Raw genomic sequence first — 72,089 nt, 5'->3', positions numbered from 1 at the left:
CCATCAGCCCTCATTCCATTGGTCAGAACTCAGTCACATGACCTCATTGAGCTGCAGGGGAGGCTGGGAAATATCTTAGGGAGCATTTGGAGAAAAAGGAAGTGAGTTTGATGGACACATTTGATGAACAGAAATGTACAATTAGAGTATCACTTCTCAAGAGGCCAGGCCCACTGCTGGAGCCTTGTCATCCAGGTTAGTAAGGGATTCGGTGTGGGCAGGCACTACTGAGCCTCCATATCTTAAAATTTATCAGAGTCATGTGGCCCCTAGTTGATCCTTTCCTTTTTTGACCTCCCTTCGGATTCTGAGCCCATGCACATGGCAGGACAAATGTGGGACATGTCCTCTCCTGAAAGAGTAGCAATTACAGACATGACATCAAAGAGAAGTGAGAGAAGCTGACCTCTGTTTTTCTTGAGGATGAAAAGAAAAAGAGGGACCCAGTGCCGAAAACCAAGCTTTAAGAAACTAGTTGATACAAGAGACCATATTCTTTCATTTGAGTCCATGAGGTGACACATGCCCAGTCTTAGTTGGTTTTCCATTGCTATAAAAGAAGACCACAGACTGCATAATTTGCAAATAATAGAAGTTTATTTGGCTCATGGTTCTGGGTGCTGGGAAGTTCAAGAGCATTGCAGTGGCATCTGGTGAGGGTCATATCATGGCAGAAGGGCCGACGCAAGTATGCAAGACAAGATACGGGAGGAACTTGTATCACTCCTGTGATAACTAAGCCACTCCAAGGTAAGAGCATTAATCCACTGGTGAGGGCAGAACCCTCAAGAGCTAATCACCTCTTAAAATCCCAACCTCTTAATACTGTTACAATGGTAATTAAGTTTCAACGTGAATTTTGGAGGGGACATTCAAACCATTGCAAGTCCACATTATTTTGGGCAAGCTGACCAAACCAGACTCACTGAGATTATACTGACACTGGACTCTCAGTCATCTTGGTAGCTGGGAAAATGTGAGTCAATCCTTGAACAACAGATTATGTTTGCCACATTGTCACAGCTTGAAGCCAGAAGATGGTCATGGTATGGTCTCCCAAGAACAAGGCTTGGGTTTTAATGAACAGTTCACTGATTTTTGGAAAGAGAAAAGATTCAAAACTGTGTCATGTAATCCAGTCACAAGCTATCATCCAATTATCTGATGGTCATTTTAATCAACTTTCAACAGGTCACTATGTGGTCACTGACATCCAGGCATTCACTGAATGATAGGAGAGTCATTCTGGCTCTTTCATGAGAATAGCTATATTTGATGACCAAGTACATGGACATGCAACAGATAGCCTTGTGAATAACAATTTCATTGTTAATATAGTATGTTTTCTCTGAGTTTCAACTGTGAACTATTATACAGACATGGCATTGATCTCAATGTGTTTCAATTTGCACATCTAAAAAACAGAAATTTAATGTTACTCCCCATACAGATTAGCTTATTATTTAATAAATATTCACTCTCTTTCCCTAAACTTTATGGGAGCAGTGCACTTCCCTGTCACGCAATATTAGACTTGACCATGTAACTTGCTTGGGCCATTGGAATCTGGATATAAGTGACAGTACACCACTTCTGATCCTAGGTCCTGAGAAACATTGTGTAATTCCACTCACCCCTGTAAGGGCTTCCAACCTCCACCATAAGAAGGCCTTCCCTCTGCCCTAGATAAATGCTGCCCCTTCACCGTGGCCCCAGTAATGAAAATGTGTAGAACAGAGCCACTGATCCAACACCAGCTACCTCACAGCTGTATAAGCAAGAAATACTTATTGTTATATTCTGCTGAGTTTGGGGATGGCTTGTTATACAGCATTACGGTGGAAAAGGCTAACTGATACATTCTGCATATGGCGAGAATATAGCAGCATGGTCATTTTGTAATAGAAGACAACTTACATAATCAAGGCAATGATCGTGAGTTTCTTAAAAGCCCTAAGGTTGGACCGTGTCTTTGAACATGAGCTCTTCTCTATTGTCAGATCAGTTCTGTGGGTCAGGTACCAAGGAACTTGTTTTCCTTCCAGCAGGCAGTTTTGCATATGGCTCTGTCTTCATTTGCCGGACAAGCAAAGTCAGAACTCAGAGCTAATTCTGTTCTTCATTTGGAAAGTTTATCATTTTATTTTATATCTCCAAAGTCAGGTTGGCCACACAAATCCTGTTTTTGAGAGTGCAAATTTTCTCCTTTCCAAGGAAGGCAGAGATAACGACTCTAGCACAGATGGAGGAGATTTCTTCAGGGAAGGAAAGCAGCATTTAGGTTGGTTAATGCCTTCCCTGGTGAGCCATTGTATTCTTGTTTGGGGTTTCCCCGCCCTCAATTTGGAAACAGCAAGGCTCTTCATTGGAGATTTATGACATGGAAACAGTCAACAAGAGCACATGAATCAATCTGGGAAGCCATCTTGCCCTCCACATAGTACACTTCCTTCTGCTTCCCCCAAGTATTAACCCTTTTCTTGCAATCATTATTTATCTGATGAACCATATTAAAGCAGTTTCATGGGTATATTTAGACAAAGGTTATCACAGTACACGGGTTAATATGATTGCTGCCTTGCTCAAATATGTGGTTTTATTTATGATCTATTTTACAAAACATCATATATTTCTATTATGAATATGTGCTAGGGAATATCACCTTGGGTCCAGTCATATTCTACATTGCAGAGGGAAGTGGGTAACTCTGAAATCTCCTTAGTTGTTTATTCTTCACACCAATATTCTAGAACTCTTCTCTAGCCTGGGTTCCAAACAAGGAGTATTGTTAATGTTGGGAAGATCTACGTGGAATGCTGCCACTTCCCCTCTCCAGCCTGTGCTCTCCCCAATCCACATACCTTTCCTAGGTGATTTCATCAATTTCCATGGCTCGCTTATAGTTCGACCTCCAGCCAGAACACACCCCTGAGCTCCAAATTCACAAAAAACAACAGGATACTTGACATCTCCATTTTGATCACTTATAGACATTTCAAACATACTATATCCAAATGGAATTCTTAATCCACTCTCTCCACCCACATACAAACACCACATCTCCAAATATGATTTTCTTCCAAACTTCCCTACTTTCAGTAAATGACATTTTTATCCTTTAAGGCGATTAAGTCAAGAGTCTGGAGTCATCCATGCCCCTCTGAGCCCTGATAACTAATGTCTTACATACTGAGTCCTATGGAGTCTATTTTCAAAACACATGTAGAGTTCATTCACTTTTCTCCACCATCACCACTCCAGCCAAGCACCATTAACTCTTCAATGGGCTTTTACAAACTCTTCTACTTGGTCTTCCTCTTCTTATTCTCCCCATAGTCACCCAGTTATGTGTGTGTTTTTTTAATGTGAGTCGGTCTCTATCATAATTATCTTCAAAACTTTCCAGTGACTTCCTCTTGTAAAAAAAAAAAAAGTCACAGATTTAGTGGCTTAAATCAACAAAAGCTGATTATTTTACAGCTCTGGAGGTCAGAAGTTTGACATGCATCTTCTGAGCTAAAACCAAGGTATCAGGAGGTCTGGCTCCTTCCTGGGAGCTCCAGTTGGGGGATCAGTTCCTTTCCTTTCCCACCTTCTGGAGGCTGCCTGCATTCTTTGGCTCATGGCCCCATATCACTCCAACCTCCGCTTCTGTTGTCCTATCTTCTCCCTCACTCTGACTCTCCCACCTCTCCCTTATAAGGAAATTTCCCACGACATAGGGATCACCCTATGCCTAAGGACGTTTCAAGATCCTTAACTCAATCACATCTTCAAAGTCCCTTTTGCCGTATAACATATTCACAGGTTTTGGGGATTAGGATATGGGGACCTAAATGGGGACCATTATTTCATCTATCACATTTCCTATCTCACTTAGGACAAAATTAAGTTGTTTTCTTGGCCTATAAGACCCAACATAATCAGAGACCTTCTACCTCTCAAATTGCATGCCCTGGACTCGCTCCCTTATCCAGTCAAACTCCAACTGGTTTTCTCACCATGCCTCAAACATGTCAGTCCTGCTCTATCTGCTGTAGCTAGGAAGCTCTCCCAAAATACTCACACTTCCTCATGTAATCCAGGTCTCTGCTTAAATGCAACTTATGGAAAGGGCTTCCCTGACCAACTGTCTAATATAGAATCCCCAACCATACATGCACAAACACACACACACTCACATACATATACACACGCATGTGCACACATACCCCACAAATACCCCATATATGAACATACACACCACACAAACACATACCCCATCATTGTCCTCACCTAATCTTATTTTTCTTCTTTGCAGCTCATATAGTATTTATTTGTTTGATTCTTTATTTATTATTAAGTTCTTTCTTCCATGTGTAAGCTCCGTGAGAGCAGGGACTTTGCTTTTGTTCACTGCTCTTCATACAGCCCCTCAACAGTGCCTGGTGCACAGGAAGCCTTCAGTACACATGTAGTGAAAAAAAAAATGAAAGAATAATAGAATTTTATAGGTGCAGTGGGTTATATACAAGGGGTTTAGCTAACTATAATTGTTTAGAGTAAGATTTAATAGAGAAGGGAAAAGCTAGGCAAAATTTTGAGGGATAAATAGACATCCAGCAAGTGAACAAAACACTTATCAACCCTCCCAGGGTTGATACTCCCTCGGTGAAAGGAGAACATTGAATTTGTGGACCAAGAAGCCTGAAAACTCTTTTACCTCAAGGAAAGGAACCAAAGGGCTTCTTCTCTTGGGCCACATCTCTTGCTCAGATGTTCATTGGTTAATAACTGTTTTTTTTCAGTTCACCCAGGGCTGCATGCCAGTGCCAACCAAGGCAGGCAAATGAACTCAAGTGTAATTGGGGAAAAATATCCATACTGAGTGAGGCGCCAGGGCCTTTCTGGTGGGAGATTTTGAGAAATGGTAAAATGGAGTTTAGCTAGGCTGCATCTTGGGAATGCAGAATCTGTCATTTTCCACTGAATCACATACTGTTTAAGTCCCTATAATGTGCCACATATCCAGAGTGCAATTTTGGCCATTCCCCTGAGGTGCCTATGGTCTAGTGACCCTCTTCATGCTAGTTCTCTGCCCAGGGTGAGGGTCACGGGAGTTAAGATCTCATTCCTCCTGGAAAGGGAGGGCAAGCTCAGCCAGCTGGACTTCAGTTCGAAGTTAGACAAGGTAACTGAATATGGTAACGGGACAGTCTACAGAATGGGGGATTGTGTCTATATTGATTACATTAAAGATCCTACTTTTCCATGCCTTCCTGATTTTTTGGTAGTGTCCTCACACTGATTCTTGTGGCGTGCCTTGGCCAACTGGATCAGAGATTCGATAAAGTACCTGAGCAATCTGTTTCTCTCTTGGACCTGGTGCCACAGCTGTGAGACCATGCCCAGGTTTGCCTATAGGAGGAGGTAAGAAATACATGAGGGAAAGCTAATGTGTCCCAATAAAGATCATCCATCCTTAAACAACTGCCCCAAGCAGTTCTGCTAACTGACCACAGATATATTAATGTACCCAGCCCAGATCATCGGAGCCTCAACCAGATCAACGGAACTATCCGGTTGTCAGTTACTCATGAGAAATGGTAAACAGTTGTTGCTTAAGCCACTAAATTTGGGAGTGGTTTGCTATACAGCAATAGCCACCTGATACAGGGTAAAGACAGACAGATTGTCCTGTGAAGGGGCCAACACAGAGAAGTATGGTTTGGTTAATTATAACTGTTTAAAGTAAGACTTAATAAAGAAGGGAAAAGCTAGGCAAAATTGTGAGGGATAAATAGACATTGAGCAAGTGAACAAAACACTTATCAATCCTCCCCATGGTTGATACTCCCTCCATGAAAGAAAAACATTGAATTTGCGAACCAAGAAGGCTGAAAACCCTTTCACCTCAAGGCAAATAACCAAAGAGCTTCCGCTCATGGCCCATGTCTCTTGCTCAGATATGCTTGCTGGTTAATCACTTTTTTTCAGTTCATCCAGGGCCACTTGTCAGTGTCAACCAAGGCAGGCAAATGAACTCTGGTGCAATTGGGGAACAATACACCAGAGTTCATTTGCCACTGTGTCCCACGGCTAGGTTGCTGACTGCTGGCCCACTGGACAGAGTTCCCTGGCCACAGGTTCACATCTAAGACCTTCAAAAGGCAGGATGTGCCACTTGCCTGAGGGTGGTTGGCTTAGTTGTTGTGGTAGTTCTGCCCCCACTGTTCGGACTGGTCAGCCATATTATTTTAGGCATCTAGAAAAACAAGTCTGGGCTGATGCTGGCGGCCTGTGAGAGGCTCAGGAAAAGAGAACAGAACAAAAAGAAGTTCTCTCTCTACCCATAAGGAAGGATGCTCCTTAGAAATCAATGGCAGGGTGTGATGCTTAAGTCACCCTCCCCTGAAGACTCAGCTGCTACCCAGACATGACCTTGAAGAAGCAACATCTACAGCAAAACAAGCACAATTTCAGCGATTCCCACGACAGTTTTACCAATGTTTGATGGACACAGATAGATATTCCTCAGACAGCAGAGATTTCTCTCTCAGACTCGCCCTCTCCTTGGAAGAGAATCAGCTGGACAGAATTTTTTTTTCCCAAATGTAAAACATCGTTTCCCAACAAAAGAAGTGAGATGTTTTCTACAGCTGCTCCACATCCATTATGCGTTTGCAGAAGCATTGTTTGTGAGGTTTTTATGATGCAAAAAAATAATTAAGATGAGAGGCACTTCTTGTCTCTGAATCTTTTTTGTTTAAACATGTTTTGCAAATGGCCAATATCTCCTGTTACTTAGGTTACCTTCCAGAAAATGTTAGCACTTGATTATAAAATCAGCAGCTAATGTGCTTAATGACATTCCATTATACCCAACAATAGCTGCAGTGTGTTTTAAAAATTCATTTGCATTCATACTTCTTCAACCTATCCATCAAAACATTTAGACAACCGTGCTCTAACCGTTTACTAATAATTGCCCTGGTTAACCTGGGGGCCTTCCGTGTGGTGTACCCAGAGAGGGAAGAAAGTGCTTTCTGGAGGGAAGAGCAGGACTTGGCTCACAACCCAGCTTTGTCTTTCAAGAGCCCAGAGCCTATGTGTTTAATATTTAATAGGATGCTGGGCTCCCCACGAGCTAGTGAACCTCATGTCTCAATGGGGAAGGTCACAGGGAAAAGGGCCAGGATTGGTGCTGAGGGGAGCCCAGTAAAGAGGAATGGAAGATCTGGATGTTGACGGGTGCCTGGGGGCAGAAAACAGAGGAATGAATTCTATTTCCCCAAAATTCACATGCTGATGTCCTCACCACCAGTACCTCAGAGTGTGGCTGCATTTGGAAATAGGGGCAGGAGAGAGGTAATCAACAAAAAATTAAGTCATATGTGCAAGTCCAAATTTAGTATGACTGTAGTATGACTGCTGCCTCTCCTTATAAGAAGAGGAAATTTGGACACAGACATCTACAGAGGAAGAGCACACGATGACATGAGGAGCAGTGGCCAGCTATCTGCAGGCTAAAGACAGAGGCCTAAGAAGAAATCAACCCTACCAACACTTTGATCTTGGACTCCTGGCCTCCAGAACCATGAGAACATAAATTTCTGTTGTTTAAGCCACCCAGTACTTTGTTATGGTAGCCCTAGCAAACGAACACAGGCAGACTCTTATAACACCCACATCACAGTCCAGACGCTGAGTGGTTTCTGATGGTTTTCAATACCTGTATTCACCAGTGTGTTTCCTTTATAAGCTTCGCTACCCATTTCCATAAAACAAGCTACATGCAATGGGGATTCAAGCTCTCCTTAGAACCACTAGCCCCATCCCATCCCTCACATCACAGTCCGTCCTGTCTTCCGTGCCCCTGGCTCCTCCCAGGACTGGCCACTTATGTCCTCTCCTGCCTTGTCTTCCAGACCTGTTGCTCTGTACTCAGCTAGTTTGTGGCTGTACCTTTCCTCTCTTGCCATAATTCCATAATCGCTTTTTGGGCTTTCCTTCCTCACACCATATGTCCTGTTTGTTCCAAACTTGGCCTTTCCCATTCCAGGGCAGGCCCATCAGCAACGTTGCAGACACTCAAGCACAAGCAAAGTAAGTTTTGTTCTAGCACAGGGCTTCTCAAACTTTAATGTGCATGAGACACCTGGGGATTGTGTTAATCTTGTCAAAATGCCAATTATGATTCAAGGAGGCCTGACTGCAGCCTGGGATTCTGCATTTCCAAAAAGGTTGTAGGTGTCTCTGAGGCTGCAGGTATAAGGATCACCTTTGAATACCTCTAGCTTATGGCTTCCCAACCTTAGCACTATTGGCCTTTGGGGCCAGATAATTCTCTGTGTTAGGGGCTGTCCTGAGTATCGTAGGATGTTTAGCAGCATTCCTGCCCTCAACCCACTGGATGCCAGTAGCACCTCCAGTTGTGACAACCAAAAATGTCTCCAAGTATTGCCAAATATCTCCAAGCGGGAGGTAAGGGGGAAATGGCTTCTCAAACCTCTATGCATAATTTCTAGTGTTACTTCCTGAAGTCTTCTGACCATAGTGTCTATTGAAAAGGAAAACCAACAAAGAAAGCATCCATGATGTACCAGGTAACTGAGGAGGTAGCTTGCTGCAGAAAATGACCACTCCAGGGACTTCAGTGTCCCAGACCCATGATGGCTACGAGGAGCAACTACTTGATTTGTGGGCCCCAGTGCAAAATGAAACTGTGGGGCTTCTTATTCATAAATTATTAAGAAATTCAGGATAGCAACAGCAGAGCATTAAACCAAACGCTGTGTGACTATATAGGTCACACATATATAGGTGGCACATTCATAAAACTGGCCCTGCTGGCCATCCTGAAGGCCAACGGAGGGATTCATACTCATCACCTCCGCTGGGTGGGATGATCTCCCACAAAGCAATCTCTCTCCCAGTAGTGTTAAGATCACCAGTAGCCTGGTGCAAGTTTGATGAGCTGAACATTAGAAGAGCAGCTGTTTTAAACCTATTCTGTTTTGTTCAATTTGTGGTTCAATATATTTCCCACCAAGAAGGTGGAGGACTTGACTCCTTTGTAAAAGCCCCAATTGGTAGGAAAGGGCCAAAGAAGGCTATAAAGATGCTGAAAATGCTCACTCTTAGCAAAGCTATTTGATACAATGACAGAGGGGCCAGTGTGGGTGAACTGAGAATTGAATTCATTGACATATTGTGGTAAAAGTTTCCCAAGTCAATTTCTCCTGAATAAGAGGAGACTTTCCATGTATTCTCATTGTTTAGCTTCCACTTATATGTGAGAACATGCAGTATTTGTTTTCTGCACATGTACCCATGAGCCTTAAATTAAAGAAAAAAAAGAGAAGGAGACTGTCGTGGAGAACTCAGGCTACCAGCATAAGTAGAAAGCCTTCATTATCTCTTCTCACTTTGCTTTAACCAAGATGTATGGAAATCAGAGCCAGGATTTAGACTAAGGGGCAGCCAAAGAAGGACGCAGAAAAGCCAGGTGCAAATATTTTCTCCCATTCTACAGGTTGTCTGTTTAGTCTGCTGATAGATTCTTTTGCTGTGCAGAAGCTCTTTGGTTTAATTAGATCCCATTGGTTGATTTTTGCATTTGTTGCAACTGGTTTTGGCATCTTCGTCATGAAATCTTTGCTAGATCCTATGTCCAAAATGGTATTGCCAGATTGTCTTCCAGGGATTTTATAGTTTTGGGTTTACATTTAAGTCTTTAATACATTCTGAGTTGGTTTTCGTATACAGTGTAAGGAAGAAGTCTAGTTTCAATCTTTTGCATATGGCTAGCCAGTTATCCCAGCACCATTTATTGAATAGGGAGTTCTTTCCCCATTACTTGTTTTTGTCAACTTTGTCAAAGATTAGATGGCTGTAAGTGTGCAGACTTGTTTTTAGGCTCTCTACTCTGTTCTGCTGGTCTATGTGTCTGTTTCTCTACCAGTACCATGCTGTTTTGAAAACTATGCCTCTGACAAAGGTCTAATATCCAGCGTCCATAAGAAACTTCAATTGATTTATAAGAAAAAAAGGGCCGGGCTTGGTGGCCTACACCTGTAATCCCAGCACTTTGGGAGGCCAAGGCGGGTGGATCACGAGGTCAGGAGATCGAGGCCATCCTGGCTAACACGGCGAAACCCGTCTCTACTAAAAATACAAAAAATTAGCCAGGCGTGTTGGCGAGTGCCTGTAGACCCAGCTACGCAAGAGGCTGAGGCGGGAGAATGCCATGAACCCGGGAGGCAGAGCTTGCAGTGAGCCGAGATTGCACCACTGCACTCCAGCCTGGGCGACAGAGCGAGACTCTGTCTCAAACAAGAGAGAGAGAAAGAAAGAGAGAGAGAGAGAGAGAGAGAGAGAGAGAGAGAAAGAAAGAAAGAAAGAAAGAAAGAAAGAAAGAAAGAAAGAAAGAAAGAAAGAAAGAAAGGAAAGAAAGAAAGAACCCCACTAAAAAGCAGACGAAGGACACAGATAGGTACTTTTCAAAAGAAGACATACACACGGCCGACAAGCATATGAAAAAAAGCTCAGTACCGTTGATCATTAGAGAAACGTAAATCCAATCCACAAGGAGATACCATCTCACACTAGTTAGAATGACTATTACTAAAAAGCGAAAAAATAACATGAGGCCAGGCATAGTGGCTCACGCCTATAATCCCAGCACTTTGGGAGGCTGAGGCAGGTGGATCACTTGAGGTCAGGAGTTCAAGACCAGCCTGGCCAACAGGGTGAAACCCTGTTTCTACTAAAAATGCAAAAATCAGCAGGGTGTGGTGGCATGTGCATGTAATCCCAGCTACCTGGGAGGCTAAGCCAGGAGAATTGCTTGAACATGGGAGGTGGAGGTTGCAGTGAGCCGAGATCACACCACTGCAGTCCATCCTGGGTGACACAGTGAGACTCAGTCTCAAATAAATAAATAACAAATGCTAGAGAGGTCATGGAGAAAAGGGAACACCTATTTACTGTTGGTCGGAATGTAAATTTGTTCAGCCATTGTGGAAAACGGTGTGGCAGTTCCTCAAAGAGCTGAAAGCAGAACTACCATCTGACCTAGCAATCTCAGTACTGGGTATATACCCAAAGGAACATAAATCATTCTGTCATAAAGACACATGCACATGTATGTTCATTGTAGCACCATTCACAATAGCAAAGACATGAAATCAACCTAAATGCCCGTCAATGGTAGACTAGATAAAGAAAAGTGGTACATACACCATGGAATATACACCATGGAATATACACCACGGAATACTATGCAGCCGTAAAAAGAATGAGATCATGTCCTTTGCAGGATGGATCTGGAGACCATTATCCTTAGCAAACTAACACAGGAACAAAAATCCAAACACTGCAGGTTCTCACTTATAAGTGGGAGCCAAATGATGAAAACACCTGGACACAAAGAGGGGAACAACACACCAACACACACTAGGGACTACCTGAGGTGGAAGGTGGAAGGAGAAAGAGAAACAGAAAATATAATGAATGAGTAGTAGGCTTAGTATCTGGGTGACAAAATAATCTGTGCAAGCAACCCCCCGTGACACTAGTTTCCTTATGTAACAAACCCGCACGTGCACCCCTGAACCTAAAAAAGACAAAAAGAAAAATCAGATGCCCTAGAAGAGCTGGTAAGCAAAAGAGAGCTGGATCATCATCACTCACAAGGCGCCTGCTGCCTCCTGGCACAAGCCAGAGCAAACCATCAGCGGCGGGATTCATAAATAAGCTCCAGTGAAGCCCCAGTGAAGGCTGGATGAAAGAAAATTACAAGTGGGTTATGAACGGGGGGAAAATAACTACAGCTCTAAATAGGGATAGGAAACAGCTGAATTTAGAGCAAAGGTAAACAGCCTAATCTCGATAGTCTCGTCTTTCTAATTTGGACTAGAATGCCATTTTCTTCTTTCTTTCTTTTTTGTTTTTTGAGACGAAGTCTCGCTCTGCTGCCCAGGCTGGAGTGCAGTGGCACGGTCTCAGCTCAGTGCAAGCTCCACCTCCTGGGTTCAAGCCATTCTCCTGCCTCAGCCTCCAGAGTAGCTGGGACTACAGGTGCCCACCACCATGCCCGGCTAATTTTTTGTACTTTTAGTAGAGACGGGATTTCACCGTGTTAGCCAGGATGGTCTCGATCTTCTGACCTCGTGATCCGCCCGCCTCGGCCTCCCAAAGTGCTGGGATTACAGGCATGAGCCACCGTGCCCAGCCCCTTCTTTCATTCTTACAGTAAACGTGTAAGTTTCATAGGGCTGCTACAGCAGTAACCCAAAACTGGGTGGCTTAAAACAATAGAGATTTATTCTCTTACAGTTCTGGAGCCCTGAAGTCTGAAATCAAGACGTCAGCAGGGCTCTGTTCACTCTGGAGGCTCTAAAAGGGAATCCATTCTTGCCTCTTCCAGCTTCCGCTGGCTCCAAGCGTTCCTTAGCTCGTGGCAGTGTCACGCCAAGCTCAGCCTCCATCCACACATGCCATTGTATTCTGTATCTTCTGTCTTTTATAAGGACATTTGTCACGGGATTTAGGATCTACCAGAGTAATCTAGGGTAATCTCATTTTGAGACCTTTAATTTAATTGCATCTGCTAAAGCCTTGTTCTAAATAAGATACCATTCTCATGGTTCAGATACTGATATGCATCTATCTTTTGGGGGCCCACAATGTAACTCATTACAGTACACAAAAATTAATAGCCTGATTTTTTGGAAAAATCCTTAATTTTAAGGAAAATATCTAGAAAGCCAGATTATGTGCTATGTTGAGGAAGACCCAATTCTCCTGCTTGCATGTTTCCATGAAGGGATTTCTATCCCATTCCCTAGAAGAGAGCAGGACTGGGTGCTTCTGGTCCTCTGCGTACCCCCTTACCCACTCATTCTGATGGGAGGGTCACAGGCTAATCTGTTTGGGAAGAGTAGGGAAGGTTCAACATCCCCTGGGCTGCTGACCAAGAATGGGTGAGCATTCAGAGTAACACCATTCCTCCCCCGGATGATGGCTCCCTGGGTAGCTGGAGACCCTCTGCTGTCTGGGAACTTGCTTGGACTAACTCCTGAAAACCAAGTTGCTGAAGATAGGTTCAAAGTCTAGATTTAAGGGTTACCTGTAAAAACACTCGCTTTGACCTCAGGCCTAAGCTGTGTTCTCCAGCACAGCTAATAGGAGACCCTAAATATGAAAGGATTGGACACTGTCCTTGCTCATTAATATAATACATCTGATGTTTCACTTGACAGTCCCCTGGTTCTTCAAGTCTGTGTTCAACTGGATAAGAGTTTAGAGGGGAGAAGAGGGAGGAGTAGAACTCTTAAATCTCCAAAATGCCACTTTTCTCTTCTTTTCTTTTCTTTTGAGACGGAGTCTCACTGTGTGGCCCAGGCTAGTGCCATGGCACAATCACAGCTCACTGCAACCTCTGCCTCCCAGATTCAAGTGATTCTTGGGCCTCAGCCTCCCAAGTAGCTGGGATTACAGGCATGTGCCACCATGCCCAGTTATTTCTTTGGTATTTTTAGTAGAGATGGTGTTTTGCCATGTTGGCCAGGCTGGTCTTGAGCTCCTTACCTCAAGTGATCTGCCTGCCTTGGCCTTCCAGAGTGCTGGGATCACAGGCATGAGCTACAGTGCCCGGCCCAAAATGTCATTTTCATATTTTCTCCGATTTATGCATCCTTAAGCATTGCTCTCATAGCCAAGGCAGGGCCACTACTGCTTACGGGCTCTTAGCCATGAAAACTGAAGTTGTGTTATCTAGAAAAGATAGTCAACATTGATAGGTGTGGCCTTGCCAACTAAGACGGAGAAAGCGATAACACATACTATCGTAAAATCCAAAAGGTGAATTGCATAATAAAAGTTCCGGACTTGACAGCAAAATGTCAACATAAAATCTTAAATATTTACTCAGCCATATGTTGACTGTAAAATATCAAGCATTCCCTAGAATGAAAGACTAAAGAATTACCCTCATAATACTGAAAAACAAGAAACCACCTAAATGTCTGTCAATAACAGATGGTTAAATGAATCTGGCACCTCCATCCTCTGGGGTAGCATACAGCCACCAAGAAAAATAAGCCACGTTATGTAAAAAGAGAAGTTGTAGAACAATATGTAGCATAAGACCCTATTTTTGATAGAAAAAAGAAACCATATGTTTCTATATGTTCCTATAAATGAAATGGTAAGCAAAAAGCTACAGATATTCACACTGAGCTGATAGCAGTGAATACCTCTGGGAAGAGCAGATGGCTAGGTGGGAGCAGGGCATGAATGAAAGGAGAGTTTCACATTTGGGGAATTATTTAGATGTTTGATGATTAGAATGTATTCTCTTACTTCTTGAACAATTTAAATAACCATATCAATTAATTATTTTATTTCTTAAAAAGGGCAAGAGGCAGCAATAAATCTTTCCAGAGGCTGTATGAGTCAGGGTTCTCTAGAGGGACAGAACTAACAGGATAAATGTATACATAAAGGGGAGTTTATTAAGGTGTATTGCCTCACACGATCTCAAGGTGAGGTCCTACAATAGGCCGTCTGCAAACTGAGGAACAAAGAAGCCAGTCTGAGTCCCAAAGCTAAAGAACTTGGAGTCCAACGTTTGAGGGTAGCAAGCATCCAGCACAGGAGAAAGATGTAGGTCAGAAGACTAAGCCAACCTAGTCTTTACACGTTCTTCTGCCTGCTTTTATTCTGGCCTCACGGGCGGCTGATTAGATGGTGCCCACCCAGACTGAGAGTGGGTCTGCCTTTCCCAGTCCACTGACTCAAATGTTAATCTCCTTTGCCAATACCCTTACAGACACACCCAGGAACAAGACTTTGCATCCTTCAATCCAATCAAGTTGACACTCAAAATTAAACATCACAGAAGCTGTGTACAAGGATAGTTAGGTTTTATCTAAATAATAGATACTTTATATTTAATAATGATTTATTATTAAAGTAATTATTAAATTAACATATTAAATTATTATTATATGTTATATATTAAATTATTGTATATATTATATATAATAAATTAAATTATTATTATATAAGTTAAATTATTAAATTATTATTAAATTAACCCAAACTATATATCTATATAAGCAAATACATATATGCATATATATGGAATTTTATATATATAGTAAGAATTTATTGACAACCATCTAATTTCAATTTACAGATTACATGGAGCAACTCATGATTCTTTTTCAGAACGTTTTTTTTTTCTTTTTTTCTTTTTCTTTTCTGCTTCCAAATAAACCCAAGTTGCATTTAACAAAAGAGCAATTTCCTACTACCCCTCCATCCTGGCTTTCCAAGGCACGCCCCTGGATGCCGGTTGAAGTGAATCAGCTCTGTACCCTGGGAGGTCCCAGCAGCCAGACCCCCTTCATGCAATTGGTGTAGGTGGAGAAAGCTCTAGTCATGACTGTGGAATTGAAAGAGAAGGCCACATGACGTGGTAGAATCAGCAAGGATGTGGGAGTCAGATCAACGTAATTTAGGATTCGCACTCTGCCAACTTGTAATTAAATGACCTGGCAGAATAATTCAATCTCACCTATACATTGAGGGATAAAAATAAATACTTCAGAGGGTTAGCATGAAGATTCAAGGACATATAGCAAACATCCAGCTAGACCTGGGCCTGGCAAGAAGTCGGACTGCAAACGTTGTCCCTTGCTATCCACCACCTTTGGAGGATGGGGAAGTCTGTCTTGGTCTTTCATGAGTGAGAAGCTCTGTGCTTTGGGTTAATAAAAGGTGGCATAGAGTAGTAGGGATGGTTTACTTACTAACTTTGTGCCCTTGTGTGTCTTGACCAGGATCGGATATAAATTCTATTATTGGAAGTTTCCAGGACCCTGGTAGACACACACCACCTTCCTCACATCTCTCAAGGCTTTTGTGTGATTTAAAGTACCCCACAACCCACATGAGCTTCATTCTTTATTTAGTCTAATTAACGTATGCTTTCCTTCCTCTTATTTTTGGGGCAAGGCCAATTGCATGAAATCAGTTTCTAGAATTCCTTAAAGAAAAATACCTTCCATTCCAATTGGCATTTAATTAGTTTAAAATTATGATCCTTATTAGTAAGGTATCATTGTCGTTCTTCTTGTTTTCTTTCCCACTCCTCACTGATATCTTCAGCCGCTGGTCAGACCTTCCTTAGTATTCGCAGTTTCTGGATGCTAGGGACACTGCTCAAAATTTCCTTGGGTGAATCAGAAGCTAAAATTAGGGCAGCCACTCTTCCCTTACAAAACGCAGGCTCTGTCCCACCCTCTCATCTCTGTAGTTTGCTCATTTGCTGCCAGTCCCTGCCAGCACCTCCCTTTGCCATCTGAAGCTTCCTACGCACCCAACAGACCACGATGAAGAGTCGTGAAGTGGAAGTAAATATTCAAGTGTCAGGCGGACTTTGCTACGCTCATACCAGAAAAAATTAGAGGCAGAAAGGGCGGGTGAGTATTGGCTAGGCTTGCTGTGAGCATTAAATTACATAATGTACGTAAAGTGCCCAAGATAGCACCTGGCACGTATTGCTGGTGATGGCAATAACTTGTCTCCTCTTTCTCCTCCTCCCCACTTCTACTCCTCCCCTTCTTTTCCTCCCTACTTCTTCTTCTTCTCCATCTCCTCCACTTTCTCCTCCTCATTATTATTATTTTTACATTAATAGCAGCCATCCTTACTTACGAGGCTCTTATTAAGCTAAGTGTTCACCTACAACATTGCATTTAATCCTCAAAATCACTTGGCAAGGCATACATTATTGAGCATCTCCAATTATGGCAAAGGCAATAATTAATAGTTAAGACATTGAACTGCTGAGTCCAAACACCCAAATTTGAATCATCACTTAGCATTTATTCAATGTTGGGCTCTGAGCAAACAGTTTCTTCTCCAGAAGCTTCACCGGTAAAACAGTAAAATAAATACAGTAGTTCCCAACTTGGGCTGCCAAGAGGCTCACAGGGCAGGGGCCTAGCGTCTGGCAAATAGTAGGGTTCTCCTTGTCATGACCTTTTCTCCTTATCCCCTTCTACCACTCCTAAGTCTGTAGACCAGCACTGCCTAATGGAATAATAAACATCTTGCAATTATGTGTGTTGCACATACAACTTAAATTTTCTAATGGTCACATGAAAAGAAAATAAAAACAAACAGAGGAGATCAACTTTAAAAATGAATTTTATCTAACCCAATATATCCAAAATATTATTATTTCAACATGTCAAGACGTAATCCATGCAGGAAATTATTAATGAAATATGTTACATTCATTTTTTTCATCCTAAGTGTTTGTAATCAAGTGGGGACTTTACATTTGCAGCACATCTCAGGACACACCAGCCACACTGGCCTCATTTCAGCAGCTCCATCACCACATGTGGATAGCGGCTGGTTTAAAATTATGATCCTTATTAGTAAGGCCCTATTGTCATTCTTTTTGTTTTCTTTCCCACTCCTCACTGATATCTTCAACTAGTCATACCTTCCTTAATATTCATGGCTTCTGAATGCTGAAGACACTGCACAAAATTTCCCCGGGTGAAACTGTCAGAAGCTGGACAGTGCTGGACAGGACAGTAAGAGATGAAGAGGATGGAGACAGGTCATTATGTAATTAAGTGAACCCTCCCAGGCTACATGACTCACACGTGGTTCTTTCAGGAGTCAGATCATGTCTGTCTCGTTCCACAGGCTGCCACAGTTTCTTGATAGTCACACAATCCATTAGACAGTGGATCAAGGGCCTAGTTTTATTCCTTCTAGATCTCCAAGTGGAATGATAATTATATTCAAAGGGGGGTGGGAGAGCCACCCCTTTGAATCTGGCAGGCTGCACCCCATCTCTCCAGCCGGCTGCTGTCACGCTGATGTGCACAGGCCTTTCTGTTTGGAAGCCACCTATCTCTCTCGCCCTCTAAAGAAACAGAAGGTTAGAGATGCAGCTGACCCCCACCTCCCTCACCGTTCTCTGCCAGAGCTCACCTCTTCCCAGAGGCTGGTATGTCCTTTCCACTTAAGACCAGACTCATGTCAGCCTTGGCAAGTCTGAGAGATCCTCAGCACACTTCAGGGTGTGCAATGACTGATCGGTGCTGGTCTCCAGGGACAGCGCGCCACTTGCTTACTCACCACAGTGAAGGACACATAAGCCTCGGGATTTCTCTTCAAATCACTTTGAATTGCTTGGCTCAAGTTCATGCATCTCTATCCCACCACACATGCTCCCTGATCCTTGAACACTCTGAAAAGCTTGTTGGTCTGGGATGATCTTCAGAACAGGAGCCCTGAGGGGTCTGTCTTCACCCTCCTATCCTATTCACTCAGAGGAGGTCGCTGGGAGCCTTGGATTGTTCTGAAAGGTGACAGTTTCCTACGGTCTATACCAACAATTCTCAAGATCTGGTTAGAGATCAAATTTTTGTCCATCCTCAGCAAATGGACAACATTTCTAGTTCTGACATAGAGCTAAATTTATTCAGCATGCAGGCTGATCTTTTTCTGGTGTTCCAGTCACACACTCTTGATATGCTATTATCATTGCAACCAATGTCAGTTAGGTAGGTACCCGGATGGCACAGCCTGTGTCCCTTAAGTGAAAAAAATCTAATTATCTTCTTTCACATAGAACTGAGGATCCTGGCATCCCGGAAGCATGTATCTCAAACACCTGAGCTAACCACTCATGTTAAAAAGAAATGAAAAATCCACAACACTGCATGTAATTTTAGATTCTTCTATGAAATAGTGGAGAGAGTAGATGGTGGTGTGGTGTTTGTCTTTGAATGTCCTTAATTGGCATAAGTTGACAATTCTATTTAAGTTCTCCAGAGTTATATATGTGTAAGTGCCCACACACAATATTGTATTTAATCCTTAAAACTGATCTGCAATGTAGACATATATAGAGCTAAAAAATCTCCATGTCTGGGAAATACTGATTGGATACTTGCATAATGACATGAGATGTGGAAATTCTTGAAGACTAACAAGTAATGTACAGGTGAACAACTTTTTGAGGGGCAGCAGTAGAGGAGAGTGACTCAGCTCTGCTCTCCGGACTCATTGCTTATTTCCTTTTCTGAAATGGGTGAACTAGCTCCTTTCTACCAGGACAGCATCACATATAGCAGCTAACATTGTTTCTGCCAGGCATCGTGTAAAGGACCTGTGTGCATTACCTGTGCAAAGTGCCTGTGTGCGTTACCAACTTTTATTATTATTATTATTATTATTATTGAGACAGAGTCTCACTCTGTTGCCCAGGTTGGAGTGCAGTGGCATGATCTTGGTTCAAACTGCACCCTCCACCTCCCGGGTTCAAGCGATTCTCCCATCTTAGCCTCCCAAGTAGCTGCGATGACTGGGACTATAGGCATGCACCACTATACCTGGCTAATGTCTGTATTTTTTTAGCAGAGATGGGGTTTCACTACGTTGGCTAGGCTGGTCTCGAACTCCTGACCTCAAGTGATCCACCTGACTCAGCCTCCCAAAGTGCTGGAATTACAGGCATGAGCCACTGTCCCTGGCCACAGCTTGAATTCTTATAATAACTCTGTTGGATAGACAGAGTATTCCTGCTATGGCAATAAGAATATCAAGAGGAAGCAAGGGAAGGCAACTGATTCAAACCTGGGATTCAAATCCAGTTTGTCTGATTCCAGAGCTCATGTTCATACCTACTGTGTTATAATATATCGTGTAGCTATGTGGAAGTAAACATAACATTATGGGAATGAAAAGTATGTACAGTATCATGGATTTGGCATTTCTTTTTAACTTGGATGGTTAGCTCAGGTGTTTGGTATATATGACTTTGGGATGCCAAGATCTCCAGTTCTGATGTGGTAAAAATTAATTCGACTTTTGACTAAGGAGACTCATATTATACCATCCTAGGCACCTACCTAACTGACAGTGGTCACAATGGAAGCAAAGAGAGTGTGACTGGCTCGGGGCAAATCCATCCCAACCACTTGCCAGGATGCACAAAGCACACAGTCCATTGCAGAAGACAAAGAATTATCTCACCATCTCCCTGAGTCTAGCCTGAACTCTGCAGGCATGGTGTACAAGGATTTTCTGGGTACTTATCATTTCATCACCAACTTCTCCATGTTGCAGTCTTGCTAGAGGAGTTATTATAATGACACTAAAAGTATGAGGTCTAAATGAGATGGTTTGAAGTGGAGCCTCAATCTGTCAGAAGTCTTTACTCCTGCTTTCACTACTGTTTCTCCACACCCCTCTCTTCAAACTGGAATAGTAACCACCACAGAAATAGTCAGCAGATTTATAGTACCATGCTATGGAAGTTACGAATGCACTTGGCTGCAAAAAGGGGACTCAAGTGAACTCAACTAATCAACACGGCGAGCCACATGGCACATTTCTCCAATTTAGTTCATCACTCAGCCAGCTCCAGGCAGGACTTGAGTCCTTCATTGTAACCTAAGAAAATAGACTTGGCTCCCGTTATCCTGGAAGCAATCTCAGCCTGCTGCTGATCAAAAGCAGAACAACCACACATTCTCATCTGCACAACCTTTATGAGTATCTATCTATGGTTTGGTTCAGATCCAGGCACAAACTTGAATTAAAGGTTGAGATCGATGACTCAGAGCTTAGCTAGAAATGCAGGCGAGAAAATGGAGCTGTGAACTGGAAGGAGAATATGTCTGAGGGTGACAGGCAGAGATGGAAGCACCAAAAGCTCAGACCTACATCCCAGCTCATCTGCCCCAGGAGATCCCATTAAGCTGCGGTGCTCTGGGCAGCAGAGGGCACTATTAATACACTCTGAAGTAATTGGCACACTTAAGGAAGAAAGACGGGTTTAGAATAGGCTTGTGTGTGGCGTTTGGGTGGGGAAGGTCATAGGATTATCGTTTTCACCTTCAGTCTCTCTTGTTCTCAAATTCAAATATTAACAAGCATCTTAAAAAAGGCTACAGGGTAAAACTGACTCTTGAGTGGAACTTCAAGTTTTTAGGATCTAAAGAACACACACACACAAATCCACGTTAAATAGATCACTGCAGTCCAACTTCATGGGGCTAAATGCCTTGCATGCATTATCTTATTTATCTACAACTCTGTCTGAGTAGGGACTGTTTATTATCTCCATTTTATAACTGAGAAAACTGATACCCAAAGAGGTCAAGTGCCTTGCCCCTAGTTACCAACTCATAAGTGGCAGAACTGGAATCTAAGCCAACTTCAGATGCCAAAGTCCATGCTTGCAAACTCTGTGCTATACCTCCCCAAAGATATCTTTTCCGTAACGTGAGAAGAAAACATCACCTCCTTAACCACTAGCAGGAATGGAAGGTGAAGTGAATTCAGTGTTGTTACATCTGTGCTTCAGAAGTTAGGAAAGGCAAGGATACTTAAACCCTGCTGTAATCTGTCTTCCTCCACTAGCCAGCTCCTCAACTTGTTTTGACAAAAGTTGTGGGTTAGGAAGTAGATGGCTATGTCAGAGGTTAAACAGCCTCCAGATTATGAAAATCTGACTGTGGCCCGAGAGTTTTAACCTTAACACCAACCTAAAGGTGTGGAACCAATCAGGGTTTTGAGGTTGCTAGTCACAGAAGCCAAGTCAGGCCATGCTTAGAAAATCAAGGGGGTTTAGTTGGAGGAAACTGGTAACTCACTGAGCTAAAGGGGACTTGAGAGAAGTACAGAAACCAGGACCACACCGTCACCATAATGGCCAATCCCTTTGGACACAGCCTTTGTCCTGTGACCGGCCTAGCTTGGACCCTGTGCCCACTCCTGTAGTGGGTGGGAGTAAAGGGTGGACAGTGTGTGCATTCTGCTGTCTACAAGAGCTTCATAAAATGGTAGAAATTTCCTGAAATAAATATAGGGGCTTTTTTCCAGAAAAGAAAAGGAAGAAGGCTAAATGTTAGACAAGCGAAATCAATTAAGGTCCAAGGCAGATACCTTCAAGTGGCCCAATTACTCTGGAAGGCATAAAGTTAGGAGTTGTTCATCATTTGATCCATCTCTATCTTGAAAATCTAGCACAGAACATGGCACATAGTAAATGCTCAATAAATGATGAAAATACACATTAATCAACCAACAAACCAACAAACTCAATGACAAGCAAGTGGCACCAATGAAAGAAACAGACTTCCTAGGTGATCGACTTTCTAGAGATATCACCAATGTGAACTTACAATCCTCCCACCTCTAAAATAGTCTATTTTGGAGCTCCTACTACACCTAATTTCTGGACCTTCCTGAAGCACTGCTCGGGCTAATATCGCTAATCACGTTCCCATGAAGTATTTAGATGAAGATACAGAGACCACTCATCTTGGTACTCTCATTGTTCACAGTGCATTGCAATTCTCTAGTTCAGTTCCCTTCCTAGGGATGACAAATACATGGTGTGTGTGCCCCCATCCTCCCCACTCTCCATATCCAGGACAGACCTTGTTAATGGATCATGACATTCATCCTACTGAGCCCAAACAGCCAGGAACAATCCATCAGGCTGGGCACACAAGGTAAAACCAACTTATTATGCCTGACTCAAGACATCTGGAATCACTACTTCAGCACACAGCCAAATGATGACCCAGCTCATGCCTGACCACCTTCGTAGATGGGAAATATGATCTCATGGAGACAGCATATTCCATTTTAAGAACTCTGTTAGAGTTTTTTCCTTTACGGACACTTCTGGGTGAACATAGAGACAACACACCTGGGCCTGCTGTGACTGCCTCTTCCCAAATTTTTATGAAATAATCCTGAAGATACAAACAACAGACTGCAGCTGGCCCTTGCAGAAAAAAAAAATGACAAAAATCCTGGGGAAATTTTTACTAACTGCACTGATGAAAGGCATGGATGGAAAGGCACAATTTTTGAAATACACACCATATGTACTACCCTTTCATTCATAACAGCATAAATGCCCTCCAACACACACAAAGGTAGGCAACACACCAGCCCCTCAGTCTGTTAAATTTTACTTCATGCCCTTATTCCTGCACTTCTCAGGAAAGAAATGGAAGCCAACCTCCAGGAACACCCTTCTGAGATACCCAGAACTAGGGTCAGGGCGGTCCCTTTCTCCTTCCCCATCAATTGCTCTTCCTTATCTCCATTCATTTTAAGAAAATAACACTGGCATGTGCTGTGATGATAATTAGGTTTCATTTTAAGATACTTCACTACCTGAGGAAAGGTCCTTTTGGTAGCAATGTGGTTTCTCATGCCCACATTGTACAATGAAAAACTGCAAAGAGTCTGAGAAACCAAGTTGAAGGAAGAAGCTTCCTCCTCACTGCAGGAGGGCTGTAGTAGAGCTACCTGCCTGCTGAGCATGAAAAGTGTGTTTGTGTATGGACACATCACTAAGATCTCATTGGAGACGAAGAAGTCAACACCTGTAGGGTGTTCTTCCCAGTCCCTTGAGAAGACATCCCTTACCCTCTAAGGAAAGACCAGTACGATCACACCAATACAATACCCAGAGCAAAGGGGTCACTAACAAAATAACGTGTTGAGCAAATGAATAAGAGAATGACCAAATGAATGAATGACAAAATGAACACACTTAAAAGGATAACGGGCATAGGGACAAAGAAAAACACACCTTTCAAAATTGTATTCTTTAAGAAATGAGCAGAGCATGGGTTTTGCAGAGCCAGGTCAGGGAGCTGCAGTGAAGGACAGGTGGAAAGGATGAGAAAGATACAATGCTGAGTTCACTACTGAAGCTCAATGGGAATCCAGATATTCAATAGCATAATTAAGGTTCTCCTTGGAGGCAGGGAAGAACAGAGCGGAAAATGTGAAAATTCAATTAGTATGTGTCTGTGAGAATGGAGGAGCTCCTAGAGGGACGAAGAAGCTGGGCCTGTTCCTGGGGGTGCCCTACCTCCCATCACTCAGATGTCTACGTGCAAATGTCACTTCCTTGGAGATGCCTTCCCTGACTATGTGAAATAGAGCCTCTCTTTTGCTCCCTGTTTACTTAATACGCTGTGCTTTGCTTCACATTTATTTGCACATATTTGTTGTCTGTCTCCCTGACTGGAAGTTCCACAGGGGCAAGGTCCTTATCTGCCCATGGGTGAATTAGCACCTAGAATGCTGGGGATGTAGGAGGCACTTAATGAGTATTTGTTACATGGATGCATGAATAAAGAAGGAAAGAAAAATTTGTTATAACCAAATATGGTTTACTCTTTCAGAGCAAGGGTGGATTAACCATAGGAAATCAACGATACAATGCATCATGTCAGTAGATATACTTGTAATTATCTTGTAGTCTTGTAAACTTGTGAAAGGGCAAATAGGACCATACTACTTTCTTATACAAATCCCATCAATGCTTACCATTGCTTCTAGAATAAAGATCCAAATCATAGCATAGCCTACATGGCCCCCTGTGGTCTGGCCCCTGCCTCCCCTGAACCTTATGTTCCAAGATGTGTTCTCCTTCAACAGGAGCCTTTCCCTCTACACTCAATGCGTCTCATTCTCTCTCACCTCATGTTTACAAGTGTGGTCCTTGTGACTTGGAAACTCCTCCTCTTCTGCCAAGTCACCTCTATTCTACCTGGGTCTGAGCTGAATATTCAGTTTCAAAGGAAAGTTCCCCTGGTCTCCCTGAATAGAAAAAAAAGTTCTCCTAGTAAAGGTTCTTTGAACACCATGGACCTTTCTGTCCTGGCACATATCACATTTTTAATTTTATATTTATTTGGGTGGTTATTTGATCAATATATCTCTCCTGCAGTCTGTGGGCTCTCAGAGAGTAATGGCCAATCTTTTGATGTTTGGTACTATAGACTATCTTGGACCATAGGAGATGTTAAATATTTTCTGAAAGAAGAAAAACTGCTCCAGCTTTCTTGGCTTCTCCTAAAATAACAAGACTTAAAGCCTCATCCATGTATGGTTTGCTAAGGCAAAGAGGTGAGGACATTCATATTTCATGATACAGCCGTATTACAGGATTGAACAACAGTGACATTACTATCTTCCAATATGGTGCCATTAGACTACATTGTCTCCAATTTTATTCTTATGTACTTACATTCCTGGACTCCAGGGTAAAATGTTATGCTTATACTTACCAAACTTCCTCTTCTTAAACTAAGCACAATATTTTATCCTTTTTATAATCTTTGTGAATCTGGTTTTGCCGAATTACATGTTTCCTATCATTCTTAGATTTATGTCACCCACAATTAGTTTCTTCTAAATTATTGATGAGCGTTGTAGAATTACAGTGATGATTATGAGGATATCTATCATTTCCTGAGTTGTTACTAAAAAGCACTGGATCCACGCAGTTCATTCACACATTGGATCCTGTCACCTTTGTAACAACACTGTGAGGTGGACATTCCATCTCAGTCTCTAGAGATGGTAAATCTGTGGATCTGCTCATCAGTTAACTTCTCCAAGATCTCATAGCTCATAAGTGGAAGGAAAAGGATTTAAATTCAGATGTTTATGCCCCCTTAGCCTCTTTACATTCCTCTAGTGATTTTCAAATTTTTCTCACCCATGAAGTCCATTGTTTCAGCTAAATCTTACATAAAAGCATGCAAACCAGTTAAAATCAGAATGGATCTCTTCCTAACACAGCTTCAGAATCACTAAAGCACATCAGGCTGATTTTCACCAAAGAAAACCTTAAGCCAGAAGCCTGGATAAACTCCTTAAAAGCCTCTGTTAGAGTCATAATATAGTAGTCACTTGCTCTAGAACATTCTAGAATGTTCTGAAATATTTTCGAATGCTTGAGAAAACTCTGTACTTATGGAAATGTCCCATGTTGCACTATCCAATATGATAGTCACTAGGCACATGGGCTGTTGAACAATAGAAATATGGCTAATGTAATTGAGAAACTGAAAATGTAATTTACATGTACATTTAAGATGAAATAGCCAGACATGGCTACTATTATAATGGACAACACATTTTTACAAATTATGAGTTGACTTTATTATACCAGCCTCTATCTCATACTTCCTTATTATCTTCAAAACACAATCGATCAGGAACAAAAACGTAATCTCAAGCTTCTAGAAATTTGGCACACTCACCAAAGAACTGAATACTCCTTTGCAGTCAGGTGGGGGCCATGCAACTACATAGGGCCAAAGAACTCGGAGTGGAAGTGACATGTGGATCTCTCAGGCTGAGGTAATGAAGACTTAGTGTGCCTTAACACCCTTCTCCTCTCTTGCAGACCATGTGTTCCAGACAACATAACTAGAAAGATGTGAGAAGGCACTTCATGTGGGAGATAAGCCTTGTTTTACTTAATCCACTGAGATGTCAGAGTTAATTGTTACAGCAGCAGCCTGTTGTATAGGCTGACTAACACATGGTAACTAACAGAACACTTTGGATTCTTGACAAAATAAGAGCAAGAAAGCAGCAGCAGAAGCAGAAATCAGAGGGGCGAGAAACCAAAAGCAACAGAGCAAGGTGAGCCATAAATAAATTCCACTAACAGTAGCACTGACTTTTTTGCCTTACCCTGGTGGAGGAAAGAGGCATTTTTACAATAAGCATCCTCCAGGTTCATGGTGGCAGGTGGTTAGGAATGGTAATCTCTGTTCTGTTATCACACAGCTTGCTTGTAAAGAAAAGTTGTCCACACTAAGCACCATTTTGCTTCTTTCCTTGGGAAACAGCCTTAATCCAATTATGTTACATGAGTGGAGATTATAAAACCTGCATTAGCAATGATTCTTCTGGCAGCCTGGTGTCCTGGGATCTGTCACTTGGAAATTGTTTAATGGGACATATGTGGACCTTTGGTATTGGGGGCAATGCGGGAAATAGACATTTATGGCCACAGCTTGTCAGACAGGACTCTTTTTTTGCTGGAGGCAATTTCTGATGGTGATGATGATTCTGCTAAGCCCCATCAGTTCTCTCTCTTCCCCAGCCTGAAAAGTCAGTGCCCAGTTTGTCACCGTTAGTTAAGATCCACTGAATTTTTTGCTAAAAATGTGCATTCATTCAATACATATTTACAGAATATCTTTTCTCCTAGATTTGCATGGTATTCAGAGATTTCTCTGTGGGAACTTCTTGGGTCAGAACATAATCCGCATATCCACTGTTATCTCCCAGACCCTCAATAGTGCAGGAAATCATGAATTGTAATTCTCAATGTCATTGAGAGTTGCAAGCCTTGTGAGAGTTGCAGAGCCTTCAGGACAGCATACTACCATGTAGTGTTGGGTGCCAGCTCTAGGCCACGTAGCCCAGCTGTGAATTCTGGCTGTGTGACCTGCCAGTGCTGTGACTGTTGGTAAGTGAGTTATTTTCTCTGTGGCTCAGGGTAGTGAATACTGAAGGTGCTGCCTAAACCTCCTTGAATAATCCCCTTAATCAGTTGGGTGTGTCCATGGTGCACCCACTTCAGCATGCTTTCACCTTATTCTCTTCTGAAGATCACCCATGGACTTCTGGAGCCACTTTGCTCAAACAAACAGAGTCTAGGAGTTTATGACCCCAGCGGCATCTGTGATCAGTGACTCGTGCAGGAATATCAATGTCCAACAGCCTCAACTATGGACAGGATAAAGTCTGCTGTGCAATTTACCTCCAGAGCTCCTGCACAGGTTCAGGCTGAGGCTGGGTCTTCACTCAAAATCTCACCCTGTTGTCCTGCCCTACTCTGTTTCTTTCACTCCCATACCAATTTCCTCGGGAAACACTTTCTCTTTTTTTTAATATAATAATAAAGTTTTCATTTTAGAGTAGTTTTATGTACAGAAAAATTTGCAAAGATACTACAAGATTTCCATATACTCCACATCCAGTTTTCTCTATTATTCACATATTTCATTAATAGGATACATTTGTCACAATAATGGACTCAATATTGATAGATAATTATTAAGTAAAGGCCATACTTTATTCTGATATCCTTAATTTTCACCTAATGTTCATTTTTTGCTACAGGAGTCCATCCAGGATCCCACATGACATTTAGTTATCAAGCCTCCCTAGGCTCCTCTTCGCTATGACATTTTCCCAGGCTTTCTTCATTAGGGATAACCAGTTTTGAGGTATACTGGTCCATTATCCGGTAGGATGCTCCTCAGTTGAGATTTGTCTAATATGTTTCTCATAATTAAACTAAAGGTGTGGAATTGAGAAAAGAAGACCACAGAAATAAAGTGTCATTTTCATTACAATATGTAAAGACTATACACTCTCTAAAGTTACTCTCCTCCCCACTCTCCATACTGTACTCTTCTTAAGGAAGTCACTACTTGTAGCCCACACCTAGGGAGTAGGGAATTATAATCCACGTCCTTGCAAGTGAAGTATCTATGTACATTATTTGGAATTCTTCTGCATGGGAGATTTGTCTCCTATTTATTAATTTGTTCAATCATTTGTTTATATCAACATAAACTCATACATATTTACTATATACTTCAGGCTATACTACAATGTACACCAGTTTTTGCACAAATTGTTCTAGCTGGGGCCATTGAGAACTCTTTCAGCTGGATCCTGTGCCCCTCAACATACCACCATCATTGTGCAGTTTTTACATTTTTATTTCCATCACTTTCTTATTTTCTGGCACAAGAAGCTGTGAAGCTCATTTGTGTAATGCTATCCAAGTCCTAGAATCAGCAATTTCTTCAAGGAGCCCTAGTTACTTTTATTTGAAAATTGTATTAGAAGCCAAGATCTGCGTGTTAGATGGCTACTGGGGTGTCATTACCCCTCAAGTGACAGATCAATATTGACAGGTTATATTGGATTATCAAACCCCACCTGAGAAGCATTCTACCAGATAATGGAGCAGTATACCTCAAAACTGATCATCCAAAACATATTTTTAAAAAATATATATCAGTATGTACGTATGTATATGCATACATATATATGTACATACATGCATACATGTGTACATACTTGCATACATATGTATGCATACATATGTGTACATGTATGTATATACACTAATCTCTGTATACACATATATACACATATCTATATATTAAGCCAAGTATGTTCACCCTAATGTCTCTGACTCTAATTCACTATCTAATAAATCATTCTAGCCATCTTTCCTTGCTTGTCTATAACCTCCAGCACCAACAGTGAGAAATGATGGCTTCTGCTATCTGTCACTGATTTACATTTTCACTATCTATGAATAGAGATTTCAGAGTTGTTAACCCATACTCCTATAGGAAACAATTTTATCAACTAGGGGACAGTGCTTATATACTTAATCTTACAGACTCCACTCGTTTCAAAGTTACTTAGATCAGCAACTTTTTCTCTCTTTTTTCTCTCAGCCCCTTCAGTAAAGTTGGTTTATACATTTGTAAAACAGTTAGATTCTTTTGTTACATTCTACATTTCATCTTGGAATCTTACAACTTCCTAAATATTTCCATTTGCGTGCACCAAAGATCATTCTTTATACTATAAACTTATGAATTTTAATGAATGCATAGCGTCATATATCAACCATTAATGTACCATATAGAATAGATTCACTACTGTAAAAAACCTTTCAAACTTGACTTACACAACCCTTTCTCCTTCCCTCAAACCCCTGGCAATTGTTGATTTCTTTTTCAGTATTCTATTGGTTATTCTAGGTCTTTTGCCTTTCCTAATAAACTTTAGAATTCTTTGTCAATGTCTACAAAATATGTTGCTTGAATTTGATTGAGATTGCATTGAATATACATGTTATGTTGGGAAGAACTGACATTTTAAAAATAGTCTTCCAATCTGTGAACGCACAATATATCTCAATCTATTTAGATCTTCTTTGATTTCTTTTATCAGTGTTTTACAGTTTTCCATGTATACAGCTTGTACTTATTTTACTTACATTTAAACACTTCATTTAAAAAAATTTAATGCTATTGTAAATGAATCTTATATCTCACAACGTTACTATAGTCACTGATTAGTCCCATGACTGATTTTTCTTTTTCGTGGATTCTTTGGGATTTTCAGACAATCAGATCATCTGTGAATAAAGAGCTTTATTTTTCCCTTTCAACATGCATATCTTTTATTTCATTTTCTCGTCTTATTGCAGTAGCTATAACTTTCAGTACAATGCTGAATAAGAGTGGTAAACAACGGCGTTCTTGCCTTATTCTGTTGAAGGACAATGTCCAATTTCTTACCATTAAGTATGATATCAGCTGTAAATAATTTGTATATATGTTTTATTAGTTGAACAAGTTCCCCTCTATTCCTAGTTTGCTTAATTTTTTATTATAAATGGGTGTTGAATTTTGTCAACTGCTTTTTGTGTATCAGTTGATATTATATAATTTTGCTTCTTTAACCGATTGATATAATGGATTACAATGATTGATTTTTGAATGTTGAACCAGCCTTGCATACTTACAATAAATTCTACTTGGTTGTGGTATTTTTTTTATAGATTTTTATATTTTATTTCCTAATATTCTGTTGAGGGTTTTTGTTCATGAGAGATACTGGGTCTGTAGTTTTCTTGTAATGTCTTTATCTTGTTTTGGTATTAAGGTAGTGCTATTCTCATAGAATGTGTTAGAGAGGATTTCATTTACACCTGCTTGAATTTTCTGTAAGAAGTTCTAAAGTATTGGTAACACTTTTTTTAAATAAACCACATAAATCTAGTCTCAGGATCTGTCTCTGAGACACACAACCCAAGATGTTGCCTCATCTGTAAAATGATAATTATAATGACTTCTTCCTCATAGGATTGTTATGAGATCATACAAGTTAATGTAGCAGATGCTCTGAGCACCCCACCCAGGCCCCTTTACTAGTCAAGTGAAGTTGCTATGAACTCTGGCTGCTAACAGCTCACAGGTGCTCTCCATTTCCATCATATGCCCTAGGAGGACAAGAACTGTTTCATCCAAAGGAAACGCCATTGACCAGAGGCAGCCCACAGTTCATGACTGGCAATCTCCTTGCTTCAAGTAGCAAAGACAACTTCATGGGGCAAATTAAGGCAGGAATACCCCCATGGATCAGGCCAAGACTAGACTTTACCTGTGATTACATCTTTACTCAGCATTTCCCTTCCCTATCTTCATTCCCCTTTTCCCTCAGTTATTTCTTAAGGGCATTCTCTCAACAAATTGCATGTACTTCAATCCCTGATCAGACTTGACCTCTGGGAAACCAAAATTAGGGCAGTTAGCAAACAGAAGCGGTCCTGGGAAAAATAAACGAGAGTCTACTGTTGAGTCATTGCCAGCTGATGGACAACAAGGATTCACATGATTAGAACGATGTGGAATACTGATCACCCTGATGGGTGAGGAAAATGCAATTGCAGACTTTCACATATGGTGAGTTGAAACAGGCTACCACCAGGTGCGGTAGCTCACGCCTATAATCCCAGCACTTCGGGAGGCCGAGGCGGGCAGATCATCTAAGGTCAGGAGTTCGAGACCAGTCTGGCAAACATGGTGAAACCCCATCTCCACTAAAAATACAAAAATTAGCCAGGCATGGTGATGAGCGCCTATAATCCTAGCTCCTGGGGAGGCTGAAGCACGAGAATCACTTGAGCCCTGGAGGTGGAGGTTGCAGTGAGCCGAGATCATGCCACCGCACTCCAGCCTGGGCAACAGAATGAGACTCTGTCTCAAAAACAAAATGAAAACAAAAGCAAGCAAACAAAAAAAGAAATAGGCTATCAGTGGTAGGGAATGCACTATGTCATGCAATATCACTGATGTTTGAGAGGTGAGGGGTGGGGGGAGTTAGTATGCACAAGAACAGTAGAATTGAGCGGTTGTTGCTAAAGACAACATTTATTGAGGCTTTGATGAGAGAAAATGACAGAGAGAAAATGCATCTTCAAATCTCAGGAAGAAATAGCCTAGAATGTAACAAAAGGAATTCTTCAGATTCTCCTCCAGATTATCCTATGATGCTCTAGGAAGACATGCCACCTAAGTGGGTTTCCCCAAATGACCCTGTGGCCTTTATATGTGTGACATCAAAATTTCTAGCTGCTAAAGCAAACATATTAAAAAAGAAAATCAGTCAAGTCAGTCATTCAGCCTTATGGACCTAAACAAAAAGGATATTGAAGAATCTTTGACTTTACAGCATGTGGTTTTGTCAAAGAGATAGTTCCACTGTCACGGGGCTTACAGCTTTTCCCAATTCAATTAATTGGAACCTCACAGAAAAGCAAATGCTGTAAAATAAAAGATTCAAACATCTGGGACCTCATGCACAATCCAGTGGAAATCACTAATATGATGCAGTCACAGCTTGTGGATGGGAATTTTAAGAGCCTTTATTTCTAAGAACTCCTGCTCAGAGAGAGTGTGGCTTCTTTTTATAGCTAGTGCACAAGGCAGGTTTAGGTGGTGGTTCTTCTTAGAATGCAATTTAGTGAGGCATCCCCAGTGTATTCCTTTGATAGAAATATATTTATCAAGCACCTCTTTTGGGCCAGACACTGTGCTGGGGTACAGTGGTGAACAGAGTAGACACTGGTGAATGTCTCCTCACAGAGCTTAGAGTCTAGCTTCATTCAAAAAACTCATGGTCCAGCAAGACAGCATCATAGAGAAAAGTTGCTCCCGACCGGACATGTGACATTAAGTCAAAGGACACAGTCAGCCCAAGGTACCCTCACCCTCTTTGCTCCATCTAGCGTTCTCCATTAGCCACCTAACTAGAAGCAGGGGGCCCAGGAGCCCCGGTGAGGCAGTCTGTAGCCTCCAAGGCACTGAGCAGCAAGAAGGGAGCAGAGTGAATCTCCAGGGCAATGAAAGATAATGGCACACAGCCATGACCCGGTGATGATGAATAACTATTTTCTCAGCAAACTACTCCCCTCTAGCCATACAGGCTCCAGGATACTCTTATGGTGTCACTTGTATATAATTTTTCTCTCACTTAATTCTAAACCAAATAATCTGCTCTAATAGATAGAACTAATTTTTGTCTTCCTATATACATAGCTTCTTGGAGGGTAATGCTCATTCCCCTTCTCCCTTTATGTGACCTAGTTCTTTGGAGAAAATTAGTCCCTTTGAGAACTCTCAAATTCCTAAAAGATCCTATTTAGCCTTTTGGTATAAAAATATTGTTAGAGATAAAATTTGTAAAATCCCAATTTGACTGCCAATTTCTGTTTGGAGCCACTTTCATGTGAGAGCTCATGAGATTGTTGAAGAAAAGACAATCTAACACGGTAAATATATGCCTAAAGAGTAATGGTGCATGATCAGAATTGTTATTATTAAGTGCTCACTTGGTATCTCCCAAAAGAGGAGCTTTATCGCATAGGACAACCTTGACAGCAACACGTTCTAACAGTGAGGAGATGTGTGGTAATACAATGTCAATAATATTAACAACAATAACATTGGAGTGTATTTTTCAAGTGCTTATACAAAGTGTCTGACACCATACTCAGCCCTTTACACATATTATTTTACTTAATATTTGATTGATAGCATTAATATTCATTTTATACTCATCCCATTCAATACTCAAATTGCTTTTATTATTATAGGGTTTGTGTTTTGTACATTTTATTGGACTCAATACTTAGTTGATATTATTTCAACATTTTTATTCACATAATTTTATGCATTTTTATGCTTTTTATCTCATTTAATACTAAAATTGTTATTATTCTAGGATTTTTATACATATTATTTTATACTTTTTATTACATGTACTACTCAAATTGCTATTATCACTCCAGCTTTACAGCCTAGGGAGTATGAGCGATCACTCAGAATCACGAAGCTGATGAGTAGTGGAGCTGAGCTGAAACAGTCTGTCTCTCTCTCTCCAACACAAATAAAGTGCCTCCCTCTAACTGGAATAGCTGACGCGCAGAAATCCTCACTACATGCCAAGGCCAAGTACTGTGATAACTGTCCTTGTATGCACTTTTTGCATTTGATCTTCACTACAGCCCTATGAGGTGGGTTCTATTTTCAATCTCTATTTTGGGGATCTCAAAAATGGCACCCAGACAAGTTATGGTAATTAAGAGAGACGTCTACTATCCAGACATCTGCTAGGAATCTAATTCAGCTAAAAATAGAGGGTCTGGAGAGTTGCTACGTTGAAGACTGTTTCAACCTCTTGGTGCCGATGAACCAATAAAGCAACCTGTGACTGAGGACTAAGCCTGGGTTTGAAAAGAAAGGCGTTAGTAGTGACAGAGGGGCAGTAGGCCATAAAAAGGTAACTCTACTTTCCTGAGATTTTTAATAATAAGGGAAGAAAAAACACCAGCACTGGAAAGCTACAACAACCAAAAAAACTACTTTCCTAAGAAATTAGATTCTTTTAAAACCGTGGTATCAGAGTCCTATGGTTGTAAGTGACAGAAAGTGACTCTGGCTTCTTGAGCAAACAACAACAGAGAAGATAAAAGTACAGCTGTCTACACAGAGAAAGTATGGGCATGATGTTTGGTAGGCTAAATAGTTACACGACTTAGAAGGGCCAGAAGATTCTGAAGGAGGATTGCTGAGATGAAATCACAAACTACTCCAGGGAAAACACAAGAATTGAAGCCAGAAAGGCAGCACCATGGCCCTCAGAAGCCATCAGGTCTGAAAAGGTCCCATAATAAAGGCAGAGCATGTGATCAGAGACAAAGATGGGACATCCATGTTGACCTATAGGAATGGCTTGAGGCAAGGCAAGCCCAGAATGAATGTAGGCAACAGCCAAGGGAAAAAAAAAAAAAAAAAAAAAACAGGAATTCACAGCACATTTCTTGGAGAGGACTGAGCAGGGAACTAACATTTGTTGACCTTGGTTATTGTGAGTTTGGGTTCTGCAGTCTGACAGAGCTGACTTGGAATCCTGGTTGTGCCACAACCAAAGCTAGTGACACTGGAAGGCTCTTCTCTCAGATGTCTATGGGGCTGACTTCCTTGTTTCTTTCAAGATTTCATTGATATCATCACCTTCTCAATGAGGCCAACCCTGATCACTTCTTCCCTCCCCCAACCTATCTCCAGCACTTTCAGTCTCCCTTTCCCTGTTCTACTTTCATTTTTCCATAGCAGTAATTATCTTCTAATATATTAAATACATTTGTTATTATTGTATGTGTTGTTTATTGTTTGCCTCCACTCTCCACATATATGAGGGTAGGGACATTTGTTGGTTTTGTTCAAAGATGTATCCCAAGTGCTAGAATAGTACTTGGGATATAGTACCTGGCTTATAGTAGTGCCTAATAAATACTTGCTCAGATTTCCCCTTCTTTGAATTGATTGTTTTCTGCTACTGAGTTGAATTTCTTATATATTTTGCATATTAACCTTTTATTAGATGCATGATTTGCAAATAATTTCTCCCATTCCATAGGCTATCTCTTCACTCTGTTGACTTTTTCTTGGTTATGCAGAAGTTTCTACTTTGATGTAATCCCATTTGTCTATTTTTGCTTTTGCTGCCTGTGTTTTATGGGGGTTAGATCCAAAAGAACTAATGCCCAAACTACCATCATGGAGCTTTTTCTCCATGTTTTCTTCTAGTAGTTTTACTAGAGACAGGGTTTTTTAGTACAGATGGTGTTTCACCATCTTGGCCAGGCTGCTCTTGAACTCCTGACCTCGTGATCCACCCACCTTAGCCTCCCAAAGTGCTGGGATTACAGGCATGAGCCACCGCGCCCGGCCAAGATTAACTTTTTAATGTACGTTGAGATTATTTTTTATATGGTGTAAGGCAAGGGTCCAATTTTATTCTTTTTGATATCCAGTTTTTCTTTTTCTTTTATTTTTATTTTTTTTTATTTTTTTGAGACCCAGGCTAGAGTGCAATGGCACAATCTCAGCTCACCGCAAACTTTACCTCCCAGGTTCAAGTGATTCTCCTGCCTCAGCCTCCCAAGTAGCTGGGATTACAAACATGCACCACCATGCCTAGTTAATTTTGTATTTTCAGTAGAGATGGGGTTTTCTCCATGTTGGTCAGGCTGGTCTCAAACTCCCAACCTCAGGTGATCCTCCGGCCTTGGCCTCCCAATTTGCTGGGGTTACAGGCATGAGCCACTGCACCCAGCTGGATATCCACTTTTTCTAACAACTTTTATTGAAGAGACTGTCTTTTCCCTAGTATGTGTTCTTGGCATCTTTGTCAAAAAATCAATTGACCATTAATGTGTAGATTTATTTCTGGACTTTCTATTCTGTTCCATTGGTCTATGTGTGTATGTTTTCATGCCAGTACCATGCTGTTTTCATTACTATAGCTTTGTAGTATATTTTAAGGTCAGGTAATGTGATGCTTCAAAATTTCTTTGGCTCTTCAGGATCTTTTGTGATTCCATATAAATTTTAGAATTTTTTTTCTACTTCTGTGAAAAGAGTCATTGGAATTTTAATAGAGATTGCACTGAATCAGGAGATCAGTTTAGGTAGTATGGACATTTTAACAATATAAATTAGTTCAGTCCGTGAACACAAGATATCTTTCCATTTATTTGTGTCTAGTCCAATTTCTTGCATCAGTGTTTTATAGTTTTCAGTGTAGAGATCTTTTACCTCCTTGTTAAATTTATCTCTAAGTATTTTATTTTTTGTAGCTATTGTGAGAGTGTTTTCTTGCTTTCTTTTTTAGACAGCTCATTGTTAATGTATAGAAATAGTACTGATTTTTTTGTTGATATTGTATCATGCCACTTTGCTGAATTTTTATATTACCTCCAACAGTTTTATTTGTGGAGTCTTTAGGAGTCTTCTATATATAAGATAATGTCATCTCTAAACATAAATAATTTAAGTTCTTTCTTTCTGATTTAGCTGCTTTTTATTTCTTTTTCTTGCCTAATTACCCTGGCTAGGACTTCCACTACTATGTTGGATAGACATTTCTCAAAAGAAGACATAAAATGACCAACACATGTATGAAAAAAAAGCTCAATATCACTAATTATCATGGAAATGCAAAGTAAAACCACAGTGAGATATCACCTCACACCTGTTAGATTGGTTACTACCAAAAAGATGAAAGCTAAGTGTTGGCAAGAATATGGAAAAAAGTGAAACTCTGTTGGTGGGAATATAAATAAAGCCATTTATAGAACACAGTATGGGGTTTCCTAAAAAAAATAAAAATAGAACTACCATATGATCCAGCAGTGCACTAATGGGTATACATCGAAAGCAAATGAAACCAGAATGTCGAAGATCTATCTGCACTTCCATGTTCATTGCAGCATTGTTCACAACAGCCAAGCTATAAAACCAATCTACATGTCCATCAATGGATAAGTGGATAAAGACAATGTGGTATATATACACAATGGAATACTATTCGGCCTTAAAAAAGAAAGAAACCCTGCCATTTGTAACAACATGGATGGACCTGCAGGACATTATGCTAAGTGAATTAAACCAGGTACAAAAAGACAGAGGCTACATGATCTCACTGGTATGTGGAATCTAAAAAAGCTGAATTAATAGAAGCAGAGAATAGAAGAGTGGTTACCAGGGGCTGGGGGTGAGGGGGTAATGGACTGCAGAGACGTTGGTAAAAACATACAAAATTTCAGTTAGACAAGAGGAATACATTCAAGAATTCAAGAGATCTATCATATAACAACGCATTGTATATTTAAAAATCAGCAAATAGATTTTAAGCATTCTCACCAAAATAAATATGTGACGTAATTCATATGTTAATTCACTTGATTTAGCTATTCAACAATGTATACATATTTCAAAACATTATGTTGTACACCATGAATATATACAATTTTTGTTTGTGAGTTAAAAAATGAATAATAAATAAAATGAATACTTGCTTAAGGGACAAATGAATATATCTGTATGTTGCCTGTAAACTGGGGGCAATTTTCACTATGTTTTATGAGAATTAAATGAGATAATGAAAGTTAAAATTTCTTGGCACAGTGTCTGCAAAAAGCATTCACTAAATGTTGGTAATTATAGTTATTTTTACAGCGACTAATTATCTCATCTGATCCTCATATTAACTCTGAAAACTAATATCTTATAGATGACAAAACTGTGATCCAGGGAGATAAAGCCAACCATTAGCTTAATCTAGCACCAAAGGGTCTCCATTTGTGGGAATGGGATAGAGAAGAATGCTAGAGAAGTGAAAAAGAGGTTCACTCCTCATTTTTTCCAAGTCTTTTCCAGCACAGAATGGTTAACCCCAGGCTCACTATCACAGGGATAGAATTCCCAAAACAAGGATCACATATATGTTCAGTGAACATTTTGTTTCCTAATGTATTGATCACTAGAAATCCGTTGGGTTCACTAGAGGCATTTGTACTATAAAATTGCACTTGCCTCCTTGATAATGTTACTTCAATGACAGAGGTAAGAGCACAATGTATCTTGATTTCAACAGGGCACATAACAAGGCTCAGGGGAGGCCTTATGCACAAGACGGTGGCATGTAGTTCACTGTTAGATTTATCATCTAAATCAAGGATTGATATGGTTTGGGTCTGTGACCCCACCCAAATCTCATGTTGAATTTTAATTCCCCTTTGCCTCCTGCCACAATTGTACATTTCCTGAGGCCTCCTCAGCCATGCTTCCTGTATAGCCTGTAGAACTATGTATGAGTCAATTAAACTTCTTTTCTTCGTAAATTACCCAGTTTCAGGTAGTTCTTTATAGCAGTGTGAGAACAGACTAATACAAGCATCAGCAAAATTTTTCTGTAAAGGACCAGATAGTAAATATTTTAAACTTTACAGGCCATATGGTCTCTGTCACAACTATGACTCGATTCTGTCATTATAGAATTTCACACAATGAGGTGTGAAAGCAGCCACAGACAGTATGTACCACATAAATGTGGCTGTGTTCCAATAAAACTTTATTTACAAAAACAAGCTGCAGGCCTGATTTGACTCATAGGCCATGGTTTTCCAATTCCTGGCCTACATGGCTGATTGTACCCCTAAGTAAGCCATGGACTGAGCCGGCAAAAGTCTCCATTACAGTGATATGAGGGAAGATTGGCTACGTTTATGACTGATACAAAGCTAGAAGAAATATCCAGTATGATGGATGACAAAGTCAAGTTTTAAAATCATGCTGAGGAGCCAAAACTATTAGTCTAAATTAACTTATATTGTTATTTGATTAACAAAACATTATCACAACCAAGCTAAGCTACATTCTACCAAAAAAGTAAAGAGTAAGTTGGATTTAGCAATAATTGCTCAAAAACAACCTGGTGTTGGCAATATGCTTCACTAATTATTCATTCACTAATTCATTTATTCATTCACTCAGTCACTTAGTTTTCAACACTAAGCCTTAATTGTTTAGTATGATCTCTGCATAGTGCTGGAGTGATTTTGATGATACATAAAACAGCCTTAGTCCTTGAGGACACATAATATGGTCTATTGGACAGGACTGGTGCCTTTTATTTCATTCATTTATTCTTTTTCTTTTCCCAGCAAATCAATATTACAGCCAATAATGTGGCAAGTCCAGAATGTGGTGTGGAAATGACAAAGGCAAATGAGACTTGATCTGTACTTTTCAGGAACTCAGGAAATAGTCTAGGAAACACACACACCTATGTAAACCGATAAATTACAGTGCAGCATGGTGCAAGCTGTTTCAGAAATACTAATCAAATGTTGCGAGAATAGAGAGGATGAAACAGCTAATTCACTAGGGGTCCATGAAACCCTAATATTTGGGCTGTTTTTAGGAAGTGGATTAGGAGTTTGACTATCAGACATTAATGTATTATCCAGTGTATAAGAAATGTTTGTGCCTGGTGACAAACAACTGTGAATTCCTGTGCTTTGCTTAGCGTTCCAGTTAATAAAATTATCTGTTAGATCATATGCAATTTTTTAAAGACAATATTTTCTTGATAATTTAAATGTTGCTTACAAATTTTACTATCAACCCTTAAATACTAATTATGCCACGGATACAAATATAATCTCTTAGCTGGGGTTTCTCCAGAAGCATTCTCTGATAGGAGTTTGAGAATATAAAATATATTTGGAAGTTGTAGGGCCATCGGCAAAGGAATGGGCAATCAATTTGAGGAAAGAGAGTCAGCCCCTACGGGATCTGTTATCAAGCCAGTAGGTGACTGACAGTCCTGTGAGGAACAGATGGAAAGCCATGCCTCAGAATTATCCTGGCCAAGAAGGCAAGGGAGGTGGGGTTTCTATACCCCTACACCTGTGAGTCATTGGGTAGGGCTGCTGTCCCGGGTTGGTAACGAGGGCAGTCAATTCCAGGGCACTTCCAGCCCACCCTGTGCTCATATGTGGGTGTGTCCTGGAAGCCTGTGGGTGGCCCACGGACAAAGATGCAGTTCAGCCTCAGGGAGTCAACTGGAATGCACAAAAATAGGGATGTGAAGGCACAAGGCTAGAACATCAGCACCAGCAGGAGCTGCTATGCACGCTACATCTGAGTCTTTTGAAAATTTTAGGCACCTTCAAGAGCAGACAAAACATACAAATAATGCTTGCAAATGTACTAAAACACACTAAAACCGGTTCTAAAATAGCATTTCATTCATTGTTTCATTATATGTATACTTGAACGAACTTTTAGTTATCTAGAGTTATTGCAATGCAGTTTGTATTACTTCCTAGAGTTTTCATTATAATATTTTGACAGTTTCCTTGATTGCATGTATCATAAGCATACCCAAAGTATAAGAATAACTTCTCAGACCAGCTGAGGTTAAAAATCCCCTAAGGTAATGCAAGCCTGGCCATTAGGCTGAGTAAACCCCAAACAATACACCCTTATGATACAACTTCCTAGGTACAACTTTTCACATAGGTTTTCTTCTTGGCAGCTTTGGGATCTCACGACAAACTGTGTGCTTTGAACATCTTGTTGGGCCGGTATTACACCTCTTTGCCGCTTATGCTGTCATTTTAATTTATTGCTCTGGTAGGCTAGCATTATTAAAAATCCACAAATTTCTATTCAAATTTTATTATAATCTGTACAGCTTTCCAGAGGTTTCATCTCCTAGTAGATGAGCAATTGGGTCTGTGTACTTAGTGTGAGTCTCGAGGACTTTTGGCTAATTAATCATTTTGGAACATCTCCTTCTACTTGGTCATTTACACATGACCATCAGTGCTGACCTGTCCTGCCTGAACTTTCAACATAATCTGCTTCGTTATTTTTGGAGTTATTTGACTTATGCACATTTGTCTAGCTTATTCTTTCTTAATTACTCTGATAAAAGCAAGTACATATTTCTATGTCATATTCAAGTACTTGATTGAAGAAAATAAAAATATTCATTTGTGTGGGAAGTGCTCTAGTTTTGTAATAAAAGGACAGACCCTGGAGCCAACAGCCTAGGTTCAAATTTAGGGTCCCTCACTCACCAGCTGTATGGACTTGGAAAAGTCACTTAATCTCTATGAACTTCTATCACCTCATTTGTAAAATTGGATTATTAGAGCCTATTGGGGATTTTTTTGTTTTGTTTTATATTATATGAGTTATTTGATGTAGGGCACTTAGCATGGCACCTAGTGATATGGGTTGGCTTTGTGTCTCCACCCAAATCTCATGTAGATTTGCAGAAGAGGGGCCTGGTGGCAGGTCATTGGTTCATGGAGGCAGATTGCCCCCTTGCTATTCTTGTGATATTAAGTTCGCATGACATCTGGTTGATTAAACGTATGTAGCACCTTCACCTTCACTTTCTCTCTCTCCTGCTCAACCATGTGAAGACATGCCTGCTTCCCAATTTGCCTTCCACCATAATTGAAAGTTTCCTGAGGCCTCCCTAGCCATGCACCTCTACAGCCTGCAGTACTGTGAGCAAATTAAACCTCTTTTCTTTATAAATTACTGTATTAGTCTGTTCTCAGGTTCCTAATAAGGACATACTTGAGATGAGGTAATTTATAAAGGAAAGAGGTTTAATCGACTCAGTTCCACAGGACTAGGGAGGCCTCAGGAAACTTACAATCATGGCAGAAGGGGAAGCAAACACATCCTTTTCCACAAGGTGACAGGAGAGAGAAGAAGAAGAATCAAATGAAGGGGGAAGCCCTTTATAAAACCACCAGATCTCATGAGAACTTACTCACTATCCCATGAATAGCATAGGAGAAATTGCCCCCATGATTGAATTACATGCCCACTGGGTCTCTCCCATGACATGTAGGGATTATGGGAATTACAATTCAAGATGAGATTTGGGTGGGAACACAGCCAAACCATATCATTCTGCCCTTGGCTCCTCCCAAATCTGATGTCCTCACATTTCAAAACACAATCATGCCTTTCCAACAATCCCCTAAATTCTTAACTCATTCCATCATTAACTCAGAAGTCCAAGTCCAAAGTCTCATTTGGGACAAGGCAAGCCTCATCTGCTTATGAGCCTGTAAAATCAGAAGCAAGTTAGTTACTTACTAGATACAATGGAGGTACAGACATTGGGTAAATACACCCAAATGGGAGAAACTGGCCAAAACAAAGGGGCTACAGACCCCAGGTAAGTCTAAAATTCAATACGGGAGTCCTTAAACCTTGAAGTTCCAAAATGATCTCCTTTGAGTCCATGTCTCATATACAGGTCACGCTGACGCAAGAGGTGGGCTCCCATGGCCTTGGGCAGTTCTGCCCCTGAGGCTTTGCAGGGTGTAGCCCCCCTCCTGGCTGCTGTCACAGCTGGCATTGTCTGCAGCTTTTCCAAGTGTGCAGTGCAAGTTGTTGGTGGATCTACCATTCTGGGGCCTGGAGGACAGTGGCTTTTTTCTCACAGCTCCACTAGGCAGTGCCCCAGTGGGGACTCTGTGTGGGGGCCCCAACCCTACATCTCCTTTCCACACTGCCCTAGCAGAGGTTCTCCATGACGGCTCTGCCTCTGCAGGAGACTTCTGCCTGTACATCCAGGCATTGCCATACATCTTCTGAAATCTAGGTGGAGGTTCCCAAACTTCAGTTCTTGACTTCTGTGCACCCACAGGCCTAACACCACGTCTAAACCACCAAGGCTTGGGGCTTGCACCTTCTGAAGCAATGGCCTGACATGTACGTTGCCCCTTTCAGCCACAGCTGGAGCTAACACAGCTAGGACTCAGGGCACCATGTCCCAAGGCTACATAGAGCAGGGGGGCCCTGGGCCTGGCCTACAGAACCATTTTTCACTCCTAAGCCTGTGGGTCTGTGATGTGAGGGGCTGCTGTGAGAGTCTGTGACATACCCTGGGGACATTTTCCCCATCGTCTTGGCTATTAATATTTGGATCCTTGTTACTTATGCAAATTTCTGCAGCAAGCTTGAATTTCTCCCCAGAAAATGGGGTTTTCTTTTCTATTGCATCTTCAGTCTGCAAACTTTCCAAATTTTTATGATCTGCTTCCTCTTGAATGGTTTGCTGCTTAGAAATTTCTTCCACCAGGTACCCTAAATCATCTCTCTCAAGTTCAAAGTTCCACAGGTCTCTAAGGCAGGGGCAGAATGCTGCCAGTCTCTTTGCATAACAAGAGTGACCTTTACTCCAGTTCCCAACAAGTTCTTTATCTTTATCTGAGACCACCTCAGCCTGGACTTCGTTGTCCGTATCACTATAAGCATTTTGGCCAAAGCCATTCAACAAGTCTCTAGGAAGTTCCAAACTTTCCCACATATTCCTGTCTTCTGAGCCCTCCAAGACTCTAGGAAGTTCCCAAATTTCCCACATTTTCCTGTCATCTTCTGAGCCCTCGAAATGGTTCCAACCTCTGCCTGTTACTCAGTTCCAAAGCCACTTCCACATTTTCAAGTATCTTTATAGCAGTGCCCCATTCTCTGCAATACCAATTTACCATATTAGTCCATTCTCACATTACTAATAAAGACATGCCCAAGACTAAGTAATTTATAATATTAAAAGAAAAGAGGTTTAATTGACTCACAGTTCCACAGGGCTGGGAAGACCTCAGGAAACTTACGCTCATGGCAGAAGGGGAAGCAAACGCATCCTTCAAAACGTAGAAGGAGAGAAAAGAATGAAAATTGAGCGAAGGGGTAAGCCCCTTATAAAACCATCAGATCTCATGAGAACTCACTCACTATCATGAGAATAGCATGGGAGAAACTGCCACCATGATTCAGTTACACTCCCACTGGGTCCCTCCCATGACACATGGGGATTATGGAAACTGCAATTCAAGATTAGATTTCAGTGCGGGCACAGCAAACCAAATCAATTGCCAGCCTCAGGTAGTTACTTATAGCAATGTGAGAATGGACTAATACAGAAAATTGGTACTGGGAGGTGGAGCATTGCCATAAAGATAACTGAAAATGTGGAAATAGCTTTAGAACCGGGTAATGGGCAGAGGTTGAAACAGTTTGGAGGGCTCAGAAGAAAACAGGAAAAAGAGAGAATATTCAGAACTTCCTGGAGACCTTTAAATTGTCGTAACCAAAATGCTGATAGTGATGTGGACAATGAAGTCCAGGCTGAGGTTGTCTCAGAAGGAGATGAGAAATTTATTGGGAACTGGAGTAAAGGTCACTTCTGTTATGCATTAGTAAAGAGTTGGTGGCATTCTGCTGCTGCCCTAGAGACGTGGGGAACTTGGAACTTGAAAGAGATGATTTAGGGTACCCGGCAGAAGAAATTTCTAAGTAGCAAAAACGTTCAATATATGGCCTGGCTGCTTCTAACAGTGTGTAGTCATATACTTCAGCAAAGACATGACCTGAAACTGGAAATTATATTTAAAAGGGAAGCAGAGCATAAAAGCTCAGAAAATTTGCATCCTGGCCATGTAGCAGAAAAGAAAAACCCATTTTTGGGGGAGGAATTCAAGCTAGCTGCAAAAATTTGCATAAGTAAAGAGAAGCCAAATGTCAATAGCCAAGACAACAGGGAAAATGCCTCAAAGACATTTCAGACACCTTCATGGCAGCCCCTCTCATCATAGGCCTGGAGGCCTAGGAAGAGAGAATGGCTTCCTGGGCCAAACTCGGGGATCTGCTGCCCTCCACAATCTCAGGACACTGCTCCCTGTGTTGCAGCCACTCCAGCTCCAGCTGTAGCTAAAAGGGTCCCAAATACGTCTCAAGCCACTGCTCCAGAAAGTATAAACCATAAGGTTTGGTGGCTTCCATGTGGTATTAAGCCTGTGGGTGCACAGGGGGCAATATTTGAGGCTTAGGAGCCTGTACCTAGATTTCAGAGGATGTAGGGAAACACCTGGATGTCCAGGCAGAAGACATGGGAATGTCCATGCAGGAGACATGGAAATCCTCTACTGGAGCAATCTGGAGAGAAAACGTGGGGTTGGAGGCCCCACACAGAGTTCCCACTGGGGCACTGCCTAGTGGAGCTGTGAGAAGAGGGCCACCATCCTCCAGACCCTAGAATGGTAGATCCACTGACAGCTTGCACTATGTGCTTGGAAAAAGCAGCAGGCACTCAACACCAGCTATGAAGACAGCCGCAGAAGCTATACCCTGCAAAGCCACAGGAGCAGGGCTGCCCAAGGCCTTGGGAGCCTACCCCTTGTGCCAGTGTGACCTGGATGTGACACATGGAGTCAAAGGAGATTGTTTTGGAGTTTTAAGATTTAATGACCGCCCTGCTGGGTGTCTGACTTGCATGGGGCCTGTAGCCCCTTTGTTTCATTTGATTTCTGTTTTTTGGAAAGGGAATATTTACCCAATGCCTATACCCCCATTATAACTTGGAATCAACTAACTTGTTTTTTATTTTACAGGCTCATAGGTGGAAGGGACTCACTTTGTCTCAGATGAAACTTTGGACTTGGACTTTTGAGTTAATGCTGAAATGAGTTAAGACTGGAGACTATTGAGAAGGGATAATTGTATTTTGCAATGTGAGAAGGACATGAGACTTGGGAGGGGCCGGGGGTAGAAAGATATGGTTTGGATTTGTGTCCCTGCTCAAATCTCATGTTGAATTGTATTCCCCAATATTAGAGGAGGGGCAGGGTGGGAGGAGATTACATCATGGGAGCAGATTTCCCCCTTGCTATTTTCATGACACTGAGTGAGTTCTGATGAGATCTGGTTATTTAAAAGTGTATAGCACCTCTCCATTCACTCTCTCCCTCCTGCTCTACCATGTGAAGACATGCCTGCTTCCCCTTTTGCCTTCTGCCATGACTGAAAGTTTCCTGAGCCCTCCCCAACTATGCTACCTATACATCCTGCAGAACTGTGAGCCAATTAAACATTTTTTCTTTATAAATTACCCAGTTTCAGGAAGTTCTTTATAGCAATGTGAGAATGGCCTAATATATTTGGCATGTAGTAACTCCTAGATAAGCATTTGCCATTATTGTTTTGTTTATTCACCTGTTCACAGGTATTTGAGTGGCTTCTACCTCTTGAAATATACTTACTATAATACCACTTTAAAGGGTTGAGAGAGAAAAGGAAGGAAGGAAGGGAGGAAAGAAAGGAAGGACAGATAGATGGAAGGAAGGAAGGAAACTGAAAGAGAGTGAAAGGTAAAAAGGTGATGTTCTAGACAGCAACTAACAACCTACCCAAGTGGTGAAACTCTGAGATGCAGTGGCCCCCTAGACCCACAATGAATAGAGAACTGATCCACGCAAGCTTCATCCTTCTTGCTCGTCCCTTAGGGGCAATAATGGTTTTGAAAGGCTGCTTCCAAGATGCCCAAAGTCCTATGTGTCTGATGGCCTCCTTTTGCTGAGAGGTCTGCAACATGGGCTTTTGTGCACTCTGGATTCAGAACGTGAGTAAGTGCCCTAAAATGCAGACATGCCAACTCCCACAGAATTTCCAAGAGCTCCATTTCCAAATCCCCATTCTTTTCCTCTGGGATATTTCCAATCTGTGAATATGGAATGAGGCTTGTGATTATAAGTTCTGGTGTTGAGATCAAACAGACCTAGGTTTGCAAACTGGCTTCTGCCTTCACAATCTGTGTGTGTTTGAGGAAGTTAATTGATTTGCTTGAGCCTCAGTTTCCTTGGCAATGAAATGAGAATAATGTAAGTTCTCTCTTGGTTCTTTTCTCCAGATCTACTCTCTACACATCGACATCCTGCTCTCTTCCAGGGAGAGTAACCTACATGAACCATACCAGTGGTTCCCATCCAGGACAGTTCCCACTCACCTCCCCATGGACATTTGGAAATATCTAGAGACATTTTTGCATATCACAAAATGCAAAAAAAAAAAAAATGTACCCTGCAAAGCCACAAGAGCAGAGCAGACCAAGGCTTTGGGAGCCTACCCCTTGCATCAATGTGGCCTGGATGTGAGACATGGAGTCAAAGGTTTTCAGTGTCTGATGGGTAGGGGCTAGGGATGCTGTTAAACATGCTGCAATGCATAGGATAGTTCTCTACAATAAAGAATTATTCAATCTTAAACGTCAACAGTTCAGAGGTTGATAAACCCTGGACTACCCCAGCAGGTTTTCTTGCCCTCTGGATTCTGGTTGACTTCAGCCAGTGGGTAAGCCTAGCAGGAATCAGCAGAGGAAGGAGAGGAAGGTTAAGCTATTGATTCCCACTGCTCCCACTCCAAGGTGTTACCTTAAGCTGCCTGTGTACCCCCATCAAAGACCCCTACTCTACCCGAGGCAGGCTCTTCTCCTTCTGGGTTCTGGCAACTGCTACCTCTCCTCATGTTTTTGGCTTAGGGGTGGTAACATCTCTGTTGCTACCTTTGTAAAGAAGGTAAAAAGTGAAAACGTGATGTTCTGGACAGCAACTAACGGTCCACCCCAATGCTGAAACCCTGAGATGCAGTGACCACCTGGACCCACAATGAATAGAGATCTGATCCACCCAGGCTCCACCCTTCTTGCCCTCCCTTAGCAGCATTAATGGTTTTGAAAGGCTGCTTCCAAGATGCCCAAAGTCCTGATGGCCTCCTTCTGGGAGGTCTGCAACATGGGCTACTGTGCACCCTGGATACAGAATGTGACTAAGTGCCCTAAAATGCTGACATGCCAACTCCCACAGAATTTCCAAGAGCTCCATTTCCAAATCCCCATTCTTTTCCTTTGTAAAGAAGGTAGCAACAGAGCTGTTACCACCCCTAAGCCAACCATTTCTTTTTTGTAAAACATAGTACCCTTTCAAAGTAACCCTCCTCTAGTTATCATAATTTTACTGTATCATCTGTTTCCATGTAGGATTCTGAGTGGTATCAGTACCAACCTCATATGGCTGTTACAAGCTTTCAATGAGATAATAGATAGAAACGTTTGGCACAGAGAGAGGCCTGTTGTAAATGCCCGGTAAATCATAGTCTTCTCACAGGTCCACTTTGGGCATTGCTGTGACTCTGGGTCCTCTTGACAGATGGTCCTCCCTTTACGTGAACCACCTGAAAATTTCTTTTTTAATTTGCAGCATACTTAAATCTTAGGAGTAGATCAATTTTTTTTTTCACAGCTGTGCTCCAGTGTCCAGAGAGAGCCTTTCTGCCATAGAGCTCAAATATGGCATTAAAATATGTTGTGAGTTGGAAAGCCTTTGCAGAAATTCCAGGCCTATATCTGCTGTCAGACGGCAAGACATTATTTGTGTCCCTGCCACATAAATATGGGAGCCCTGTCCACGCTGGCCTTTTTCTCTCCAGGTTTCCTGATTCAATAGTAAAAATTGATGAGCCCAATTTTTATTCCTAGTGCCAGGAGGAAAATGGTAGGGTTATAGCCTACTGCAGATATAGTTGGACAAGATTCAAACCAGGCAAGGGAAATTGCCAGGCTTCTGCCCAAGAGAGCATGAGGCCTCGGGCAGCTTCACCGTGGGTGAAATGCAAGACCAGAGTCCAGGCATAGAGCCTGTTTGAGAAAATGGAGGAGCCTATCGGGCAACTCATTCCTTCATCCCAATAATATACATTGATATTTTAGAGTACTTCTGATGCTTTGGCATTTAAGCTTCTTCCACACTCTTACCTCCAGAATAGAGAACAATAATAATTATAGATACTATTCACATTCACATTCATGGTCTCATTTAGAACTTGCAAAAGCTCTATGAGTTAGGTGTTCTTATTGGCCCATTTTAAAGATGAGAAAACTGAGAACTGGGGAAGGTAAATCATGTACTCTAGTTTAGTGGTGAATTAGGGTTCACGTGCAGACAGTTGGACTCTAGGGTCAGACAGACCAGTATGAGCATAAAAAAGTTACTTTGCCTTGCCGACTTTCTGTCTTCTATGTCACAGAGATCATGGTACCCACATGACTGTCCCGTCTATAGCCAATACTAAGGACTGGCAGTTAGCACTATTATTAATAAGTAAGGAACTTTCAGTCTGTCATCCCTGAGTTCCAATCCTGATCTGCTTCTTAACAACCATGCCCCTAGGGCAAATCATTTAACCTACCCGGGCTCATTTTTCTTATGTGCAAAATGTCCGCCTTACAGGGTTACCAAGAGTACTCAGAAATCAATAAAAAGCTCTCCAAAGTGGAGCGCACACACTCCAAGGTGGGGCTCGTGATGCTCCACTGCGGTACAGAAAGAATTAGAATTTCTACTTGTAATTGATTTGTCTCCAAAGAAAATTAAGCTTTCATAATATTTATGTATATACAGACACTTGCCACCCACTTTTTTTTTTTTTTTTTTTTTGACATAGGGTCTCACTCTGTCACCCAGGCTTGATTGCAGTGATGCAATCATGGCTCACTGCAGCCTCTATCTCCCTGGCTCAAGTGATCCTCCTACCCCAGTCCCCTAAGTAGCTGGGACTACAGGCATGTATCACCACACCTAGTTAAATTTTGTATTTTTTATAGAGACAGGGTTTTGTCATGTTGCCCAGGCTGGTCTCAAACTCCTGAGCTCAAGGGATCTGCCCACCTCAGCCTCCCAAAGCGCTGGGATTCCAGGCATGAGCCACTGTGCCCAGGCTTATATTTGATCTGTATGTCAACTTTTTTCTTTATTTTACAATGCAAAGTAGCTGCTGACACCCCCTCATTCATTCACTCGTTTTTAGTGAATTGCCTCGTATGGCAATTTATATGTGCCTGGGTAAGTTTAAGGGTTATAATACCAAGTTTTATGACTTAAAAGACATTCTTGCTAAGAATCTATTTATTAAAGTACTAATAGATAAATATAAGTGAGCAGCCGAAAAATGATGGAACTCACCCTTCTTCCACTTCTGTTTGGTTTCTTCATGCACCACCTTAAAAGGCAAAATAAATGATGATATGATCCATGCTGACAAAACACTGCCCACCACCCATTCAAAGGAAATTATCATAAAATGGTTTGGAATATGGATTTATACCCATTCTTATTAATCAAAATTTTTTCTCTATGTCTAACTTGTACCTGGAGATACCATCTAATGATAGTACATGGCCACCACAATTAGCAACACATCAAATATTGTTTATTGTAACTTAATTTCTTCCTTTAAAAATTGCTTAAAAATTGTGTATGCTTCATAAGATACTCAAAACACACCGTTTGACATTGTGTAAGTGGCTAATCAAATGTAATTCTATCAGTGGCATATGCTTCAAATCACTTTTGTAGATGGGTGTACAATTTTAAAAGTGTAGGGACACCTAAGCTTATGTATATAATATACTAATTAACTCGAAATCTGCCATGCAGTAGCTTCTCAATAAACAGCAACTGTTATTAACAATTTCCTATTTATTGGGCATTTACTGCATATAATTTTTTTACAAATCTTAAAACACTTTTGTTATGAAAAATTTCAAACATCCAAAATATAGAATCATTTAATGACCCTCATGTACCCCAAACCCAGCTTCAGCAATCAACATCATTTTGCCAATGTTGTTTTATCTCTTCCCGCACTTATTTTTCCAAACTATTTTAAAGTAAATCTTAGATCCTTTCCCCTGTAAAGAGCTCTGCATAGAGCGCTAACTGATAAAGACTTTTGTTTAACCACCTTCCCATTTTCACACTAAAATTATCTTAATGTTACATTATGCATTGTAACACACACACTAATTATCTTAATGTCATCACTGTGCAATTATTATTATTATATTTTGAAAATGCAAGTATGATCAGATTCCTCCAGGTGTACCCCATCTTCTCTCCTTCACAACCATACCCACTCTCTACACAGAGGCAAAATGTAATACCACCTGCTCCTTCCGCCCCCACCCCCAAACCCCTGCTTTTTCCTCCACGCTCTGGGCACATTCCTTCTGGAGTCCCTGAAATAACTTCCTCAGTCCCTCCCTGCTCAGCACTCCACCTGGCTGGCTCCTTTCCCTGTTCTCCCCAGAGCCAGCTCCTTCTCAACCTTCAGGCCTCAGCTCTAGGTCACCTTGGCAGAGGGGCCTTTCCTGACTGTCCACGCAGGACCCTAGCTGCCATTTTTGCTCCTCTACTGTGATGAGTGCTCATATGTCTCTGAGCACTCATCACAAAGCTGAGGTTTGCAGCTTGCTTCTTGCCTGTCCCCATCATTGACCGGAAAGAGCTGGGTCTGTTCTATTCACTAGCCTTGTCCTGGGGTTGAGCTCAGGGCTTGGGAGACAGCGGCAGCCCACACATATTGTTGAACAGAAAGGAACAATGAAACCATGATCTTACCCCCTGCTTCCTGCTCATTCCCATCTTATCTTCCAGCATCTGTTCTTGCTTCTCCTCCAAACTGTACGGTCTTTCACCTCCCTCTCAACGGCCCACCTGTCCTTCACCACATCTTCTCCATCCCACAAGATTCAGATAAGGTGAGCCCTCCCTTGGGAAGTCTGAGCTGCCTCTTTCCTCACTTCCCTCACCAAGTTCATTGTATCATTCGTGCATCTCTCACCCTCATGACATGCTGTGCTCCTTGAAAACCCGTGTTCCTGTCCTACTCATCTTTGTAGTCCTGCACAATGCCTGGAGCACAAGCCTGGGATCTCCATCAAGTTTTTAGGACCAAACCAAGGAATTATTCAGGGTTGGAAGGCAGAGTTAAGCCTAAAGGGCCAGGGAATGCAGAGTAAATAATATAGCAGGGATCAAGGACAGGGCCCAAGGACATAATGGAACGTCATACCAGGAAGGTTTGGATCAGTTATTGAGATCTAAATGCTGAACAAGTGAGAAGCTCCCAGGCTTCCATTTAAGGATGTGTCACATGTGATCTCGGGGAGATGAAACCCTTGAAACAAACCTAGAATAATCAGAATATAAGCTCCACTAGGAAGAAGCTTCTCTAGGGGAGGAATTTTTATCTGTACCATTCACTGCTGTATCTACCATGCTTGGTACATAGTAGGTGCTCAACGAAGATTTCTTGAATGAATAAATAAATGGATAAATAAACTCAGGGCTGGATGAAGACAAAGCAGAGATACAAACTGGAGACAAACAGAGGCAGGATAATAGCTATTTCCTCAGCAGCCATGGGAAGCGCCTAAGAAACAAGACACAAACCTGCCAACCCTATGATGGTCAATATCAAACCTACTTCATTTAAACTTGTATTTCCAATACCCAACAGTCTCTGGCTCCGAACAGTGCTCAAAAATTTGTTGTGGAATACATGGCTGCTTTTGCAAGATGAATGCCAGCATTATTTAGCTTCAAATGAATTAGAGTTTTCAATGCTCTTCATGTCTTTAGTGAAAATTCTATATTAGTTCAATTTCTAAGTTTTTGTTAGCTCCGTTTTTAAGTGTTGGATCAATTCCAACTTATCAAGGTCAGAGTTGTCATTAGAGCATCTGCTTTGCTAACATGAGTGTGTTTATATTTTATTGAGCTTTCTATTTTTACAAGCCTGACATACTAGTACATGCCAGGCCATGTCCAGATCAAGAAACTATAAATGCAACAGCAGCATCTTATGAGCTATTAATAGATTGTCAATGAGGAAAGAAGAGAGGTTTTGAAGATACATAGATTTGGCAAATTTTACATTAAACAAAGAATTATTCAGTGCAGGATTGCTCAGAGCCTTTGTTGTATTAATGTGAAATTATGATTCCACAAAGAGAGGGTGTCAGAAGATGTAGTTCTCCAAGTTGTTTATTGGCAGAACCCTATGTTAGGTGTTTTTCATGGGACACCATTTAGCAATTCTGAGGTTATTGTTCCCAGAGCATGGCTTAGAAAATGCTGTTTTCCCGAATACCAAACCATGAAGCTTTTTGCATTTTCCAAACCACTTAGTTTGCTTAAATAACTGTTCTACCATAATTAAGGGAGGTGTGCAGTTATTCACACTTCACACCCACTCCTCTTAAGAACAGAAGCACAAGAATCCAGAGAGATTGGGCTTTGATATGAGCTTGACTTAGTACAAATTACAGCTTTCCCACTTAACAAATTGTATAATATCCTACAAATTAATTACTTCTTAGCTTTAGTTTTCTCATCCATAAAAATAAGAACAATGACAGCACAGTAGACAGATGCCATAGTCATCATGGTCAGTGATATCTTTGACAGGGTATGGCAAGGCCTGGCACAGAGGAGGTAATAATTCATTCATGGAGTATCAGGCACAATGGACACTCTGGATGCAGCTATAAACAAAACAGACTGAAGTCCCCTGCCCTTGGGAGATACTAGCCCAGCAGTGATAGATAGAAAGGTAGACAGAGGTGGACAGGACTCCCCAGCTAGTCCCCAAAGTGCAGCCAGGGTGGACACCAGAACTCTAGGGCAACATGGGAAGTCTCTGGCCAAGTTCCTGGTGAAAGGAAAGCTATGAATTGTCCTGTTGCCAAGACCCGCCTGAATGCTGCCTGTGCACTGTCGCTATAGCCTAATTAGTGGCAGAGCATGCCTTGATCCCTCCCGCTCCCCAGTATGATGGGGGCTCAGAACAGCAGAACAGCTGTGCAGCCTCACACTACAGTGTCTTTGGACACACACGCCAGCCAGCCCCATAGTGAGGACCAAAGACACAAGGAGATCATTTCCGGTCAAATTCATCAATTGTAATGAAATCTCCACGTTTGCTGCTAGAGACTGATCCCACAGATACTTGCAGATGATAAAGCCAGACCAGGAGGCTAGAGCCCCGTTTATTACGAAGAGGCTCCTGCAACTTTTTGAAACGGCAACCCACACCTCGATGAGCAGATGCTCTATGCTGTTTTGTACTTGTCTCCCAATGATGGAGCCAAATGATCCACCGAGCTGCCTGTATCTTCTCTATTACCTGCCTGCCTGGAAGATGGAGAAGTTAGTCTCTAACTGCACTTGATTTTTCTCCTTCTGCTTGCCTCCCTCCCATGGCAGCTTTCTTACAGGCACTGGGCATTTAATTGTACATGCCACTATTCGTCGTGCCCAGAGCTCAAGCAGGGGCTGCTGGCCCTAGCTTCTTCACGCTACAGGCTGAGCGTGCTCTCATTCCTGTCCCATCGGCTTCATGAATCATAGTTCATGTTCTCATAATTATCTCATGTTTTGGGCTCAAGAGGGAGATCCTAGCAAGCTCAAGAAGAAGGTGAAGTTTTTAGTCTGCACCAAATGAGGAACACAACTGTGCATACTTCCTTTGTATGTCAATTAGCAGCATATGGTGAGAGCCAAACACACTAATAAAGTTATAAAGAAATATAGGGGTTAGGGAGACAGATGCTTCCTCATAGGTGCCGGCAAGAGCGCATGCTGTTAACGTTGCAATTTCCCAAACAGATTGTCTGAACACCTGCAGATGTTCAAGAGCCCTCCTACTCTCAAGAACTCTCCTTGGTGTCTCTTTCAACAAGATCATCATAATTCAGGGAAGGGTATGGTGTTTAGGGTGGAGAGGCTATGTGACAAGTTTCATCTCACACCTGGGGTTGGCTGGAGTGCTGTGTTGAGAAGGATTCTGAGGCTGCACTTGGGCTCAGCGGGAACAAAGACAGTGTTCAGTTATTATGTTTGTCACAAAGGGGCACGGAGCAGGAAAACGCATGTGCACCCATTGGACCTGTCTGCGAATGGAAAGAGCCCTCACTGAGAAACTGAACATCTTGCGGTCCTGAGGAAGTCATTCCCTTTCCTCAGCCTTGGTTTCCTGATCTGTAAAATCAAGATGGTGATAATATTTCCATTACGGTGTCATGGTAAAGATCAAACCGATGAAGTGTGTAAAAAGTCTTTGAGAACTAGAAGGCATTATGCAAATAGGAGGTAATATACTTGTAAAAATATCTATGTATGCACCTGAGTGTATGTGTGTGCTTGCTTTTCTAATGCTCTAGAGAGAGGTTCTGAACCTTGGCACTTTGACATTTTGTATTGGATCATTCTTTGTTAGGAGGGGCTGGCTTCTGCCTTGGCCTCCACCCACTCAATGCTGGTAGCACCACACCCCTCAACAGTTATGACCATCAAACATGTCTCCCAGACATTGATTACCAAATACCTGCTCAAGGAAAAATTGCCCCCAGTTGAGAGCCACTGGCCTAGCACAGTAGTTTCTCCTCTGGCTGCACAGTAGACTGACCTGGGGGGCTTTTATAACTACGTCAATGGCAGGCTTCAAGCTCCAACCAGGAAGCTGGTATTTTATTGGCCAGGGATGGGTGGGGCATCAACAGTTATCCCAAGGTGATTCCAATACACATTGCAGAATGGACAGCCTTTCACAAAAGAAGGAAGGAATCCTTTCTGAGAGAACATAGGTTCTCCTCTCTGGAAAGCTACAATCCCATGGGTTCCCCAGCTGTGTCTAAGACTCGAAGCCACATGCTCTTCTAGGGAAAGGCCAGGGGTCCTTCCTGTGGGGAGAAATCAAGAAGGTTCCCCATGCCCCAAACCAATATGCAATGTCCTTCCTCCATTTAACCACAAGAATTTTATTTTTTTTTAATGAGTCTATGAGCAACGTATTCTTTCACAGATGACTGAGAGAATGTGACAAAGAAGATAATGAAACAGGATGGATATCCATGCACATCCATCTTGAAGCAACTTTTCAAAGACAATGGAAGCCCTAACATCCCTTTGATGAAACGAAGCTACACAGAAACACAGCAAGTAACATATGACTGGGTACAAATGGTAAAATTAAAGGCAAACATTGTTGATGAGCTCACTAGAGCTTGAAGTATGGAAGCACAATATTAGCCTTGGAGGAAAATAACTTCATTGAAATATGTCCTTCCTGCCACACAGCTTTGCTAAGATTCTGAAAGCATTCTGTCTCTTTCAGCCTCTGGCTGTCTGTCACTAGGCATTTTCAATACAACGAACAGAGAAGAGAGTTTGGGAATGAAAGTAAAGGATAATTGAAGTCTTGCCTTGATCTATTGTTACAACCGAATAAGCAGAGACAAATACACGGTCCCTGCTTAGACCCTCATGGAAGCCCTTTAGCCCCTGGGGCCAGTGAAACAGTCAGTCCGTCAGCATATACATACAGGACACCCACCATAAATAAGTCACCACGCTACGCTCTCCAGGGGATACAAAGATGGATAAGATGTAGATCCTGACTTCTAGCTGTTTGTAGTCTAGTTAGGGACCTATAAAGACATAATCAATAATCCTGCACGGCCTGAGCTTAAGTCCAAATGAATGACATCAAAGAGAGACACCAAGCTGGGGGGTTTCACAGGAAACCAAGTAAACATTGGACATAGAGACCCAGCAATGCAATCAGTCCCTCGGCATTTTTTCTCATGAATTGATGTGCACGGGGCTGTTAGTCTCCTGAATGAAGGAGGAAAGCACCCAGCCGAGAGTCATGTGACAGAAAAAGCTGGAATGATGCCTGTCTCCTCCTTGGACACAGCAATCAGCTGTGTCCCTGTGTAAGAGATGGTGGGGGTGGAGGAGGCACAGTCAGAAGCAAAGGGGGTGAGACAGAGGGTAAGAGGAAAGGGTCACCTCCTCTCTCTGAGTGGTGAACAATGGCGAGACCAGCAGGGACTTGTGGAGGGTGCAGAGAAGGTGAAGCTCTTGTCGTTTGCCATGGAGCAGAAGCAGGCTTCGAGGCAGACCTTGATTTTTCAGCAGAGAAAACAGGATCTCAGTATGTGGCAAGGATATGACCAGGGTGCTGCCAGGAAAGCAGCATGAGACTGTACATGTGTGGATCCTGTGTGTCCCCTTTGGGGATTGCTGGACATATTTGGCTTGTCTTTTAGGGATCTGTCAGCAGATACCTTCATTCTGAGCTTGGGAGCTGGGGGAATGCTCTATGATACTAGTGGATGGGCAAAACGAAGGTAACTAAGCAGAAAACACATAGGAGGAAAGCCTGCTTTGAATATGTTTGCCTGTAAAACTATCTGTGAGGCAAGCAGTACTGTAAATAATCAGCACTACACAGGCTGAGACCAACATGTCACTAGGACCAAGCCCCTGAAATCTCTCTCGGCCAAGGAGGTTGTGCTGGAATCATGACCCCTAGCCCTGGGGGTGTCAAGGAGCCTGATCTGGTGCCTCCTGTCACCAGTGAGGCTTCGCTTAGGCCACTTGAGACTCCAGGGGGGACTTTTGGATTGTTGCTATGGGGTTACCGCGTAGTCTAAGCCCCTTTGTCCACTTGGGGCTGCCACTTAGTCCAGGCCCCTTTCTCCACTACCTCTTAACTGGTCTTCTTGCGCCAAGAGCATATGCTTCACACAGCAGCAGAGTAAGCCTTTTGAAACTCCAATTAGACCGCAGCACTGCCCTGCTCAAAAAACTTCCAGTGGCTTTCCTTCTTACTTATGGTGAAATTCACATTTCTTTCCACACCCATTTGCTCCACAGCGTCTACCCTGCTTCCTTCCCAAACTTTTCCGAACTCTGTCTTGCTCATTTCACTCCAGTGCCAATGGCTCTGGACCTCTAACCCATTTTCTACCCAAGAGTCTTTGCACTTGTTGCCAACATATTATTCCCCATATATCTTATAATTGTTCCATCTCCTCATTCAGGTCTCTACTCAAATATTATGTCTCCAGCGAGCCCCTCCCTGACCAAGTTCCCTAAAGAAGCCCCATTGCTTTCTAGCTCTTTATCCTAATTAATATTTCTTCATAGCACTTACCTCCCAAAATCACATTATAAATTTACTTAAGAGTTTATTGTTTCTCTCTCATATTAGAATATAAACTCCAAGAGGACAATCTATGCCCGGAACCTAGAATAGTGCCTGCCACATACTAAGTGCACAATAAATACATATTCAATGAAAGATTGAACAACAACCTCTTCCAAAACTATCAGACAAATTGCTGAGAGCTCTCATCCCCCTTTTGAAGGAAGCCACTAACATGCATTGAGCTTCGTGGCTACAGAAGCTCCCCAGGACTTTTGGTCCTAACTGAACAGTCCTGTTTGTTCCCCAACCATCCCAGCATGCATCAGCTCTGGTGGTTTATTAGCTATTTTTGTTTATTTGCTTTTGCTTCTCTCTGCCCAGGTGAGTATCATCCCCACAAAACAAGAATCCTGCCTGGTTTGTTAACTGCTACAACCTCAATGCCTGGCAAAGAACAGATGCTCAGTAAATATTTGCTGGATATAAATCCAGCTAAGCCAAGATTCCATTGGTTGGTTAATATTTTGCACCCAAGGGCCAGATCTTACATTTACTATTATTAAATATTATTGTGTTAGATTCAACTCATCATTCCTGTCCACTCAAATCTTTGAGATCCTGCTTCTGTCATTCAGCATATCACCATCCCTGGCTGTCTATGGAAACTTCATAAAGCTGCTGCCACATCTTTTCCAAGCCAGTGACGACAATAGCAGACAAGGGCTGTCTGTTCCTGCAGACAACCCTCTTCCTGCTTCCTTTGTCTCATTGCTGATCAAGTTGTAAAACTCAGGGTTTAGCCCTGGCCCCCTCCTCTACATACCGCCCTTTTGCTACCCCACTCTCCAAAAGGAGGAGGCACAAAATACACTATGGGCTTGGGAACAGGCTAGACCAAGGTTTGAATCCCCCATTCTTCACTTATTCGCTTTGTAAATGCTGTTAATTCCCTTTGCTTCTTGCATTTCAGTTTCCTTCATCTGATACATAGAGATAAACTTAGTACCTCTAGAAGTATTGTGTGGACTCAACGCAGTGACAAAAAGTACCCAGTCCCATGGCAGGCACTTGAGAACTGTGTGATCTATGTGAATTTAAAACAAAACAAACAACTCTGGCAGAGGACAAATTTGGAAACAAGAGAGGAGAGTGAAATCCAGATATTTCACTAAGACGTTTCTAAGACAAAGCGGAAAAAAAAAAAAAAAAAAAAAGCCCAGTACCTCTACAAAATAGTCTCCAATCAAAGGTCATGTAGACAGTTGTGGCCACTGGTTTAATGTTCTCATTAAAGTCCCCATGCATCCATGTACCTGAAGAAGGGTTGTGGGGCTTGCACATGGAGGACAAAAAAAAAGCTGTGAAGCGCATGGGAACACAGCCATACCGGTGGACAGGGCCAACTGGCAGGCCCGTGACTCCTCACTCCGCCCCGCCGTCCTTATAGCACCTATTCAGCACGCTCACCCACCTGGCATTTCTGCATGTACCTAAGACTCATTTAAATAATGGGGCAAACGGTTAAGATGGGGAAATAATCATTAAAAGCTCAGGGAAAGGTATGCAAATAGAAAACTCCACAAACGTGGAGGAGGCTGGGAGAACAAAGATAATCAAAAGCATTATGGACACACCCCAGGTGTGCGCTCACTGGGAGCCTGAGTGGGTGCCAGGAGGGGAGGAGGGGCAGCCCCTGCCTGCTCAGGGTCTTATATCTGATTTTATTTATAAGACTGCTGTCTCTCTTGAGCTCCAGAGAAGCCTGGCAGATGGAGCTCAGCCATCTTTGGGAGTGGACGAAAGTGTAAATTAGGTGTTTCCCATAATGTCTCTTCTCAATACCTTTCTGACACTATGTTCACCCTGATAAGGCAGCCCCAGAGATGCGTTAAAAATGACGTCAAATGTCACTGCGCCTCGGCTCAAAGCTCTCAGTGGCTTTCCCCTTCCTCAGAATAAAGGCTACCCTCCTTTCCCTCCAGCTAAGACTGGCCCTCTGACTTCAGCCCCACCCTCCTTCCTGGCTCTGTCTAGCCTATTCTGCTCTTTGCAGATCCATAAACCCACCCCCAGGGCTCTCATCTCAGCTCTTTGCTCATTTCTCTCTCTCCTCTTTCAGTCTCGGCTCAAATGTCTTGGTCTTTTAGAGCCTTTCTCTGTTCATGCAGACTAACTGCAAACCCTCCCTCCTCCTGACTCTCCCTTTCCTGGGTTTGTCTTTCTTGGCACTGACCACCATCTAATATAACTCATATTCTGCTTCTTACTTTCACAATCTCTCTCTCCTAACTAGAACGTAAGCGCAATGAGGACAGGGCATTTGGTCTGTATCTCCACTGCTATCTCCCTAGCATTGCCAACTTTACCTGGCACGTGGTGGGGACTTAATAAACAAAGATTTGTTGAATGAATGTCTTTTTGTGGAGTAAAGCTATACAAGTTTCTCCCTCTTTTTCTTTTTTCTATCTCATCACCTGCTGAGCTAAAGGAGCTAATTCCTGATGAAAAGCGTATGTGCTGCACCTGGCACAGGATACATACTTAACAATTATTGGCTGACATTATGACTGGACAAGTTTAACCTCTGTAAAGTGAGCATGGGTAGCAATGCTATCCTCATTGTGGTGCTCAAGGAGAAACTGAATGAAGATAGTGGCAGAGAGCAAGGCCCGGTTTGGTGCTACTGGCACAAGAAGGAACTGGGAGCAGGGCTGAACCAGTGGGTGGGACCCTCAGACGTCAGGCAGAAAAAGCTGAGAAGACAGATGGTACAAATTATAACAAGGGTGACTTACTCTAGCCTGTGGTCATTCAAACTACAGGAATAGCCATGCCAGAAGTTGCGTGCATCTTGGTTACAGCTAACTATAGATGGCGATCCCTTCCTACCTCCATCCCTGTTCCCCAAGGAAAACCGTTTTCTCATCACCCAAGTAAGTAAGGCCCAGTGCTGAGTCTGATTCCTACAGGGGCTCCCACTCTAGGCAGGCTACATGGATTGGCACATCCAATATGTTGAGCCACATTTCCCAAAGGGCAGCCAGTTGCATGCTATAGAGCTGACGGCAATAAAGGTAGGTGCATAAGTGGACACCAGCCCCTTACCAACACCGTCGTTATACACAGAACCTCGGACAGGCCTCACGGGCTCTGCATGGACTGGTCCCTGGCCCTGTTGCTCCCCTCCCTTCTCAGGGCTACAGTCACACTAGCACCTCCAGTTCTTTGAGGGCCTTTTGTCTGGACACTCTTTCCCCTCTCCGGCATCTGTTCACCTCCCTTTCCTCTTTTAGGTCACATGTCTAATGCCCTCTCCTGACAGAGGCTGTTTCTCCCTTTCCAGGGCTAAGTCTCCCACTTGCAAAACCTTCCCTTTGTTGCATCATATAGGCATATTGCAGGCAGTGTGTGTGTGTGTGTGTGTGTGTGTGTGTCATTATAAATTAGTTAATGAGAATCTCACTCATTGGAACCCATCTTCCCAGAAACAAGCCTAAATCCTCTCAGTATCATTATCCTCAATTTATCATCTCTTCTCACTCTGTTTTCAGGCTCTCCATCAAGACAACAGTGGGTCCCAGCAGTTACACTCACAACATGCTCTCCAGACATTTGCAGTCCTGATTTTTAGCCTTGCTCGAGTACCCAATATCTCTCTCCGAACTTACCTCAAAAGCATGTCTTTAGCAGTATCTGCTGACTACCCCATCTGCAAAGCAGTCCCCTTCCCATCATTAGCTGTAGCCTTCATAATCCTGCTAATCCTCAAAAGCTGGTCCTTAGACTACGAGCAGTAGTATCACCTGAGAACTTGTTAGAACTGCAAAACCTCAGCTTAACCCCAAACTGAGTAAGCCAGAATTTGCATTTTAACAGGGTTCCCCAGACCACCAGTATGCATATGAAAGCTTAGAAACAATTAGAGCACTTCTCACAGTCTATCGTTATCTAATTTATTTAATAGTCACCTATCTCACTTTCCACCAAAAGGAAAGTTCTATGAAGGCAGGGAATTTGTCCTGTTTATCATTGTATTTCCACTGCATAGCAGAGTAACTGACACATGGTAGGTGCCAAATAAATATGAATGATTTAACAAATAAGTAAAAGAAAGAATGACTGAATACATTTCCAGTTTCTTCAAACTCTAAAGATTTATGATCAGTGGCCATCTCTTTCCAGTTCCTTTTCCTTCTCCCTGTAGGCTAAGTTGAGCCCACCTGCCTTCATCAGGCATTTATATAACATCTCCTATGCCGAATGTCCTGTGTGTTGTTACTGGGAACAGCAAAAAGCAGTGCCTGCTCCACAAAGATCTCACAGTTTAAAAGCTTCGCTCAAAAGAAACAACTCCTTCCTTTTTTCTGACTACATCTTTGGTTTCTAACCTCCCATCTCCTGAAGTCTAAACAGTAGGTATATTTTTCAGTCCTCACTTGCCAAAGAATGGTCCACACTGTTTCTCCCCATAAAGCCTTTTTCCAACTAGATAAGTGGGTTTTTTTTTTTCAAACCTGTCACTCTTCATGCTTTTTCATCGCTAATGAGCTCTTAACCAGCTCCTGAAAATGCCGCAAGCTGTCCTGCCTCCATCAGAAAACATCAGAACCACTGATGCTTTCAGAACCACAACCTCACATATGCAATGAGCCACCTTGAGTCCCATGAACTTCCAGCCATCACAGCCCAAGCGTCCTCATTTGCTCATTTTGCGCGGCAGATTCCCTACCCTTCAGACCCTAGAGAGCTGTGTTTATGTCTAGCTTTAACCCTGGCTTCTTTGCTTTTTCTTAATTAATAGTTCCCCTAGCCCCTTTTTGCCTGATATACTCTTCTCCTTCCGTCTAAGGGGACTCCTCTTTATCCTTGGAGATACAATTTATAATGTAAGAAACTTTATTCCCACAATTTTTTACTTCAACAATAAATGAGAAAAACTATGATCACATTAGCAAAGGCTAAAACGGCATTTGATAAACTTTTATGGCCATATGTACTTTAAGTAAAAAACACAAAAAAAGTAGGAATCAAACGGAAATGTTTAAATATGATAAATACTTTTTAACAAAAAGTAACAACAAATATTAAAATAAGAATAACTTTTCATTAAAATCAGAAACTAGACAGCGATGCCCACTATCACTAACATATTAGCATGGTCTAAATGGTTCCAGCCAAGGTAATAAGATAAGAAAAATTAAATAAGGAGCCCAAAACTGGAAAAGAGGAGAAAAAATTCTACTTTTTTGGCTGATGATTTGATTGCATATGTAGAATGCCCATACAAGCTAACTTTTAAAATCCTATAATTAGTGAGAGTATTTGATAAGGTTTAATGATATAAGAAGAATCTAAGAGGAAAATAGATTCTCTAACTAGCAATAAGTACCTAAAAATGGAAATAATTTTAAAATTTACAACAGTGAAAAAATGATACAAAGGTAAATTGATGTATTTATTAATTATTGAGATGGAGTCTCCCTCTGTCGCCCAGGCTGGAGTGCAGTGGCCTGATCTCAGCTCACTGCAACCTCTGCCACCTTGGTTCAAGTGATTCTCTTGCCTAAGCCTCCCAAGTAGCTGGGATTACAGGCACCTGCCACCACACCTGGCTAATTTTTGTAGTTTCAGTAGAGACGGGGTTTCATCATCTTGGCCAGGCTGGTTTTGAACTCCTGACCTCGTGATCCACCCGCCTCAGCCTCCCAAAGTGCTGGGATTACAGGCATAAGCCACCGCACCTGGCCAAAAAGGTAAAATTTAACAAGAAAGCCATAGAACCTATATGAATAAAACTATAAAAGCTTATTGGAGGACATAAAACAGATTTTGAACAAATGGAAAGAAAAATTAGGTTCTTCATTAGGGAAATGTAGTATCATAAAAGTGTCAAAATTATACATATAAATATATAAAATTTAATGATACTCCTATTAAAACATGAATAGCATTTTTCTTTGCTTTGAAGGTAAAATTAACTTCAGTTCACATAGATTTGAAAATTGCTCAAGAATACTAAAATTTGCGTACACATATATAAAAGTTAAGATGAAGGATTTGCCTTACCAGACACTAAAACTCACTATGAAACCTCTCTAAACAAATCAATATAATAATAGCATAAGAATCAAAAAATTAATCAGTGGAAAAGAAGATCCAGAAATAGATCCTAATGAATATAAAGTTTCTAAATATGGCAACAGAGATATCTTCATCCAATGAGGAAAATGTAGTTTATTTAGTAAATAACCATGCCCAAATGGCTATTGGATTAAAAGAATAAGGAGGTGGACTCTCTCATACCACATAAAAAATAAATTCACATGGATTAAACAAAGCTCTCTCTATAAAAAGTTATACAAAAAATTGCAAAAAACTTATATTTACTTACACTCTAGGGGTGAAAGGCCTTCATAACCAAGAGGGGATCACTAAATTTTAAAGGGGAAACACAATGCACATGTCTATGTAAACATCAACCACAAACTATATATTATGTAACTATCAACCATAACTATATAAACATAGCTAAAGGTAACACTTTCCAAGTTAACAGAGAAATCAAAGAATTGGGAAACATTTACAATGCAGGTGGCAGATCACAGGTTAATATCTATGCTGTACAAAGAGCTCTTACAAATTGACAAAGAGAAACAATCCCACAGAAACAAAAACAAAGAATATGAATATGCAATTCACAGAATAGCAAACCCAACTCCCAATAAAGATATGAAAATATATTCAGACTTGTTGGTAGTCAAGAAATGCAAATTAAAGTAACGAATTATTATTTTGCACTCATGTCCCAGGCAAAAATTAAAAAGAGAGTTAAGACCTATTGCTGGTGGGGATGGTGGGAAAGTTCTTTTATCACTGGCAGAAATATGAAGCATTTCTGGAAACCATATGGATAAATGTATTAAAGCCAAAAATACACATGCCCTTCAACCCAGAAACAGCATTCTTGCAGTTTTGCTCTATAGAAATATTCAGAGATGTTTATTATTAGCATTTCTCAACAAGGAAAAAATATGGAAAATAGTAAACGTCCATTAGTAGTGGCATATTCATTAAGTTATAGTACATTCACACTAAGAAATATTATATTATATGATGCAGCCAAATAAATAAATAAGAATTAGAACAATTGTTGAGATTAGAACTATTGTAAAGCTCCAGATGCAAAGATGTATGCACATTATAATACCATGTTTTAACAAAACATTTTTTAAAAATCCTATGCGTGTTTGTATGTGTGTGTGGGTGTGTGTGTGTGGGTGTGCATAGATAAAAAATAATTATGTAAGAATGGAAAAAGAACAGAAAATATGCAACCGATTATAGCATGGGTTTATGGTGTGGTTGAGAGGGTCAGTTCACATGGAGTTGCAGCACTGATTAAGGTGGAGCTGAGCAGAGAGATGGCAGAGCAAAGCAAGCCCCAAAGAAAAAAAGACTGTGCTAACAAAAACATCAACAAACCAATGGGTATGATATGACTCCATTTTTGTAAAAGTGTTTGTGTATGTGTGTTGGAAAACAGAGACAGCACTTGATCTAATTTACTTCTTACAGCTTCATCCCTGCCTCGCAGGGTAACACGTATGTTATGATATTATTCAGCCAACCTAGAAACCAACTGACCCTTCTGTACTCTTGTGTATGGTGTGCAAGAGCCTGCATTCACATGTTGGTATAAAGAAAAGGGTGCGGAAATCTGTATAAACCTCAAGTGGGATGAGACAGAAGGATATAGGAAAGGGGGTATTGGTTGGGGGAGATGATTACCCTTTATGAATATATCTAGTGGTGAGCTCCTACTGACTCATAAGAGTCCATTGTTAAACACTCAGGAATTTTGCCAGACAGCTGTTAAACCTAGCTAGCCATTATAGGCTGGGCTCGATGGCTCACACCTGTAATCCCAGCACTTTGGGAGGCTGAGGCAGCTGGATCGCCAGAGGTCAGGAGCTCAAGACTAACGTGACCAGTGTGGTGAAACTCCATCTCTACTAAAAATACAAAAGAATAGCCAGGTGTGGTGGTGTGCACCTGTAATCCCAGCTACTTGTGAGGCTGAGGCAAGAGAATCACTTGAACCTGAGAGGCAGAGGTTTTGGTAAGCTGAGATCATGCCACTGCACTCCAACCTGGGCAAGAACAACCAAATTCCATCTCAGAAAACAAAACAAAAACCTAGCCATTATTAAAAATTAAATTATATAAACTTATAATAAATTATATTAAAACATGAGTCGTAAATAGGTAATACTTATGATTTCTTCATTATTTTACTATTTTTACTATTATCTGTGCTCTTGAGAATACTAAACAATGGGGTGGGACTGCACATCTTTTTCCAGCTCCGTGTTCCATAATGTCACACTGCTATTTTGAAACCAGCCATGGTGGGAGTATTTACACCACAGAAATTGGCAAGGACTACAAGCCAGGGATCAGCTTATTGTTTGGATCACTGCCTAGAGTTAAGAAGGTGATAGAGAAGATGTTCATAATGCAGATTAAAATTAAAAATGGGTGTGTCTGTAGCGGTTATATTGTGAATAGCCTAAAATGTTGAGAAAGTATTTTTCAGGTTATTAAAATTTACTACCCAATTCAGCAAAGCTGTGCCTAATGTCACTGATGAATAAGTAATGTTCTGACATGTTTCCATTGTTTCACTTTTGTCTTACATAATATTATAGCATTATCTTATACCTTTGTTAACCTAAATGAAAATATCAACCAACATTCATGTCCAACATATACTTGCTTGTTAATTGCAACTATCATTTGGCTATGGATGCAAGAGTTTGGTAAAAGTCAGCAAAAGCATTCTGTGAGAATTCAACTGTCTATACACATGGGATTTATAGTAAAGAATATTCGTATTTTATTTTTATTTATAAAGCACATGCTATATACATCCCCACTTATAATAAGCGATGTCTGTAAATATCTATTTTTCTCAGAGAACTGGTTGTCAAAAATTTACCAGCTCACCACTGCTTGTATCACTTATCATTATAAGCATGTGCACTTAAAAAATATATAAATAAAAGGAAAATCTTAAATAATTAAATGGCATCTCCTCTGAGAAGCTTTTCCTGGTTCCTTCAGTTCTCTGTGCTCGGTACTCCTGCAGCATCATTATGTAGCTCTTCGTCTGTTGCATTTGCCCTCGGAGTAGAGACTGTGTCCAGTCTTTTCTCTCACAGGGCCACCTCACCCAGAGTAGCTGCCTGGTACATGAATCCATCAATCAACTGGGTAATCAGAATGAGGAAGGTGCATATGACAGAGGTCCAGAGACCAGATTTGAACAGGGAAATGTGGGCCAGCTTCCCTCAAAATGCTTGCTTGGGACCCAAGGGGATTGGCAGCAATTGAACTTTCAACCAGAATTCTGTAGCTGAGCTTGAATTCTTTATACATTCATTGCATCAACCGAATTTTCAGCTCCTGCATTGTGAATATGCACAAGGATGTGTACACTGTCTTTGTTTCTTTACCTGCCTTGTTTTTATCATCCTCATTTTCAGGGTGTAAAAGTTACTCCATAAATGAAGATACAATCTCATATTCTTGACAGCAAAAGATCCTGGCCCCTATTAGGATTTATCTTATCTCTAGTTGATGGGTAGACTGAAAAAAACTCAGTGGGAAGGTACGTCTTGACCTCTGAGGGTCTGTGTGCTGCAGCCGATATAGGTAACCATGACAGGGAGTAGAGATAGGCTGAGAATTACATTCCTACAGAGAAAAAATAAACATCTTTATTTTTTCAAATGAAAGCATTCCTCTCAGTGTGGGGTGTAGTATTGTGCAGGGGCTTTGAGCCTGGAGTTGTCAGAAGGCTCTGCCCTCAAACATTAACCCTGCTGTCGATTAGCTGGTGGCCTTGGGCAGCGTAGTTGACCTTGGTGGACCTCAGCTTCTTCATCTATGTAACTGGGATTGTAATTGCATTGTGCCTTTCACTTGTTGTGAAGACTAAACACAGGCTGTGAAATGAAAGCCTATGTACACACAAAGACGTGTGCATGGGTCTTTGCAATAGCTTTATGTGTAAATAGTCAAATGCTGAAAACAATCCAGCTGTCCACCAACGTGTGAATGGATAGACAAATTGTGGTACATTCATATAATGGAATACTACTCAGCAACAAAGAGGAATAAACTGTTGATATGCACCATCACATGACAAATTTCAACATAATTATGTTGGGTAAAAGCAGCCAAACCAAAATTTTATCTGTATAATGTTCCAGAAAATGTAACTATAGTGACAGAAAGCAGATTAGTGGTTACCTGGGGACAGAACTGGGGAGTAGGGGAGACTGGAAAAAAGAAGGGAGTAGAAAGAGGTATAAAGAAACCTTTCAGGGTGATACATGTGTTCATTATCTTGATTGTGATCATGGTTTCATGGGTGATTTGTATGTCGATACATTAAATTGTATACTCTAAATATGTACAGTTTATTAAATAGCAATTATACTACAATAAAGCAGTTAAAAAGTTTACAGAGTAGGCACTACTCTGTAGTGTGGCACTGTGGCTCACGCCTGTAATCCCAGCACTTTGGGAGGCCGAGGCGGGCGGATCATAAGGTCAGGAGATTGAGACCATCCTGGCCAACATGGTGAAACACCGTCTCTACCAAAAATAGAAAAATTATCTGGGCATGCTGGCGCATGCCTATAATCCCAGCTACTCGGGAGGCTGAGGCAGGAGAATCTCTTGAACCAGGGAGGCGGAGGTTGCAGCGAGCCGAGATCATGCCACTGCACTCCAGCCTGGCAACAGAGCAAGACTCCATCTAAAAAAAAAAAAAAAAAAAAAGATCAACAAATGGTGGCTGTTAGGGTGCAGATGAGGATGAAAAATCTGACCATGATGACAATGACGATATTCCTGCTGTTGTCACTCCTGGGAGAGAATACTACTTCTTGACCACACTCTTTTTCTCTTCCTCCATTAATCACTTTGACCAGCTAAGGCCCATTGTCATTCTTATCTCCTCAGAGCTCTAGTAGGCATTCCGTTTTCTGACAGCCAATATCCTCTCTGGCTCAAGACACTTCATTGTACACCATTTGAAAGCCTTGACCAGGGGTTCAGGCAGACATGGGCTGACATTTGCTTTATTACTTGCTAACTTGGACAAGCCTCATCATTCTAGTCTGTGAACTGGGGATGGTAAAAGCAGCGATATTGTTGGCACACTTAGAGGAAGGAGCGCAGGGAAAGCCCCGAGACTCATAGAGTCAGCGTTCAATGTGTAGCACCTCAGTAACTTCTATTCCATCTCCTGTTGATTGGGTTATTCAGGAGCTGCTAAGCAGCATCCTCTTCTCCTCCTGAATTCTGAACAAATTGAGACATAAGATGAGGGAGAGGCAGATGGAAGGCAGCACATCGCTCTCATTCCCAAATAAGCCTAAACTGGAGGGCATTGTTGAGGTGAAAGCAAAGCTGATTTTTAGTGCAAAACCTCTAAATTTGACAGATTTATCCATGTACTAATGGCAACACTGAACTTGGGCACCCAGCCACCCAAAATGAGGGCACAGGATGTTCCAGCCTGGAAAAGAATAGAGGAATTATTCTTTTTGCAGCTCATGCACTCCTGAGAAAACAATAGGAAGTTTCTGAACGAAGAATGTTATGTTTATGACTCCTAATTTTTTTTTTTTTTAAGATGGAGTCTTGCTCTGTTGCCCAGGCTGGAGTGCAGTGGCGTGATCTCCGCTCACTGCAACCTCCACCTCCCAGGTTCAAGCGATTCTCCTGCCTCAGCCTCCTTAGTAGCTGGGATTACAGGCATGCACCACCATTCCCAGCTAATTGTTGTATTTTTAGTAGAGACGGGGTTTCATCATGTTGGTCAGGCTGATCTTAAACTCCTGATTTCGTGATCCGCCCACCTGGGCCTCCCAAAGTTCTGGGATTACAGGCGTGTGTCACTGCACTCTACAGACTCCTAAATTTGTATAGTGCAAAAATCTAGCCTCCCTCTTCCTTCAATGGTAGAGCGTGAGTAGAGGGGGAGAGAGAGCCCAGGGGTGTCAAACTACCATAGCTCCCTCCATGAAGCGAAACATCAAGAGTGAGGAGTCAACATCTGTCCTCTAAAATGCTATTTTCATTTGTGATTTTGTTGAGCAGAAGTACCACTTCCCTAACTATATGTTAAGTATGATGGCTGAGCACACAGGCAAACTAAATAAAGTGCTGAAATCAGCATTTCAAGACTCAGCACACAGAAAAGAACCTCCTCAGGGCAGCAGCCCTCTCTAAAACATCCCTGTCTGATGGCTAAAGTCACGGAGCTCACCACATCTCATACCAATTCACTACCCAGGTTGCAACCACTGTCCCAACAGATCATGTAAGTTTTATCTATAATTTCTGAATCTAAGCAAGAGTGTCCCATCTTCCATATGGAATACATTCAGTGGCCGAAGAAAGTTATCCGTATCACCCTGAAGTCTTCTGGGTTGTAGGTTACAAATATTCCATTGTTTAAATTTTTTCTCACAAATGATGGTTTCCAAAACTCCTTTTCACCTAATTCCCCTTCAGTGGGAACTCCCCTCCAAACTGTCAATGTCAATTTCCCTCCAAACTGTCAATAACCTTACAATTCTGTCACTGCAAAACAAAAGCTACAGGTGTCGTTAATCAATCAATCAATCTCAAAATAATTTAGATTTTTTTTTGGCCACCAAAAAAAAAAAAAAAAAAAAAAAAAAATTGCAAAAACCGCAATTACTTTTGCACCAACATACCACTGAATGAATCAGGTGCCCCAAATGGCGCTGTCCCAGTACAGAATCGCATGCATCCTTGCAAAGGAATGGAGGCTTACTTGGGTGTTCTGGGCAGCATCCTCACTCTGTTGACTCCTATTGAACTTGTGATCCAAAAAAAAAAAAAAAAGCCCTAAGGTATTTAATCACATCAATTACTGGCAAGCCAGGGTTTCCAAATCTTGAATTTGCACTTCTGATATTTTGAGTTGGAATTCCAGAATTCTATTTCACCCTATTACAATTCATCTTTTCAAGAGGTAGCCAACATGAGGGGATTAAGAGCACAAGCAGTCATCAGGCAGATGTGGTATAAGCTTTGGATATGATTCTATGAGCTTCTGTTTTCTCAACTGTAAAATGATAATAATAACAATACCCATGTCATGAAATCATGGTGAGAATAAAAATGAGACTATGCATGTAAATGGCTTAGCACAATGGCCGACACAAAGAAGGAAATAAATATTAGTTCACATTATTATTATGTTGAATACATAAATATTATCATGAGAGGACATGAATAAGAAGACACTTGATGGAATCACAATTTGAGAGGTGTTTATTTTAATCACTTTAGAAATGACTTTGGGGCTATGTGTATAAAACAATTGATATTCTGAATTTTTAGATAGTTTAACTGCACTTTAGGGGGTATTGTATTCTCCAGTGTACTTGAGAATTGACTAATTTGCAGATGTCACAGTGAGACAAATGTCTCCTTTCCAGTATCAAGGGTCGACCATTTAAAACCAACTACATTCAAATTAGTTCAACCATTGTGGAAGACAGTGTGGTGATTCCTCAAACATTTAGAACTAGAAATAACATTTGACCCAGCAATCTCATTATTGGGTGTATGCCCAAAGGAATATAAATCATTCTGTTATAAAGATACATACACATGTATGTTTACTGCAGCACTATTCACAATAACAAAGACATGGAATCAACCCAAATGCCAATCAATAATAGAGTGAATTAAAATATTGTGGTACATAAACACCATGGAATACTACGCAGCCATAAAAAGGAGATCATGTCCTTGGCAGGACATGGATGAAACTGGAAGCCATTATCCTCAGCAAACTAATGCAGAAACAGAAAACCAAACACTACACGTTCTCACTTATAAGGGGGAGCTGAACAATGAGAACACGTGGACACAGGGAGGGGAACATCACTCACTGATGCTTGTTGGGGGAGGACTGGGGGGAGTGAGAGAGAGCATTAGGGAAAAAAGCTAATGCATGCTGGGCTTAATACCTATGTGATGGGTTGATAGGTGCAGCAAACCACCATGGCACAC

General features: G+C 41.5%; 1 long non-coding RNA gene across 2 annotated transcripts, besides 1 other annotated feature; it reads left to right on the top strand.

Moving 5' to 3' along the window:
- Window positions 2,047-2,581: an enhancer, noted in NCBI's record as "NANOG hESC enhancer chr16:82632313-82632847 (GRCh37/hg19 assembly coordinates)". NCBI's record gives its function as "activates a minimal SCP1, AML or CMV promoter by ChIP-STARR-seq in naive H9 embryonic stem cells {active_cell/tissue: H9 hESC(naive)}" and the evidence as "EXISTENCE:reporter gene assay evidence [ECO:0000049][PMID:30033119]".
- Window positions 25,840-56,218, top strand: LOC101928392 (uncharacterized). Of its 2 annotated transcripts, none has more exons than NR_188569.1 (3): window positions 25,840-26,140; window positions 26,258-26,499; window positions 55,830-56,218. It is a non-coding gene; the product is annotated as an uncharacterized LOC101928392 (long non-coding RNA). The 2 variants fall into 2 exon arrangements; NR_188568.1 differs by lacking the exon at window positions 55,830-56,218 and adding an exon at window positions 47,041-47,395.
- The last annotated feature ends 15,871 nt before the right edge of the window (window positions 56,219-72,089 follow it).

This window comes from Homo sapiens, chromosome 16 (genome assembly GCF_000001405.40).
Source record: "Homo sapiens chromosome 16, GRCh38.p14 Primary Assembly".
Taxonomy (NCBI): domain Eukaryota; kingdom Metazoa; phylum Chordata; class Mammalia; order Primates; family Hominidae; genus Homo; species Homo sapiens.
This window is presented reverse-complemented; position numbering and strand designations above follow the sequence as displayed.